The sequence below is a fragment of the Taurulus bubalis genome, assembly GCF_910589615.1.
Source record: "Taurulus bubalis genome assembly, chromosome: 14".
Lineage (NCBI taxonomy): Eukaryota > Metazoa > Chordata > Actinopteri > Perciformes > Cottidae > Taurulus > Taurulus bubalis.
This window is the reverse complement of record NC_136602.1, coordinates 8,727,012-8,785,342: the sequence shown is the minus strand read 5'-3', so window position 1 is coordinate 8,785,342 and position 58,331 is coordinate 8,727,012. Positions and strand designations below refer to the sequence as shown.

General features: G+C 41.4%; 1 protein-coding gene across 1 annotated transcript; it reads left to right on the top strand.

Annotated features, from left to right (window-relative positions):
- Positions 1 to 8,107: 8,107 nt before the first annotated feature.
- ccser2a (coiled-coil serine-rich protein 2a) lies at positions 8,108 to 41,930 on the top strand (the record flags this gene model as incomplete). Its single annotated transcript, XM_079230033.1, has 9 exons — positions 8,108 to 9,554; positions 9,649 to 9,860; positions 20,473 to 20,566; positions 23,592 to 23,700; positions 23,850 to 24,030; positions 25,796 to 25,861; positions 25,994 to 26,116; positions 30,443 to 30,589; positions 41,211 to 41,930. 9 exons carry the CDS (start codon positions 8,108 to 8,110, stop codon positions 41,928 to 41,930), a joined length of 3,099 nt encoding a protein of 1,032 aa, XP_079086159.1.
- Positions 41,931 to 58,331: the final 16,401 nt, after the last annotated feature.

Here is a 58,331-nt window from a genome sequence, read left to right as displayed (position 1 = left end):
CACCATAGAATGGACTTCACTGTGCACAATAGCCTTTCTGTGCTCACAGCAGGGTTTATCTGGCCACAACCACCACCAATGAGTATTCTGCCAGTTTATCCCAGATGGCTCCTGAGGTGAAAAGAAAGGTTACTCTATTGTATCAGACACTCTTTTGGATAGGTCCCCCTCGAGTTTCATCAGTTGACTTAATAGCTCCAATCCTATTGAAGAACGGGACACAAAGGTACGACATTTGATGGATGTTAACCACGAACTGGCGCCTTATTTGATACGAGGAGGCCTTGTTCTCCCCGGCCTCACGTGAGACTGTCTGCTAGTTACTGTAAAAGCATGTGCTGCCTCAGAAAATAATGTAGATGGGGTGAAGCGTTCGTTAGGAGAATCAGCTTCATGGGGTGAGTGGAAAGGAAGGAGGCACAGGAAAAGAGGGAAGTTGGGCAGAGAGGAATGAGAAGTGCATTGTCCATTCACAGAGGATACATCCACCAGGAACGTGGTCTGTTAAAAGCTTATAATTTAGGCTGTGTTTCACATGAAAGGACTTGCCATTAGGTTCATTCTCCTAAAGCCTCTCACCTCTAATGACAGTTCTGTGTTTTGCAGTATAACAGTAGGTTTATAAGCTAGAGATGTTTCACCCACACGTCGGTGTGAAGAAAAGCCGTTGATTCAGCAGAGAGGTTGATGTCGTTCTTCTATCAAAGAAAACTTTGGGGGGAAGGCAGGCGGTTGCTGAACTGGCCATAACACTACGTGTGTGTGTGTGTGTGTGTGTGTGTGTGTGTGTGTGTGTGTGTGTGTGTGTGGTCGCTGGGTCTGTTCATTAATCATGTGAGAAAACATGCTTATAAAGGATTTATCTTTCCCTTAAAGGGGATCTGGTGGCGGTGCATAATCCGATGCATGTGCCTGTACTCTTTATGATCTGAAAGCATGAAACATCATACAGAGAAATTAACTGTTTATCTTAACAGATCATAGAATATGCTTTCGCAACAGCATGACTTCCTGTTTGCTGCCAATATGCATTTCAATAGATGGTTTTCATAGATGATTTAATTTTTTTATTCAGTTCATCAAGGAATGTTTATCGGACGTTTTGCTATTAATTCTTTAATGCAGATAAGAATATATTAAAGTGGTCTCACACATCCATTTTCAAAGACTGACAGGGTGAAGTTCCTTCACTGTCATGACCATGCACGCACATGCATTATTTGTTGTGCTACTAGTCGCCATGGGATATTTTGAGTCAAAACCTAGACTTTTTGCGCAATTATAGAACAAAAATACAAAACTTTGAATTATGATCATAGTCATTATTGTTTGGACTACAACAGTCTATTGCTTTAATTATTGATTTTGACATTTTGCACTTCATATTGTCTATTAGAAAAACTCTCAGCCACTTTCAACATACTTGTATAGTTTGCTTGCCTCCAAACCAAAACCGATTTACATAAGAACTCATAAGCATGAGCTCAAAATAACCATCCGATGCTATCATGTCATGCTTGAAGCAGTTGAGAGCTGAAGAAAGGGATGGTTGGTAAAGAAAGTCAAACATGTAGAAAGAGACTCAAGAGATGGCAGATCATACCAGGAGTTGCATCCCAGTGAATATTGGACATTTGAAAGGTAGTCAGAAAGAGGATCAATGGGTCCATGGTGTCCTCTAAAAGGCTTTGCTAACCTGCTTGCTATAACACATTAATAAGCTACAGGCTTGTTGGGTTCGTCTCTCTGCCTTTGCACACCATGGCGTCAGTTCAGGTGAGAGAGTTTTATACGTAACTTAGAACATTGTTGGCAGCTGTTGCGTGATGTGTGGACTTCGTGAAGTTGAAATGCTCCAAAAGGAAATGTTAGCCTCGGGGCTGCAGTCCGCCGTGCCTTTGGCTACCATCTACATAAACGACTGTAATGAACTCGCTGACAGTGATTGACGCTGTAGCCCTTGTGGCCAATCAAAAGGTAAAAATTAAAAGGAGCTGTCAAATGCCCTGCAGTCGTCTCAGAGTGAGGTTCAAGTGAAGGTCATATGGACGAGAGAACGGGTACTCGCACGTCTGTCCATTCATGCCCTACACATCCATTTTTAACTGAATGATAAAGCTGAGAGAGGAATGGTCAAGGTGATTAGTGTGTGGACATCTTAGCTGCTCAACCGGGGAAGATAATTTGATTCTGACAATATTATATAGGTGGAGGCTTCAAATAAGCCCAGTGGGCTTTCTGCCTCTTCCTGCACTGTATTTTAATATAGTGCAAAAATAATTAACTAATAAGGCAGTAGCAGCGTTATTCTTATGGATGCGTCAGGGTGGACGATGAGGACCGTCACAAGTATGACTCATTCTGGTTTCTTTGTCACTATCTTGGTTCTGTGCATTCATCCTAAATTAATGCAGCACCACACAACATATTTCCTTCCACATTTCAAAGTAATTTGTTGGAAGATGTTTTCAGTACAGAATTGACTCTCAAAATTGTTCATTTTAACACCAATTAAATGCAGTTTATATTTAACAGCTGTCTTTGATTCATGCTTGTTGATAGACGCCTAACATGAAGCAATTTAAAAGCTGAAGACACCCTGTGTTTTAGCCTTTGACTTTATTGCTGCTGATGTGGGTTGGATCAGACTCCCTGCTGTGATTTATCACGCTGACAAACAGGAGATATTGAGGAACTGGCGATGCTTGTATTGTTTTACTGCTGGCACTCGGCTGAAAACGGTTGACTGAGTGGAACCAGTATGCTGTCGACCATGAAATGAGTAGGGGAAATTGAACTCTCATTGAATCTTTATGAGAACCACAACAAATCTGTCTTTGCTGGAGTGACTTTTCATGTGCAGCCAAGTGCCAGTCAGGGTCGGTTTTCCTATATTATCCCCTCTGGTGATCCTCATGACAATTGGCTGCAGCATGCACACTGAAAAATGCTACTTTAGCTCGTTGGTAAAACTTCTTGAGCTGCGAGAATTAAGTGGCTTTAGTCTTTAGACTTTGTACCATATTGTGATTAACTGATCAGATTGTTTCCTGCTACAGATAATCTTTTGTTGTACTGGAAATTAGTCTTTGTAATTTGTTTTTTTTTCTTATAATTTTGGTGTGTTTTCCTCAAAACATAATTTCTCCTCACTGCTCCTCTCCCACTTGCAGCACACTGGGTGGGGCTCCTAAAAGATCCCCTATCAAATATTAAACGCACCCATAAAGTCTCTGTTCTCTCCACCCACACACCAATCACCACACACCACACACCACACACGTCACATTATACTTACTTACTTACACACACACACACACACACACGCACACACACAGGCACACACATCGGCACACATGCAAGGAGAGAGCCAGGCGGCAGACAGACCGACCTCTGAGGAGTGTCTTCCTGTTCCTGCTCTCTTTCCTCTGAGTGCTACCTTCCTTTCAGTTCAGAAGATGGAGGAAACAGAGTGCAGAGTGACATGGCAGGGTGTAGCTCTGACTCTGGGATGAAGCTGATTGGACTAGTCCATACATTCACTGGGTTAAGGTAATGTTTTCTAATCTACTTTTCTGTGGTGCATTAAGAGCAAAAAGAAGTCACTCCACGTTGTGTCTGTGTGTCACTGTGCTCGTCCAGTATACTGCAACATTCAATGAGTACATACTGTAGTTCTTAATGTAGCGTGTTGCCATACCTTAACTGTCTTTCTCCACTTCTCTGGACTCACTCAACAACACTCTGTTGGTCTCATCCATTTGAACTACCACAGTCAGTTCCAGCATTACCAAACCGTCTCTGCTGTCTCATTGGATTAGCATCACGGAGCATCAGGGCAGCCCAGACCAGTATTGCTTTCACTCGATACACATTAGCCTAGCGTCAGTGTTACTTTCATCCCTGTCTCATACTATTAGCCTGCTCTAATGGCACTCTGTTAATCTCTTCAGGGACACAGCTATGGCCCACTACTTCTACTCTGTCCAGACGACGGGTCTGGTTATTACTCCACTGGGACACTGGACCCCGTCAATATATGGAAATGAGAAGTTGCACTTTGGTTTAGATTCAGTAGGAGGTGGGAAAGTCATTTTGTACATATGTTTGTTGTCCGGTTATGTTTTTTAAAGCCTTCATCCATTCTTAGATCAGATACTTTGAATTAGATCTCATCAGGCCTACATGTTTTCTTTAAAAACATTGATCTGTGCTTTGATTGGTCAAAACAAACCCTTGATTTGTTGGTAGTCTTCACGGACAAGAAGGAAACAGCTAGATAGTGGTCATGTGTGCATCTGGGTGGCCCTTCTATCTTGTATACGTGTGGAGCCAGCTGGGTGACAACCTGGGCTCATCAGACAGGGCTTATATACCTAGGATCCATATAAATGATTGAAAGACATATTTACAAAGATGGCCAGAAAGATAATAACAGAGAATAACAAACTCAAGTTTTACCCATCACATCAAGTTTTGATTTCAGTTTCAGATATTGTCTAATGTTTTCTTTCCAAAATTCAAAAAAAAGAGAGGTTTGCTTTAAACAAACAAAAAATGGCATCCCTGACTCTGGATCCTTCTCTGGGGTTACCACAGTCTGAATAAAGTCTAATCAAATTCTCCCCTTCTCAATCTTTCAAAATTGAATGAAGGAGAGTGAAGAGAGAAAAGATGGATGAAGCATGATGTTCTGCTCTTGAGAGACGGTGCTGAGACGTTGTAATGATTGAGAACTATGAGCGTTGGGAGTTGGGGTCAGATCGGCGGTGGGGATACACAGCAGAATAGGGGATTTACTGTGTGTAGTAGAGCACATCCATTCATGCGAAGCCCCAATGACCCAATAGATCATAGCTCTCGGCCTGTCGCATCCTATCTGCATCCATCCTGTTACTCTGGAAGAATGCATCTTTGTAGCGTGTGTGCAGTTCAAAAGTGAAAGCTTTGCCAGAGGAGTAATACACATCCTTATTCTTGCAGAATCAAATTTTTTAGCCTTCCTGCATCTCTGCCAGTTGCATTCTGTCTGGCTGTCCTCTGAGTCGGAAATGAAGTAAGGCCAAATAGCCTCACTGGCAGACAGACAGAAAGCTCCCATTCCCTGGCCGACAGAGGATAAGAAAAGATATCATCTCACCGTCCTGCTCGTGTCACAGAGGGATCACTGCAGATCTAGCAGGAGATCTCTCTGTGGGAGAAGCCTGCCTGAGCTCTTGTCTCACAGTCTCTTCATTTCTAATTCTATTTAACAGTATCTATCTGCATCTCACATTCCTCTTCTCTTTGTGATCCATTTTACTCCCTCTGCTGTGTATTCTTAGTCTCCCTTGATAGGGAGTAAAACAATGGCAAAACCATACAAGCACCGGGTGATATTGGATGTTCATCTCGGCTCTTCATCAGTTCTAGGAAGCAGACGCAATCTATAAAACATTCAGGTTTTGGGAAATCGAGATACAACTTTTTTGGGCTTTTCAGTGCAATGAAGAACAAGAAAACAAAGATAAAGTTAATTATTTACACTATCTCTGTAGGTCTCAATGTCGAATCGGCTTAAAAAATACCAACAGCTTAGGCTTGTTAGACTGCCTCTCAGTGTAGTGTACATCATTTGTTTTGACTGTAACATTATGTTTTCACCATATAGAGGTATGATTATAACGCTTACTTCAGTTGAACTGTGCCTCCCTGGACTGTTTTCTTTACATTATTTATCTCTTCACACTGTCAAGATTTCAATTGAAAGATTTGCTTAAAATGCAGTGTAGAATCATAAACAAACACATTGTTTGCCTCGGTTGATATGGGTTTAGTGCTAACCATTTACTACATCCCAGTGAAGCTCTGGGATATTTATTTACAGGACAGTACTCTGGGGGGAGGGGGCGCTGGCCTTCAGATATGACCGTTTGACAGATGGCCTGCACGGTTTAGTGCCCTACCTCTGAATGTGTGTCAGTCAGTTAGACTGTTGTTGTTTATTTGTGGTCCTCTTGAGCTGACCTGTGTCTTTATGTGAGTATAAGGAAATAGGGCCGGGTACTAACCATGTTGTGTCGCTTGCACCGAGTAATACAACCAGCCATTTACTGTAATGTGGCCAGATTCTTACTATTTTTCTGGTTCTTTGACAACATATATACAGATTTGTTTTAAATAATAATTTCCTAAAAGTGCACAGATTTATGTACGTGGCAATTTTTTTACTTTTACTTTTCATCAATTGCACCTCTAAATATGCAGCAGCGCAATACTATCAACAAAACTATTATATGACAAGAATTGAAGCTGTGGATTTCTTTATGGTGACATAGGTCAAGAAACATCAAAGAAAACACCAGCACTGCAGACGGACATCTAGTCCAGTGGCTGCATGATGAGTGAGATGACCCAGATGAATAATCATTTGCCACAGCAGTGTGTGGATCTGCCACGCTGGATGTGAATGAAACTTGAGAGGTTCTGAGGTCATTCACAGCAGCAAAAAACCCTAATTGAATCGCTAACCCCCCCAACGCCTCCTCCCCAGGGCAAAGAGGCTTTGGTTGCCCTGCCTGCACGCGCTGACCTGATTTTGTGTGTAACTGTGTGTTTTAGTGTGTGCGCCCATGTATGTTTATGAGACGGATTAGGATGGTGCCATAGCCAGACTTCTATGCCAGTGGCGAGTGTGTCTGTTTGATTGTAGACACGTGTGTCTGTGCATGGGAATGTGGGGCAGCGTGGCGTTTTTTCCCAGATTAGGAGACCCACATTGTAGCACCCCTCCCCCACCCCTTAAAAAAATGGAGTGGATTTCTGTTTCAGTATCTGCCTTCGTGTCTTTGTGCCAGTTTGTTCGAGGATTCACTCATATGTGAGAAACTGATTGATCTACTGTGGATGAGCAACATCCAATACTTAAAAGTTAATTAGTATTTGAATATTAACATTGTTTGATGCAACAATCATTTATTTTCCACCGGGGGGGGGGGGGGGGGAAGTTGACACTTTTTACGAACTGCTTTGCTCTCTCATGCAGATGGATCACTTTCTGCTAACCACAACAGCCATCTGGATCTCAGTAACTTTCCTATTCATAATCTTGCAGCACTCGCCAGATGGATGTTACACGCAGGTGCCCCACCAACACATGTACACTTGTCACATGGCTGATTGGAACTAAATGAATTTAACAAACACTAGCAGGAAACGGCCCTGTGTTCTCCCCTATTGGCTTCACATGCTGTACGTCCTCCATTCACTATTCATAGTGCTGGCCACCTTCCGAGCTCTGGTTTCTCCTTGTCCCCCAGGCCTTGTCTGTTAGCCCATTCTTTTGTTGGCCAGGTTTGTTGGCGCCATATCCTCCAAAACCAGTGCCAGCTACAGGTCATGTCATGTGTGAAAGTCTTCCTTTTATTTACCCTCTAAGTTTGAGGAGATTTTATGTAACAATTACATGATTTCAACCGAATCACAACAAGCTCACTATACAGTTTTCATACAGTTTTGCCGTCTACTCAAGTACTGGGTTAGGGTTAGGGTTAGGGTTACATTGCTCACATTGTTGAACAAAGAGACATAAAATGTATCCTGTGGGATTAAAATTTGTTGCATTAAGACAGACGCTTGAAATGGCCATTATGTCTCTCACATTACCACGTGAAAGCATCATGCCAGACTTTCTGTGACAAAGTCTCAAGTCACCCTGTAAGCTTGCCAGATTTATCCCTAATGCTCCTCACAGTCAGCGGTCTTTTAAGGAGAGCGACATGCAACCACTGCAGGACGTGAACAGGATGCACTTTTGTAGTATTACTGCTTCTCTTTACGGATATAAAAACATTACAGATAAGGGCATACCTTCACACATGTGTGTCTGACTGCATCTGCAGTCAATTACATTTTAGTTTCTTCTTTCACTCAACCTGTAATGGAACTTTTCATAGTAGTGTTTTTTTTATCATCAAAGGGACTATGTTAACTACTTGAAGTAAGATGTATAGCTGCTTGTCAGTGTGTCCCAAGTCAATTCATGGACACTTAAATCTAATCTTCTTTTTTGTATTTTTTCCCCAGTTGAGTGGGATTCCATGTTCCTCCATGCCTTTTTTGGCATCCAATGGAAGAAAAATCCCCCACCAAATCTGCCATGGTATCTAGACTGCCTAAATTCGGTGGACGCTCCTCAACTGGTGGTGCTAGCACTTTGACCAATGGTTCCACACAGCCAACCAACCCTACCCAGGATGGTAAGACCACTCCCCCGGGAACACGCCCAAATGGTGTGATCCGTGCCTCTCCTTTTTCACTGAAATGGAAGAGAGATGAGGGGACGACCCCCTCGAACCCCACCACCCCAGCCAGCCCTGGAGATGGAGTTGAAGACAAGGCTCAGACACAGCTTCCCTCATTGGCAAAGGAGGTAAAGAATGGCTCTCCGGCGACACCCAAGATGCGGAGGTCAGGTGCTTTGATGGTGGCCGTCTCCAGTCCCAAAGCCATCCCTAGGCAATCCTTAAAGATGAGTCCCAAAGTAGGGACCAAGGTAGGCCAAAGCACAGTGAACGGAGGTCCTAAAATGGGCCATAACGGCTTGAGCATTCCTGCTCGAGCAGGGTCAGAGTCCCGCCTTGTGCGGCCAAGGTTTGAATCCAGCTCTCCCAGAAGTAGCTCTCAAGACAGCCTGTCCCAGTCCAGTGACAGCCTCAAGACCTTGGCACAGGACAACATGGTGCGGTCGAACAGTTTTACTCACTTTAAGCAGATTCCCTCGCCCACCAGCCTGCCTATGATACGGTCCTTCTCTTTTAACCGGGCTGTGGAGCTAGCCAAGCCTCTTGCAAATACTCAGCTCCGGCCTCCTCGGAGTAGTTACCTCAAACCCCCTCAGCTGAGCAATGGTAGAGTGGGTTTAGGACTTGGAGGGCTGAATGGCAGCCTTGGATGTTCAGGAAGTCTTGGTGGAGGACTTCAGTACAGTAGACCGCCTTCAGCTGCCTCCTCTCTGCCCACCCTCTCGATCCCTCCAGCACCCAACACACCCAACGCTTTGAGGAAGCCACTGCTCCCCATTTCTGTCCTGACCAAATCATTGGGCAGTGGGGGGGCTTTGGGCTTCAGGCTGGCTCGATCTGGGCAGGCCAAGCAGCAGAATAATCTTTTTCCAGGAAGGGTCAAGGGGGATGTCAGACCTTCAGCTGCCCCTGAATGTGCAGGTCTATTAGGGATAGCAATAGACAGCGAGCGGACTGGTGAGGGTGACAAAGCAGACTCACAGAGTGACAGTGATGGAAGCTCTGGAGCAGGAAAAGGAGGAGAGAGTGGTGGGCTTAGGAAGATCTCTGGCCAGACAGCAATCGAGACTTTGGAGGACATGTCCTTATCTTCTGCATCATCTCTAGACAGAGGCGACACCAGTGAAGAGTTTCTTGATGACTTTGACAATGTGGGAGACGTGTTAAATGATGGAGACCTGCCTGACAACAGACAAGCTGCCAGCACTACTCAAACCCGCTTACACAGCTTTCTCATTGAGACCCTTGACTGGGACTCTATGGATCTGGCAGGTAAAAAAAAGATTTTAAAGGAGATTCTTGTAAAAATGTGTGTTACATTTGTTTCAGTTGTTCAGCACAGCATTTATATATATATATTCAGCAGGGCATACAGAAGACAGCCCTATGCAGGACTCCCAGGGACCACTGGGGTTGTCTCCAGAGCAGAGTGATGTCCTTCAGGCTTCGTCTGTGGAGATGTCCCCCTCCAACAGCTCTGGTGGAACCTACATGTGGGATGAGGATGGTCTTGAGCCTCTTGGGGGGCCTCGGACACATCTCTGTGACAGCTATGAGGATTCAGAGCTCAACAGCATAGTGAGTCCTAGATTCCAACTTTTATTCAACTGTGACATGTGTACAGAAGCATAACCTTTGTTAATTGGTGAGTCCTAAAATCCGGTCTTTCTTGCCATTGTCTTGACTAATTGACGTGAGGTGTTTAAATCAATTATAAGTTTAAGCTGTGATATATGTTTTGAAGTAAAATATCTAATTTGTTAATTTCTAAACTGATAAGAAAGTAAGCACTCTTGTTGTCAGTTATGCCAACAAGCCCCCCATACTCTCCACTCTTTCTTGCTTAATGCCTACTGATGGATTGCTCTGTTGCATATTTCCCCAAGGGAGAGGGATAGAGAGCAGCCAAAACCTTTTAGCGATAATAGGGTTACAAAGGCTTAAAACTTCTGAAATTGATTGCTAGTTGGCAAATACTAGGCTTGTGTGACTGAGAGCGTTGACAGACATGTGAAGGGTATGCCACCTTAATAAAAGATGATTAAATACTTAGTTAGGTTTAGAAAAGATGGTCAAATACTTAGTTAATTTACATAAAAGATGGTAAAATACTTAATTAGGAGTGGTCTGATACATATTATGATGACTTTTTGGAACAAACCAATGCCTCCAACTTGCATAATACAGCAGCGAGGCTCCTCACTGACATCACTTCACACTAATCCTGTCTTCTCTGCATTGGCTACCTCTTCATTTTAGGATTGATATCAAGATATTACTGATTACTTTTAAAGCAAGTCTGTGTCTGGCCTCTCAGCTACATTGCAGAAATGTTGACCCAATACGAGTCTTAGATCCTCAAGTGAGGCCTTCTAGCTGTTCCAAAGTCGAGCTTAAAACTAAAGGGCCGTGCTTTTGCCATCAGGGTCCATTTGCTTTGGAACGACCTGCCTGGGTCTTGCTCTTGGTCGGCCTCGCTGTTTGACTTTTTGTCATTGCGTTGCCTTTTATCCTGCTTTTACTTGGTGCTGTATACATAACGTTATTATTATTTCCATGGGCGCTGCGTACAATAATTCAAGCATAAAAACATTAGCTCAAAAGACTAAAAATGTTGGCCTGTAATATACATAATGTACTTATTGTTAGCTTCAGGAGCCAAAACTAGATTTCCCTCAATCACATATATAAATATATTTTACTCTAAATTAATGACATGGGTGTGATAAAGCTTATGTTTGCATGCCCTGTTGTACCACTATTATCCTATTACATGTGAATTTAATGTATTTTTATCCGTAAATAATACAACTATGCATTATTATGCAATCATAGCATCCTTCTCTTTGTTATGTGATTAGAAAAGTTTAACTTTTTTTAAAGTTGGTCAAAGTGTTTGTCATGCTGTGTCCAGTAATGCAGGTCTTATTTGTTATGTCATTAAGCTCAGCTTCATTTAGTAGGGGGTTGACTTTGTTCAGCTAATATACTTAAGGGCCACTATCAGCCGCATATGTATACTGTCCTTGTAGACCAGGTTACAACTACAGGCCTTTTTAGCACGACACACACACTCTGTGGTTTAGTCCATTAAGCAGTTTCACTTTTAAATAATTCCTCATTCCTTCTATAATTAGGGATTAAACGGGCAGAACAAAGACTGAAAAGGAAAGCAAAACTGTCTAGAGGTTTCTGCCGACTCTCACTGCCGGCTTCATGCCAGGGCCTCTCTCTCCCTGAGAGGAACGCTGACCTGGCCCCCAACTGCATGTTAATAGCATCGCTGGCCTTCACTTTGGTTCTCTGTATTCCTGTACCACGGCACCTGCTCTCAGGAATGCATAAAGAGCTTAAAATGAGCTGGATTAGAAATGATATAATAAGCTTTATGTGTGTACTACTTTTACCATGTGATGTAGAGACAAACTTTGAGTCACTGAAAATGTTCTCTAGCAACTACCAAAGCAATATGAAAAGGAGGAGAAAGCCGTGTGTGTGTGTGTGTGTGTGTGTGTGTGTGTGTGTGTGTGTGTGTGTGTGTGTGTGTGTGTGTGTGTGTGTGTGTGTGTGTGTGTGGGGGGGGGGGGGGCGGATTAGTTGAACTGTCATCATGGGGTAGACTTGTTTGATGTTTTGAAAAGGAAAAATGTAATAGTCCGTCATTCCGTCATAACAGACTGGAGACAATAGCTCATGACCATAGCTTGTGCATTTCACCATCACGTGGTCCACCTAAATCTTCATACTTTACTGTAAATTGACACAATATTATGGATAACATTCCTTAAATCTTTGCTGAATTACATAATTGGAGAATAATCAAATACGGATGAGAGAATCTGAATCAGTCCTGAAAGAAGCCTCTTCTACTGATTTTGATGCAGGTCGGCACTCGATTAGGCTGTTATTATTGTACATCATATTACCATGTAATTTTGTACTTGAAATAATTGTGCATAAAGGGGGTGATTAGAGAGATGTAAAGCCCACATCCAATGCTGTTTTATTCGACCAGAATGAAACGGCCACAGGGATTGACCGGAGGATGTGTGTCTCCTGCGAGTGTAACTGGAGACTGTTATTGCATCAGTAATCATTCGCGCTGCTCAACCAATGCGACGACATCCAACAGATATGTCAAGGAATGAAGGACTGTAATTTTGTGGCTTGTCTGGAACCTTTCTAAAAAACGTAACATTTCCTTTACCTTATGCTGCATGCTACCAACGCTCTCTCTCAGTATAGCTCTAATGAACATATGCAGCAAGGATCAGTCCTTATTTTCTGTAAGAGGAGGGCCAGGTCTGATGGTGCCTGTTGAGTGAGTGGGAGCTAAAAAGGAAAAGAGTAGAACCTGAAAGAGAAAGGGAGAAACGTACTGTAGCGACTGATTGCTGATGTGTGAAGATCAGCGCTAAAGGGAGTGGGCCTTTTGATATATTTAACTGAGGTATTTGATTAGAAGAAATGAGCCCACTTACTGTAATTGGCTGCACTAAGTGCTCTCTATCCCACCCTTTTTTTCATCCGTTTGTGTGTCTCACTCTTACTCATTCATCCATTTTTCACTGTGTAAATATGTCCTAGCAATGAGCAAACTATAAAGAAAACCATGAATAGAATCCTGTCAAAATGTGTCTGTGTCCAAACTGATTCTTAATTCTTTCAGATTTACCCTGCGTTATCCATGTGGTCTGTAATGACAACGTTAGGGCATCAAACAATGTATCAATGTGTTTTTTGTTGTTGTAGTGTTTTAACAAAATGTATAGTTTGCCAGGAAAGCTATTCCTGCTCTGAATTAGATGCTGCAGAAAAATACATGCAGGGTAATTAGGCCCAAGTTTAATCTTCTAAAAAAGGCCAGCCATGCAATCATGGCTCAAAGGAAACAGAACAATAAACCCTCTGAAGAAAGACTGGAACTGTGTAAGCAAAACCCTCCCTGCGTTGGTTTCTATAGAATTAATTGGATATTCAGCTCCTAGCAGGTTTAGTTCGCTGTGCCGCAGTGGCGTGCTCAGTCCACTTGGAGGCACTGTGCATCCTTAAGACGCCCAACGTGTGTGTGCCTGCTCGAGCTCCTGGTTCGTGTGTCCCAGTATTTTTCTGGCTATATATGGCTCCATCTGCATTCTTATGCCTCTGTGCAGAGTCAAGGAGTGGGCTACCTGAGCTCATAATAACATTCCCATGATGCACCGTGCAGCTCGGTACTGTACCCGGCTTTACAAAATTGGCATTATGAAACAGAGGGGCCACTTCTCAGTGACTGTTAATGTATCCCAGGCCTCAGCGCAATTTATCATGCAGTGCAACAGCATCAGTAGACCTGGGCACAATCTATATTTCAATGGTTGAAGTATTTTGGAGGATTCGCACAATCATAGATGCATAGGGTATGGGGAAAAGCTGAAGCTGGAGAAGTAGGATAGATGCTTTCTGGTATGTACATAGGGGTGGACACAATAATAGCAACACCTGTGCAGTTAACTACAATCCAGTTCAATACATATAACCTTTGTGAAGCTTTTGATATGTTTTTGTTGTGCTATCAGACTGCTTTATCCAGCTAATCCTTTGTCTCCCCTCTATATTTGCCTCTCAGTTAGCAGATATTAGGATATAAGTTTAATGCAACATAACTAGAATCAACACATCTCTACTAGATGTCCATCAACCACATTAACAATATATATAACAATGTTGTATGCATTGCAGGGTTATTATATTGTATTGCTTTACATCAGCATCACCATGTGTCATCAGGTCCAGGTTTCATCTTTACATGACCTCAAGCTGTAGTCACATTTAAACAGTTAGGTAACTTTGAGATTTCGTTTAACTAAGTTTTACTGTAAGTGTCTTGAAGTTTATGTAATTAGAAGTACTACATTTCCTTTTGAATTCTAGCCCAGTGTCCCTCCACGCGGCATGAAACCTTCCATGGAAAACGGCTGAATGTTTTCCCTTTTGCATTTGATAATTCTGTCAGTTTTTATCCCTTCTGCTCTTGGATAGCCTAATCCTCTAGTTCTCCCTGTCTTCCTCAAAGCCACAGAGTTACCGCTGTCTCTTATCCCTGATTTGTTTATTTTGCCTCTAATTTTAGTCTTTTTGTTGTTGTTTTTTTGCTAGGTTGAGACAGGTCAATTAATTAGTGTTTAAATGAGTGAGGTACTTAAGCCTTTTGCCTGCAGAGTGCTGAGCCATTTATGGGACATGCTGCCAGTAAACCGGCTATGCTGTTGCATTAATGAGGCTTAATAGCTCACCTGCTTTTGTTTGTCTTGGTTTTAAATTGACAGCAGCAGCCCTTTTAAGATAAACAGTGTTGTTTGTGAACCTGTTTTGAAGCGTTCGATGCTTTCAGCAGAAACCATCACACACAACTTGTGGCAATTGCTGTCTGAGTCATTCCAAAAATTACAGCCTGTTCCCATCATTATCCATTATGACTCCCTGTATTTTCCGACCACAGTCGTGACTATTATTTTCCTACATGCTGCTTTTTAAAACCACTTTGTCTCTCAACTGGCCCCCACATATTATACATCTTACATTGGCTGCTTATTGATCCCTTGTGAGAGATGAAGGCAATAATATATTAGCTGATTCGTAACATGGAAGCAGAACCACTTTTCACAGACAAGAGTTGGTTGATTAAATATATTGAGATTATTGACTATATTTTACTTGCAGTTACATAATTTGCCATGACACAGTGCATCTGTCTAATGTTTTACCATAACATTTGTTCTAGTTTGTTGCTGCTTAACTGTTATAAACGAGAAGACTTAATGAGTGTAATGTCAAAATAAAGTTTAATTTTATACTTGATTAGTCTTTAACTTGTAGTCCATAATACACAGGACTACACTTACCTTGATGCTTAGCCACACAAGTTTCACTAATTGACACAAGTGTTCTGCATTAAGGTGAATGAAATGGTTTTGTACTGCTCCATCCACTTGCTACCTGTTCTTGCCTTGAATAAGGTCTCTGACCAAAAGCTCACTTTCTAAAAAGATTTTTGCACATATTTGAAAGTACTGATGCATTTTTATAATATAGTTTGATATTCTACAGCTCTAGCACTTCAGCTTAGTAGGATACCGGGTGAGCAATGTTTTCTTCTCTATTTTAGGATTTGATCTACAAAAAAAATCAAAGATTTAAGTTTGAATTATTTCCGTGTTTGTTCGGGAGAACGACGCATTGAAAGATTTTGATCAGTTTTTACATCAGATGTCTAAAGCAATATACAAATACAAGATCAATCAAATGTACAAAGCATAAAGGTCCCAATATCTCCCAACACTCTCCAAAGGCAGTCATCATTATATTCAAATTAAGACATATACATCATATATTATATAAAGCAATAAAGAACAAAATGAAACTACTCATATTGTTAATAACAGTAACTACATCTTAAAAACAGACCCTATTCAAACTGCACTCATCTTATAAAACAGTGCAATGGGTAAATGTGTAAAGAATGGGTAAACAATGTGTAAAGAATGGGTAAACAATGTGTAAAGAATGGGTAAACAATGTGTAAAGAATGGGTAAACAATGGGAAACGGCACATAAACATGAGGGTTGTGCTTGTTTGGGATTGAGTGCAACAGGACTCGTGTGTTGACCTAGTCTGTTTTATTTCGAAAGTGTGTGTGTGTGTGTGTGTGTGTGTGTGTGTATATATATATATACACACACACACACACACACACACACACACACACACTATGGCACAGTCGGCACGTCTTTGTCATTTCCTCAACAATACACACATATTGAGCGCCAAACTAAATGTGAAAAACATGAAGACTGATTTGAGGATTACCTAACTCTATTTAGCTTCATTCTGCAGCTGCCATCACTCATCAAACAATTTGCCTCAAGTGTGCCTCCTCTGCACTGCTTCTGTTTCCTTCTCTAAAAGTTTGCCTGTGCATCGTATAACACGACAGAAACACCGTGTTAATATAAAAGTATATTGTCATTGGTAGCAGTATGTTTCTATTAGGGGTGTAACCGTAATGGTACACGGGTCACGGCATGATGCGACTTTTGGTACGGCGGAAAAAATAAATGCATACAAATCCATTTCTTTTCTTTTGATTTGAACGGGCAGTAGTGCAAGTGTCAAAGACAAACATCGTTCTCTTGTTGAGGGAGCATTTCGCCCACTGGCAACTTTGGTTTACAATTTCCATGATATAAATAAGGAACATTTCAAACACTTCAGTATTACTCTGCACGAACACTGAGGCAACACTCTCCCAAAAGGTCACAACAGGCTGTAAAACTGGAAAGCATGTCTTGTGCTATGAAATTGAAAACACAAAAAAGCAGTTTGTTTCTTGGAAGGTTTTTAGTGTAAAACTGTATCACTATCTATAAAGGAAAGAGAATGATACAAGAATCAATGCAAAAATAGATTATTTTTTTCATATTTAAATTTCTTTATGAACCCATCATTTGGATTCATTCATTGGATGTCCCACCACTCATTCGTTTCTCAAACGACCAATTGTCAATGTCAGACCAATACAACTTTGACAGTGGGGGAACAGGATTATTCTACATTTCACATATCTCACAAAGGTTTTATTCAGTCGTACCTCAGAACAATTGTTCACGACATTCAGTAAGACAGAAAATTAACATTTATTTAAATTTTTATACAAACTTAGTTCAAGAACTGAAAATGAGTCGGATAAATGGATTACAATGACATCTGGAAATGATTGGGATAGAGGACATATCCTCCATCAAAACCAGCAGCGAGTGCCAAGTCATGGAGTATAAGAAATTATTCTGTTAAGTAGGGGTGCTAATAACACACACACACACACGCACACGCACGCGCGCGCGCACAGCAAAACTGCATACGCAATCACGTAGTATTTCTGTATATATCAGAACATTATTTATTATTATTATTATTTATTATGTAGTTGACCTTCAGAAAACTAATGATCCTGGAGAAAAAAATGTTTGATGTTGATTTCTAGCCCTCGTCTCTGATAGAGGAGCTCAACTGTGATTCCATTACAAACTAATAGGAAGGTACTGGGTTGAAAAGAGCGGCTTGCTTCTTGTGAGACAAAAGAGAAGAGAAAGTCAGAGACATCTGTGAAGAGTCTGAACACTTCTCTTCAGCACTTATTGATTTGAAACACTTCATGTAACGCTGAAGTTTGTGTATTTTATTCAAGTTGTTTGAACAGAAAATCGGCTGCATTCTTTGGCTCATTGTGTGTCATCATGATGCTAATTTACATTCAGCCCACAAATACCAAACCTCTACCAGAGATCCCGAAAAAGATACTTTGAAAGAAAGCGACGAGTAGAATCAAGGTACCTGTAATGAGCTTTTAATTTGCCCCACACGTCTGCTGTGCAGACACTCGGGTCATTCGAGGGCAAACTGTCAAAGAGGGAGAAGTTCAGCCTCAGAACTTTCCCAGTGATTTTGACGGTTTGAATCTGTGTTTGATCCAGCTGTGTTTGTTGGAAGATTCATCTGATGCGGTGGGATCGGACATTCCCTCAGCTGTTCCGATTCTGAATGCTGCTCATGCTGCAGGGTTTTTTGGACAACCAGTCCAAGATAGATAGAAAATATGCATGTCATGTGTCAAATTCATGTTCTCCGACAAGTCAAATTATTATTCCTTTAGTGAGAGCAAGCTCACCAGCTACAACTTAATTGACTCAAAGCTGCTGTTGAGATGCATTTTGATAGCCGTGCATAACAGATATTGACTTTGCAGTCGAGGGTCCACAACTCATACGTTGACTTGAATTCATTAATAACATTAGTTTTACACACTCTATGGAAGCGGTCAGAGTGTAGCGTTCTTGTAACATGAAGTGATTTTGCGTAGCAACACATCATCAGAACAAAATATTGAAAATGCACAGGCCTCACTGGATATTGCTTCGGAGTGTTTTCTGTTCTGTGATTTCAGGTTCTTTTCCATAGGGAGGGTTTGCTCTCAAACCTCTGGAGCTGCGCTGACAACAAAGACAGTCAATGAAAGGCGTGTAAAAATAATATATTGAGTGGTTATCAACACATTATGGGGTAATGGGATGTTTGGATACAGGGTGGCTGTAGCTCAAGTGGTGGAGTGGGTTGGTTGTTCACTCACTGGCTCCTCATGTCCACTGTTGAAGTGTCCCCAAACAGGAAGGCACCACATTTTACTCATGGTGTGTGTCCAGTATGTGAGAAGAATGTAAGATACAAAAATATGAATGAAATCTTAAATGCATTACAAGACTATGAAATTACATTCCCCACCATAATGATGTAGTCATGATACAGGCAATTTAGCAATATGTTGTGAGCAATAGGGACTCCTGAAATGGCCAAATTTAATTTTTGAAATTAGTGATTTGATTTACTTACTTTTTTGTTTTAAGTTTTAGTAAGTGTGATTAAACACGGTGTCCACACTGTTTCGGGGTCATCTATCTGACGAAAATAGTACAATATAATTGTAACCACTGCAGCTCTCAACACCAGCCCATAGTGTCTTTTAGAGGCCATTTTCCATTTGAGTGCTTTTCCACTTGCACACCTAAGTGTCTGATTTTGCACTGAGCTGTGATTTCTGTCAAACACTGATGGCAGACTCGAGACGGCTGCTGTTGTGCGGCTGGTGTACTGTACAGAGAGTCTATTTAACAGGTGAACTTTTGGGCAGCTGAAAAGATCCAGAGTCAAAGTGTCTGGGGCAGAGGAAGAGTGTACTCATAGCTCCGTGCCGTATCACAGGATCGCAATATTGAGGTCAATATGTTGCGAACATTTACTGTGTGAGTGTCTGTTTCTGAAAAAGAGAGAATATATACGGGAATGGAGAGGAGAGCAGTAGGGCGGAGAAGAAAAGAGAGACATACATCTGAGGAGGGCAAAGCAGTGAGAATGAATAAAACAGACGAGACGGGTGATTTATCAACAAACAAAGATTCCGCCCATATCTTAGTCGACAGTATTTGGATGGCTCCAGAAATGTGTGTTGTTTATTCTTTTCTCTTCATTATTCCTTCTTCATTAAGTCTGAAACATTGAATACCAGCCAGTTATCGTGCAACACATTTCCTATAATGAGTCGTTTTATGCTTGTGTCTTTTTTCTCAAAGCCCTGTCAATTTAGTTTCATAAAGCACAAAATTGCCTTGAAAAAATAAAGCTTTGAACTATTGATTCAGTCCTTTCCTTTTGGGTATGCTTTTGAATTATTCGGTAGACGGCAGTTAGACTCACTGCATATTCCGAGGCTGGAATGAGAAGTGTTTTTGTTGGCTTTTCAAAGGTGTCTGCATTATCATTCACAAATGAGGGATATTTTCCAGAAATCTGTTGTGTTATCTGCTGATTTATGGAATAATCTGAGCTTTTGGAGGTAAGAGAATCATGTGAAACGGTATCAAAGAAAAATGTAATTTATAGCTCTTCATAAATTGTTATTGTTAATGACAAAACTACAGAGAATTGAAATAGATATTAACGAATAGATAACGAAACAAGGAATGTTCAAATGTCATAATGCAATTAAAAGCACCATGCATATTAGAGTTCATCATGGCATTCCTTTTATGAAATGATGGGTTATGTCTAAATGCGGTTAATTTTCATAGCCACCTAATTCTCACAGTTAAGAATTAAACGAGTATTACAGCATCAATTTAACCTCTGTGTGCTAAAATAGTAACGATGGAAAGCTGCTTTGGCACTGTTGGTGTATATATCTATCAGAGCAGATCAGACCAAGGACAGATGGTTCCTGATTTGTCAAATCCATATTTATGTGATTTTGGAATAAGCTTTATGTTTATGTACACACAATTTCAAAATAATGTATGACTCAAAAATGTGTTGCAAAGCTTTATTATTTGCAGGAAAAGGTTACATCTGCATATTTGCGCTTTTATGTATTATGTCTTTTGTTTTATTTTCTGAACCAGCACAGAGTTACATGTGTCAGGCCTCTGGGGTCCATACATTTCTATCCCAGCAGTTGGTCTTGCAGAACAAAAACACTTTTGCCGAGAGACGAAAATTATATAATGGCTCTAATGCACCCATAATTGGTCTATAATGCACCTATAATGTTATCTAATGCCTTCAAATGAAATGATTGTCACATGAACATTTTGTGGTTCTCAGGATATCCTGAACAACCTGGAGCCTCCGGGAAGTGGAGACTTGGACGATGATGACCTCATGCTTGATGTGGACCTCCAAGAGGATGGCTTGCATGGTCAGCGCACACACGCGCACACGCGCACACACACACACACACACACACACGCACACTAATTGCTCCTGCACAGGATTTAAATCTGTGAGGTTATTCCATGGCCAAGACAAATGCTTCAGTCTCATTGGCGGGATGTTTTCCATTATTTCCTTCGAAGTGGAAAACTCCAGCAGAACTGTTCCGATCATAGTTGTAAATTAATGCATTACCAAGGTCTTAACATTCTATTTCCAGCAATATTCTTTTATGGCGTATAATGGCTGGAATAAATTGAATCCTGCATTGCCTAGGGTGAATAGTTACCTCTGCTACATCAATTCAAATGTTTGAATGGACACCTTGCTGTCTATTATGTGCTGTTCCTCTTTTAAAATGTGGTTGCTAAAGAGTTATTTAATTACAACTCCACCACTGCCATACAACTGGCCTTTAATGAGAGATAGGCGGCTGACTTGGAGCATCATTCAGTCAGCTGTCTAGTTTATATGAACAGATGCAGACACACTTGGGTATGGTGCCAGCAGACGAACAGTGCATCTATAGGCTTAGTAGGAGCAGACTGCACATTTGATTGCCTTGACAACAGCAGTATGGTGTCTACATGATTAGTTTATTAGCTCACTATTCCACGTATCACCAACCCCTCCTATCTTGAAACCATATCTATTGTAACCTCTATTGTCACCCATTTCCATTTTGTAAATATATTTATATAAAATAGCGTATTTGTAGGTGTCAAAGGTAATCAGGTCAGATTAGTAACACACATACTAATAATAATAATACTAAAGTGTTGACAACGTTCTGTAGTCATTGGATAGTGTGTGTCACACATACATGAGAGGACAAAGGCAGAGAGAAAGAAAAGTAATCATCTGTCATGAACCATAATGAATTATAGGAAGTGGAGTTATCTTGGCAGTCCTGAAGCCAGCACTACATTGGATAATATGTTTAATGCACACATTTTAATGTTGAATTGTTGATATAATGCTTGTGTGCCTCATACAATTATATGGATGGGCAGAATTGCACACACACATGCACATATACCCACACAGTTGCCACTTTATTAGGTACACTTTGAAATGCAATCCACTGCGACAGCTCAGCAGTAAATTCCACATTTATCAAGTCCCATATGTTCACCTTGAACATGTTTTAGAGGTGTTGATTTAACTTTATGGTCCTATTGGAGGATGTTGAATGTTGTGCTGTTGAATTATATTCTGTTACACTGAGAGGCATTTCTAATATTTAGTCTACTCTATCCTCAGTACATCCTCCAAAATGACCATGAAGTTTGATTATTACTTCTCTAAAGCAGCTTCAACAGCAACTGAACATTGTAATCTTCACTTTGGTAGACTCTTTTGCAGGCCTGTTGTATTAGACTGCATTTGTTTTCGCTAGGTGTGCCTAATAAACTTTCAACTGGGTATACATTACTGAGGCAGCTTTACAACCCTGATGTCACAGTGCTCTGTTTCTTTTTTGAGAGAATGAAACAGAGAGACAGAGAGAGAGGGAGGGAGAGAGAGAAATGTTCACTCCAGAGGAATGTGAATTGGAGTGTCATCCCTTCCTACTCCTTTTCGGGAAGTGGCCATATTTATAGCGCTCTATGTCCTGGCCAGAGTTTGTGTCATGAGAGTCGGAGAGAGAGACTGGTTGAAGAGTCCGGTTAGACCCAGCCCACAGGGCTGGACCTGAGACACGGGATAGGCAAGGGTGATCCCTCCCTTCTAGAGACACCCTGACTCTGCCACAGAACAGGAAGAAGGGAAAGGGGAGAAGAGGAGTTAAACAAAAAAAAGAAAAGGGAAGGGGAAAAGAGGCCTCGTGTCATATTTTCAGACCCACCTTCTTTCCCTCACCAGCCTAAGCTGGTGACTTTCTAGCTTGGACACAAACCAGTCACCTTAGCTGCTCTCATACCACCACCACCACAGTCATTTCTCCCCAACTCCAGTTCCTAGGGAGTTCCCAGAAAAACAAGGCTGTCAACAAAGACAAAAGCAGGCAGGGTGGGAGCCGAGTTGATTTTCCCTCTCTGGCCCTTTAACTGCTCACCAACTGACTCGGCAAGGAGTTATTTCTCTCCACTCACTTTCTTAAGTTCTCTGCCTTTGTGGATTATTTATTTTTTACCAAGTTGGAATATATTTCTGTTGTATTACTTTTTTTAGTGGACTTTTTCTGAGCTGAAAAATAGTTATTGGGGACGCTGATGTTTCCTGGAATATAACATTTCAGAATAAAGCAGACCGTCTACTCCTGTGCTATGTGAGGGTAAAGTAAAGTATTTTAACCACCACTGCTGCAGTGCTTGAATTGAGTTTTTGAACCTTCCAACATTTCTTGATCTCTCCTTTTTTCTTTTTCTCTTTCTCCCTTTACTCTCAATCAAAAGGCTATGTGGAATATAGAAAGTCAAAGGTACTTTTGATTTCCTGGGGGTCATGCTCTGTTAGTTGTCAATTTTGTTGCGGTCACAGTTCATTTCACAGCTATGTGCTATTGAGTGTCACCAAATACTGTGTCCTCTTACCTTCTTGAAAATGAAATGGCCTGTCACCGGGTAGGAGAGTGCTTGTTTGTGAGACAGTTAGGAGAATGAGGTGGATCAGATCATGATATATATATGCCGATATTCTAGAATAGAGTACCTAAAATATACACAGGAGCAATCTTCACCATAAGATATGAAAAACTGACTTGCAATCTTGCATTTTTTGTTTGTGTGTGTGTAGTGGTATTAATAGACAGAAACTGGCAGAGAAAAACAAATTCTATCTTTTGCAGAATACTGTTTGTCTTTACCCACAAACATGTACTTTCTCTTCAACAAATAACAGCAGAAAAATATTTTCTTAAACTTTGCATCTACAGCATCCCCAAACACATTTTTTTAAATACATTTCAGGTCAGATAGCACAGTGTATACAATCTTTTATCTCTCACATGCCCAAAGTTATTAACTCTGTAACTCTGACTAACGGTGTGCTAAATTCTTCCCATACAGACGCTGACAGGATGTCCCACTTTGAGCGCTCGGAGAGGGCTGGTCGGCAGGGGCAGAGGCGTAGACACCATCGCTGGAGTGGACCCGACCACTTCTACAATGATAGCAGGTTGTTTAAGCCTGAAAGACTAATACATGTTGCTAGAGAAGAAGTAAAAAGCAGAAATGTAAAAAGTAAAAACTCAAAGCTAACGTCTATCTGTTCCTCTGTCTGCCTGACTCTCTGTGACTGTTTCTCTCTTTTTGTTTCTTTCTCAGGGCCCATGTTGTGCAGCACTACGATGGTCTCAAGGCTTCAAGATTCTCTTCACAGCCGGTCCCATCTGAAGAGAGGCAGGTTGGCTACAAGTCAATGCTGGATGAACTCACACTCAAGCACATGACTCAGGACTGCACCTCGCTTAAGAATCAGCTGCTCAGGCTCAAAACATTGCTACAGGTTTGTTCGACCCACAGTTGCAAAACGATGAATGAACACAAGCATTTCACATATGAATGCAGGCGTGTAGTTCTGCAGGCACATGCACAAACACATTCACACAAAACACATGTATTTGTGTTCTGTATGCACTGTCCAGTCACAGAAAACTTGCTGCTGTTGCATCACCTTCAAATCGCAAACAGATCATGTAACCTACCTCAAATAAACTGTCTGGATTTGGGGTTTGATTTCAGCTTTGTATTAGTTTGCTAGAGTGTTAGATGCAATACTTCTCTTAAGTGTGTCAGGAGTATTCTGCATCATTGTCCTCAGGTGTTCAGCAGCAGCAACATGAAAAGTATTTTCTGACAAAACTGAACAAAGCTAGTTTTATTTTTATTGTGGTTCTACATAACGTATTAAAACGTTTTTAAATGTTTATTTACATTGATTTAATCCGTCCTTTCATCACACAGTGCTGCTGCCCTGTATTTAATCAAAGAAAGATGTTAAGACTGATTTTTAAAGGTAAAGAGATGGTTTTAATGTGCTGCACAAGTGTCAAACCAATTTTTTCTTCTTCAAGATATTAGAAGCTTTGGGCCTCCTTCTCATGTAATGCACATTATGTGATTTCATGTTTGCATCTTAGAATGCGTGCATATAAATGTATATATCTGTGCTTTTGTAAATCTGATAACTTAATAGATATTTCTCTGTCAGTTGGTCAGTCTGATAATTCCATTTAATGGGAAGAATAGAGTGTGACAGGGGAGGAGAGAAATAAAAGATGTCAGCGACGGAATTGTGCGCTTGCATTTGAGATGAACACACAAAACCCACACTCCTACAAAACACACAACCCCGTCGCTGAAAATGCACAGAGGCACGTTGCACTGCACACTGGGTAAAATGAAATTATCTTGAACGCCTCGACTCAATTTTCCCTTGACAACATAAGTCATATTTGCACATTTAAATCAAATGTCTCTTGCAGATGCATTGTGCTCACTGCAATTATTCAAACGCTTTGGCTGTATAGCCTCAAGAGGGAAGATGTGTCTGTTGCCCCATTAACAACTCCGTTCTTAAAATGAGCCTCTGGCTTTGCTGAATTCTAATTGATCTTTGCTTTATTGTTCCAACAGTCATGTAACTGCTGGTTGTAACTAAATTAATCTTCCTGACCTGAATAAGGAGCAGGTGGAATGTAGTGTGGAAATACAATGTATATTTCCAGAAGTTGACTGAATAATTATCAGTTAGTAAAACTTTCACACAAAAAAAGTCATGTAATTGTAAATTATATACCTTTTTGTGACTCTTTGCTTGATAAAATATGCAATTTCTTAAAATTGTCTTTTTTTTGTGCTCAAATGACCTGGCATTTGCCATTATTCTTGATCACCAAATACTTAATCAAACAGTAATTGGTAAAATAACCAAAGAATGCAATTAGAGCGTTGCATTACATGTTCTGTCTATACGGGATGAAGTGTGGATCTGCTTCGGGGGTAAAAAAGTGCTGCATACCGACATTTTCTTTTGTATTCCATGAAATACATGTATTTAAAGTTTATAACTACACTCGGCACTGCCTCAGGTGTCTCACAGTTCAGGGTCAGGAGAGTATACATGCTTAAGAGTAAAGTTCTTCCACTGTAGCAAAACTATTGCTCTTGAGGCATGCCGAAGGCAATAGTCATTGATCCAGCTCACCGTGTACTCTGTCTGTCTGTGTGTGCGTGTGTGTGTGTGCTGCTGTGTGCGTGTTTGGTTCTAGCTCGAGGATACCGAATCTCCAGCAGATGTTCCTGAAGAAACTGAAGACAACACCACTGCATCACAGGTGAACAACTTTATCTTAGATTTATAGCAGTGATTGTTTTGATATGCTGTAGAAAAATATATAATATTTATATTTCTTACTGAGGTAGTGCCCTACCACTGCAGTTAACTGCATGTGTGTCTGTGTTTTCAGTCAGTGGAGCTGATTAAGGAAGTGCAGTTGCTCAGAGAGGAGCTGAGGAGTCGAGACAGAACCATTGCTCAGCTCACATCGCAGTGTCAACAGCTACAACAACAACATCAGCGGGAGCAAATGGTGAGCTGGTGTGAGAAGGACTGATACACGGAAAAAGTATGACATGGAGACCGTATAGTGTAACAAACTGAAGTCTGGCAAAAGATCTGCACACTGTGATAATAGCGTTTAGCAAATAGGTCTGACGATGCCCGATCAAAATGTCGCTCTTCAAATTACATTTGCTCGGAGCTATGAGTACGGTGTGCTAGTGATGGCGAGATGAAGCTTCCTGAAGCATTGAAGCTTTCCATCCAATTGGTTCGCTCATATATCGGAGCTTCATGGAGCTTCATTTGCTTTACTGCGCCACCAAGTGGACAATAGATGTAAAACAGGCAGAGTGATCATAACGACACCATGGCTTTGGTGTGTGAAGCTTTAAATGGAATAAATTATGTTTGTGACGCCAATACATCAATTATTAACTTATTAATATTGTGTCTATCTTTATGATATATTGGCGGGGTCAAAATCAAAACTCGAAACAAATTGGGAGAGGGTTGTGATGTGACTGTGGGTCAGTGGTTAGAATATCTGACTTTCAGTCAGAGGATCGGTGCTTCAAGCCTCAGCTCCGCTTGTTGATGTGTCCAATTTTTTTAAAATAAGAACTTTTCCACTGTGCTGGGTTTTTTGAGACTATTTCGCCTGCTTTAGAAAATACCCTTTCACAGCACACATGAAGCTGGGTACAGAGAGGAAGGGGGGAAATCCATTGAGTTTCTCTGCCTCTTATATTTCAAATCGCACGGCAAACCCACAAACTAGTTTCTGAATCAGTCACGTGGTACGGCCGGCTCGCGAGGCTTCGAACGTCACCGCATACGTCATCGACACAAGCCTTGATACGCGCTTCACCAAAATCTATCTGGATTACTCGACACGCGCATCGAAGCCTCGACACGAAAGGACACATCACTACGGTGTGCATATTTGGTTAGCTTTTACTGTGGCAGGATTGACACTAGATAGTTGATATTTGTATTTAGGTTCAGTATGTGAGTTATTTCTGTTGTTTGATTAGTGAGAATAGAAATGGACGCAAGATCAACGCAGGGAGGATTAGCGGCTTCTGAAAACCTGAAATTTATCAACAGATGACGGCTTTTATTCTTATACTGCGTTCACACCAAAAGAGTTGTGAATTTTTCGCGCTAGTAGATTACATGCAAAGTCAATTCACAGACGCGAAAAGTTCGCTTTTTCACAACGCTTTTTTCGGCCGACGCTGAGTTGCGAAAGCCAATCAGCGTTGAGATGCTCCACCGCCGCCGTCTTGCCGTTGGTGAATCAAACTGCTGCTGGTCCGCCTGAAGTAGTGCTGGAAGCGGCTTCATTCAGCACTTCAACACTCGTCCTGGAGGAGTCAGAGCTGTGTTGCGACTACGGATAATATTATGAACCCAGACACGGGGGGGGCGTTGATGTTCTGACGTTTGTGGGACTTCCACAACAAGTATAAAGCAGAACTAGTGGTTATTTCAATGGTGAAGGGCGTAAATGGTAACTGTTTTCTCGAAGTTAAGCCCCGGAAAAGCCACGCCCCCTTTCCGGCGCGAAAAAGCGAATGACGCAAATTAACCACATAGAGTCGAGCGAGTAAACTCAGGCGAAAAAGCATTGCCAAAAAGCATTGCCAAAAAGCTTTCGGTGTGAATGCAGTATTAGGAGGAAGGAAGAGCATGTAATTAGTGTTTTTAATGTACAGAGTGGGCGGACAGAACGATAAAACTTATTGACAACGTTAGCTAGATTAGTTGAAAACATGCAGTACATAAATAATGTGCTTCAGACAAAACCTGGACAATGTACACAAATGCATGGTTTAGACTTCATTTTTCTCCATGAAGTATCTATGAATGACAACTCCAGTATGGCCATACACTGCCAGGTGATCACGGCTCATACATAGAACATCAATGCAGGTTCATCTTCAGTTGTGTGTTCCAGGATCTAGTCGTGTGATCCTCGAGCACATACAAACATGCCTATATAAGCTCATGTGCTCATGTTTGCGGATTGCTTTCATGTGCCGCAGACATGTATCTTCTCTTCTGGGAGTTTGCTGCCGTGACACCAATTTTCTGACAGATCTGAGATGGTTAAGCATGCACAGCCTTCCATTCTCTTTTGTTTACCCCGATACCTGATTTATCCGATTTATTATTTATTCGAAGACAACGCCCCGATAAGAAGAGAATAGAGCAAACAAGGACAGGAGAAAATATTGTATAAACTTAATCTGTCAGCGAGGGACTGATAAAAACACACAGTGTGGAAGGCACATGGTACAGGGCCAACATTCAGATTTCTAGTTGTCAGCGAAGACATACTGTCGTGCCCTTTATCTCAGGTGGGAGTTCAGTTCCGCACTCACACGTGCACTCTCGTGCGCGTACTTGCACGGCTGCGAATGCCTACCAATAACCTCTTTTCTGTTGGCTTTTAGCTGCCTCTTTCTCCCCTCTCTAACATTCATTAGTGTCTTGAACCAGGCTCTCTTGTTAGCCAAACAACCGTGTGCTTTCGCTGACATATTCAAATCCCTGCCGTATCGAGAAATACCAAAATGTCAAAGCGAGGCCTGTCCTCCAGCCTCCCTGCCTCATACTGTCCCTCCAATTAGAAATAGCACCCGCCCACAGCAGTTTCTTCAGCCGAGCACAATACCGTCGCAACCTCTCCCACAATAAGCAAAGAGAGTAAGAAAAAGCGGGGACATATTTTCAGATCTCTGCCTGACATTAATGAGTGTAGAGGTGGAACAAGTGAAGTTGTTGGAGGGGGGAGGGGGTAGATAGAAAGAAGATGAGACGGAAACATATTTGCTCTGCCGACTCTGTCTTGGAAGCACTATGTGGGCTATCCGGGTGCTAGGTTAGAGGAATGCTGAAGATGGTTTGTGTTCTCATTTCCTCTGATGTCCCTGCAGGACAGGTTTGAACAACGAGGAAGCCGTTAAAACAAACACATCAGGCTTGGATCCGTTCAATGTGCTGCATTTTTTGTTGTGAGAAAATACCAATTAGAGCGACACTGGTTCAGAGTCTGTGAAGATTGAAGTCATTTGGTTCCTACGATATCTCGATGTAGAAAGTCGTAGGCAGCGAGACCGGCTACTTGTCCTTCAAATTGGCTGAGATGATATTACAGTTGGTTAGGAGTCAGGTGTACAGAGAGAGGTGAAGTGTTCCAGAGACTGAAGAGGGGGAACAGTTAACTGAATTGAACACAACGGAGTAATAAGAAAACAATAGAGTAGCTTTGTGTGGCAGGGAGAAAGTGTGTGCGTGTGCGTGTGCGTGTGCGTGGAGGGCTGAGAGGAGAGCAAATGAAATAATGGCAGACAGAAGAGTGGAGCGATCACAGACAGAAAACTGATTTCTCAGTCTGACTTGACAGAATGCAGTTTTGGATGCAGCTTCCACCGCTGTTGAGGCAGACTGCTCATGATTATGCGCTCTTTTGGTTTGAGCTGCATTGAAGTTTTCCCCAAAGCTGCGGCAAAAAGTAGCAATTTCTGTCAGATTCTGGCATATACTTTGCAGCCAAGCACAAGTTGCTCTGCTGTTTATTCACGCATGAGAAAGAATATGAGATTCTTGCAGAAATGGTTACAAAATGATTGAATGCAACTCATTAGTTGCTCTGTCGTTTATTTGTATATTGGATTGCGTTAATCGCTAATCGCAAAGGCTCATAAGTCACATTAGTTAGTTATTAATATTCACATCAGTTAGTCAATCTAAGTGGTTTTACCAGATGAAAAAGGAAGTCATTTTCTGTGAACACATAAATATCAGTCAATATCAGTGAGTTTAATTGACTGAAAGACTTTTAACTATTTCCATCCTCGGCTTGATTTTTACTGCCGATTTCGCATCATGCCCCCAATTCATCTGAAGAAGTGGAGATACTGTGTGACATTTCATTGCTGCTGCCTGATAATATGCGTTGCTTTTTGTTAAAATGCCACCAGCTTTATTTGTGAAAAGCAGCCATGTGAAGAACAAGATGCACTGAAAAATATATATTAGTTTTTGTCTGTGAATACATTTCATAGTATCTGATATTTTACAACCGTGTGGGTGGTTTTCCTGCTATGTTTACTTCTTTGGTTGTATATTTAGACGACTGGTGATGCCAAATGCGAGATATAAAACCCCCAAATTAATTTTTTTTTTTCATGCTCTTCAAAGTAAATAAATATCTTTTGAAGTATTTTCTCAAGTCTGCTTAATACCAGCATGACTGTGGAAGTAGGAAAATACGGCCCAGGTAAAAGAAAAGAATTACAATATTCTACGCTTTCTTTTATTGATTTATTCATTCTTGCCCCCTCAGCTTGCTCAGGGATGGCCGGTCAAGTGTCAGTGCCACCACCAGAGGGCGCCCCCTTCACTACGACAGAGCGACAGACAGGCGGACAAACGGATGCAGCATCACTATGACAAGGCCACCCAGACGTCCTGGAGACCACCGAGCCATGCTGTGAGTCCAAACATTCACAGCGCCCGTAACGGTGGTGTTCCACCTCATTTCAACAGTTCCCAAGATGCTATTAGATACCAGCGCTTGCCTGGTTCAGTGGTGCCTATCTCAGTCAACTCACATTGGTCACTCGGTCGGTTTCCCGTTTATTTGCTGCCTCTCTCACGCCAGCCATGTCTGAATTGTTCGATGACTACATCATGTCCCCTCTATGGAATACAAATTACTGGGTTGTCAGTGGGACTGTCTCACACTCTCATACCTAGATCTTACACTGAGCAGGGAGTTGTGAGGCTGGTGTTGATGTTCGAGTGCCTGAGAAAGAGAGATGAACAGTTGGAGGGTGGGAGGAACAGGGAGAGAGGGATTCATGGAGAGACGGAGAGACAAACTGAGACCAAGAGGTGGAAGATGGATAGATGTGTGTTCAATGTGTTCAGTATCATGCCGCACTAGCATGCTGCGTGGCAGCCAAGTATTGATTCAATAGCAGGAGTGCCACAGGGAGGAGGCCGAGTAAACACTCTCCTAATTGACCTGCTCTCAGCTGTCAGTGTGTCATGCACACACACACACACACACACACACACACACACACACACACACACACACACACACTTAAAGAGGCCGAACTGCTGTAAAGATAGACATAGCGACGATAATTTAATTAAAAAATGAGAAAGAAAAAAAATATTTCCACTGTTATCAGTATCATTGTAACTATAAATTATAGGGCCTGGTGAAAAGAATATTTGCCAAAAGTACGTTTTATTGGAGTACACATGAGCTGCAGAGGGGGGAAAATAGGATAAAACAACCAAGCTCACTTACTGCTTACCACAAGAGCATATGGTTTAACAGTTTCTATGGCAACCATCAAAGCAGGGCTAGTTGTGCTCGACAGGAAGCATCTCCGCGGTGGAAACATTTATCTGTGACCTGGAGCGCCAGGTGTATAATATCCCACAAAAACACAGTTGAGGCTTTTCATTCTATTCTGTCGACTGTTTTGAGATTTTCTTTAATTTCAGTGACTTTGTCATCACCAGAGTGGAGACTATTTCCTGCACAGTGTTTTGCAGCCCTGTGGGGACAAACACATTATGTCCGTGGCATTTTATTTTTCGGCGCATGCGATTGCTCTAAAAGGTTAGCGCTGAGTTTTTTGACAAGGTAACAAGAAAAGAGAGCACAGAGTAAACAAATAGCAGAGAGAAAAGGATGTTATCTCTCTTTGTTATTCATACTTTTATATACCGAATCAAAGCTTTCACTATCACAATGACAAGTTTAGCACCTACAGCAAGCCCAGGTTCACATTGTTCCTCAAACAAAGCTTTGTTTTCACCTTGTGTTTTTCACACAATCCTTCAATGCGTTTTTCTAAATCTGTCTCTAGCGGTTCACTTTCTAACCTTTTGTCATCTTTTATACAAATATTATTTTCTTTTTCCCCACTCGCACATTCCTTGAGTCTGCATTTCACTTTTCAGTACTTCTCCTCCAACACGCACACGCACACGCGCACACACACACACACACACACACACACACACACGCACACGCACGCACGCACACGCGTTAGTAATCTGCTGTCATCTTTATTGTTTTTACCTCTTGCTCTCTGAAAGGCCGTTTCCTGTTGATTTTCGGCTCCTCTGACATTTAAAGTGCCGCTTTATCATAGCGCTGGAGTAGCGCTTGCCCTGTGATAGTATGTTTTGAGTGCTAAGCAGAAAAGATCAACCTAGAGTAATTTTAATGTCAAAGGACCGCAGCTATAATCTTTTTATAGCCTTAATTCTGATATCTGGTTGCCTTATCAGTAGCCCACAGGCTAATGTGTGCTTCTGGGAGGCCTGGAGTTTATTCCTAGTTGTTCCAGCAACTTGAACTTGGATTAAGGAGAAATCTCACTGTGCTTTTAGCTCAGATTACCAGTACAACAATAGAGTAAGCTTGTGGTCTATGACCCTTGGACATGACTATTTAAGGGCTTTACTGTTTGTTACAGTTCGTTATTCAAGCAGTTGATATATTCTCTTCGAGAGAGCCATTCATTCCCATCATTTCTTTTCTGGAACCAAAACAATGTGGGCTGTTGCTCAGTAGACTGCTTGTTTGTGATGAACTCATCTCCTCACTTCTTCTCAATCTGTAGGAAGGCTTTGGCACCGTATCCTAACCAACCGCTTTGGGCACGAGCTCCCGCAGCTTCCCATTTAAATCTGCCTACAATCCAGTTTTGAGTCTAAAACCATGCTCAGGGAAAGAAAGGTCTCACAATATGGCATGAGTATATAATTATATATGAGTACATGTCTGTCAATTTACAAATCACAGAGAAATTGTCGACACGCTCATCGCAGAAAGAAGCACGTGTAGTGTGGAACTGGAAACTACGCAAATGTCATTGTTGTTATTATTATAATAACATTATATTATAATAACATTATTCAATGTTATTGAATAGCTCCCAGGAGCAATCACAGCATCAGCAAGGTTTTCTTTGCCTCCTCGGCTTTTTGCATAACAAATAAAACATGAGCAGTGTTTTAGTGATTTCAGATGTCGAACAATAGAAAACGGTGCAGGTGTGTGTGTGTGTGTGGGGGGGATCAAGTGCGGGGCACGCTCAGTGTGACTGAACAATGGGTTCAGCAGACTGAGGACCAGGGAGCCGACCTTGTTAATAACCCAGATAAACAAACACGCAGATGAGCAGCACCAGTGAAACAATGGCAACACAATTGGCAATGTTTCATCAGTGGCATACAGAGAAGATAATTACAGCTACCCTCCTACTCCCTCTCTTTCTTTTAAACATCCTCCAATTCACCTCTTTTTCGGGTCTTTTTTATCACCCTGGCTCTGTTTTCTTTCTTTCTGTCTTGCTTCCGTGATTTCAGTATTTTTCTCTGTCATCCTTCCTTTGACATTACCTCTTCACTTTTGTCACAGTAAGAGACAGAGAGAGACAGAGAGAGAGAGATAGGGGAGACAGGGATGGGAGAGGCAAGGGGATTGAACAAGCTTAGTGATCAGTGGTAAGCTGTAGGTTGAAAGAACAAGTTTTTCCCCGCTCAGATCCTAACATTACCTCTCCACCCACACTCCCTCCGTCTGCCCTCTTGCATCACAGACACAGCATCACACATGCACACTCATTAATACACAACGCACAGCAGAGTCATCTCGGACAGGTGAGGATTTAATTGCCAAAGTCTGTGAAGTGAGACGCTGTGGCCGTTTTAAACTTGAGGTATTAGCTGTAGCCAACCATGAGAAGCTTTGTGTATTGGATTGGAGGATTAGCATCATGGAGTCCTCTAAATACTATTGTTATTTGATGAAAAGGCTGTAAGATCACGAAGAACAAGTTTTGACTACTTCGCAAAGTTTTGCTTTGGGACTCACAGACAAAGTAGCTTAACAAACCACTAAGAGAGGGGCCTCTAATGAACAGACTACTACGACCGTCACTCATATGGTTTGTTGGTGAGTGACATCTAAAACAAGACTGCTATATTGTATTTGTTATTTTATATTTATTATCGCTTTTTTGCACCAGTTTTCTTCAAATTTTCAGCCAAATCCCCCGTGCACTGCAGCGCATGTAACTGCCAACGCTGCTGTTGTCCTCGATAGTGCTGCAGGCAGACACGTGCTCCTTCCACGACCTCGTGAGCTTTGCCAAGAGAGCGTCATATGTGGGTGGTTTAGTGGGGGGGGGCAACCAACCAGAAGGCGTTGTGACTGCAGCAACAAGGAGGAGAACCCTCGCTTGTTTTCCTCTTGTCAAGAGTTGTGTTCATTGGAAAGAGCTGGAATGAACACCAGGTATCGAACCTAGGTACTCTGTACTGGTGGGAGAGAAATGATATATAAGAAAAACGTTCCTATTTTCACAAGTGCTGTCTCCCTGTCCTTGTAAAGCTCTGTCAGCCCTTCATTGGAGAGTCTTCACAGCGATGGAAAACTGAAAAATTGACAGGCTTCGCTGCTACGGAGGTCTAATAATGCTGCCAGACACTGTCAGAAACATTCTAGAGCCCTCCAACAGACTCTTGTTCTCATCGTCTGAGGTTTTTCTCCCTGCAAATGAAGCCTCGACGGGAGGCATCGCCAAGACCTCCCGCTGAAGCAGTTGTTGGTGTTCAAGGAAGGACATGGATGAGAACAGATCAGTGCAACTCATTCCTCCCCCTCTAGTAGACGCACCAGGGGGGCTCTGAGATAACTTGGGCTGGACCTACTGGGGAAGTTGCTGCTTTCCCCTCCTCGTCTTTTATCTGTTCCCCGCTTTTCTTTTCTAATATAGAATAGTCCTGTTTGAGCGGCGACCCTCCCCACAGCTCAGGAAAGAAGGGATATGGTTTTAGTCTGTCTGTCTGCTTGACGTGATGGCTATGCTTCCCCTTCACTTTGCCTCTCCTGATGGGGGCTAGGGATCTTTGAATTGCTTAACCTGGAGATTTTCTATCAATAAAAGGGTGTGTCTTCTTTTAGGTACATGTTTGTGCACTAAGGCACACATGCTGGTTTTAACAAACTGTTCAGATAACTAAAGGAAAATGTTACAAATGTAGACAGTGAAACACATAGACAGCAAATGGGGTAAAACAAAAGTCTGACACATATTATGTATACAGAACATTCACAATAACACTTTCAATGTTTTCAGCTGTCACATTGTGCCTCCGTTGGATTAGATTGTTGGATTTCTGAATCTAATTCTACTTCAAGTGTTAATTTATCATCCTTGCAGATAGTCTTAACCCAAGACGGATGTATACTAAAGAGAATCTGAAAACTATATTTATCATATTCAATAGACTTACTCCTTTCCCAGCTTTTAAACTTGTTTTGTCAATTTTTATAAGTGATAGGTGGAAAGTGTGTCCTTTCCAGTGTCACCTTGTTTTTTGCACCGCCTGAGATGGAGTGCTCTTCTTCATTGGATTGTAGTCTTGGCACTGGGGATGGTATTTAATGGATTTGACTATATTTATGGATAAACAATGACACAGTAAGAGGAAGAAATGGTTTTCAGGGTGGCCCGGGGAGAAACAACATAAAGACTATTGAGTCTCAAGGTAGGAAATGTTGGACAATGAGTGTAATGGGTAAAACAATGTGAGGAAATAATCTCCCGGGTTTGAGCAATTACACACATTATCGTGACAAAAGGTATGAAGCGCAATGATTTGCTTCATTGTCATGTTTATGTTTGGACACAACAGTAGATTAATAATGTGATGTGATGGAGAATTAAAGTGCTTACAGCAATCTCTCTCTCTCTCTCTCTCTCTCTCTCTCTCTCTCTCTCTCTCTCTCTCTCTTTCTCTACTCTCTCTCTCTGCATATTTTGACAGAAGTGAAGACTGGGACCAAAAATGTTGTCCATTGAAATACATGTGTGATTTGAAGTGTGCAGCCAAACATTGTTCAAATCACTGAACTATATTTTGAATTCGAGTAGAGATCCCAAAGTGTCCATTGGCGCCAAATAGGAATCAATTGTGGGCAAATGGTTACCGAATTACCTTAATTTGGTGGAATAGTGCTGCCATAAAACAAATGGCTCCTGGGTTGAATATTTCACTAATATATTCTGCATGTATGTAGCTCCAGTGAACAGTTGGATCAAGCAGATGCATAATATTGGTAGTTTACTGTATGATAGTCAGCCAGTGTGGGATAAGAGTTACTAAAGGGTAAATGAAAGAGGGAGACTTGCTGTTAACACTAAAACTGAAATGTAGTTTTTATTTCAAGAACTTTGCAGCAAATTCATTGGATGGATTTACCACTGGCACTGACACAGTGTTTGAGTCTCTGTGCCGGTATAGCACGTGTGCAAATGTGCCTGCGTTTGTTTGTGTGCTGTGTAAATTGGGCTTTCCATACTAATTAACTGCGAGTGTGTGTTTTCTATGTTAGCGTGTGTGTGTGTGTGTGTGTGTGTGTGTGTGTGTGTGTGTGTGTGTGTTCTGGTACGTCATATGCCTTTTGTCCTTTGTGTTTCTCTGTGCAGGGTGCGCTGCCCACCCCCTTGCTGTCCACGTGGCAGGCACAGCACCAGGGCTTGACCCGTACCAGCATGCCCCAGCGCAGACAGAGTGAGTCACTAACATCCTTTGCAGCCTCCTTTCCATCTTTTCCTAACACAAGTCCATAGGTCTGTAAATAGCCTGACTTTATCTCCAATTAAAACCCTCAGTACTACTGACATATCTGCGTTTCAGTGAGTTGAACCATATTTTCATTACGCAATAACAGGATTATTTGTCCTGTATGTCTCTTTTTCAGATTAATTTCAACAAGATTTGTAACATGCAAACTTTTCCTTGTTAGTTTTACTGACTTATTGCCCCCTTACCAATTAATTTTCTTATATCCTTTTCCCTGTGCTTGCCCATTTATAGCTTCAGTTCTTCTCCAGATCCCCTTGAACTGTGTGTAATCAGAAATCATCTGACTGTCGACTTTCTAAAACCTACACCCCCTAAACTGTTTGTAAAACTAATATATCTACCATAATTTATAATAATATGCACCGCAGACTAACAATATAATTGTTCCTTAACAGAGGATACATGACCATAACATGGTATTGGCATTGAATGCTTTAAATTAACAATATTTCTGGAGACAGTTTGACTTCATTAAGAAAGAGAGGACTGCACAGACAATGAAAGCACACTCATAAAAACATTGAATCCCACAACAAAGCTATTGTATAATGCTGTGCTGATGAAGTAGCAAGTAGAGGAGGCAGAGGAGGACAATGGGTAAATAGACTGCAGAAAATACACATATGTGCGAGAGCAAAAGAATAAATAAAAAGAGACAAAAGAAGAGCCCACGCTGTGTTCTTTTTGATCTATCCCCGTGGGGGTCCGCTTTGTATCGAGGAGGAAGGTGATAAAAATGTGGCACAGGTGTATTTTCTTTGAGTACATCTCAGGTAATTTCGATCTCAAGTGTTCTCGTGTTTATAGACCGTTTTGACAAATATGTGAGAATAGCCAGTCAAAGGGCTTTTGTCCTCCCACCTGTAGATTGCGTGGTCTAATTAGAAAAAAAAGATGGCATTTCAAAAGATCATCTGTACAGTTGGAGGAAAGAGGAAATGTCACTGGAAAATAGTAGAATACAGTCGGTCTACAGTTAAATTCCGATATGAGATGATAAACATCAGATTTGATAAATAATGCTCTGGCTTCCCACTTAGAGCTTTAGCTGCGACCAGACCAGCAAAGAGTTATTGCCAGTAATGCGGCTCTTTAGAAAGAACAATTAGAGAAGGAACTGGGCTCTTCACCCAGGTTGTGCTGAATGGGATGCAGTAATTATATTTTGCATTAAATTTGTTTGTTTGTTGAACTAATGTGTGACCTTTTCTTGCGAGCATGTACTGGGTGTTAATTCCGTATTTTAAAATGTCTTTCTTATATATCTGGTCCCACTCCCCATTCTCTAGCCTCTCTCTCCTACAGCTCACTCCACCCTCTCTCTCTCTCTCTCTCTCTCTCTCTCTCTCTCTCTCTTTTAACCCTTTTTCCTCCGCTTCTCATCTCTAATCTCTGTCACTCAAACAATAAATTAAATCGTCCATGTTCTCTCTGTTCTACCTCTGCCTCCCCACACATAATGCTTATGACAAGGAGTGGAGCACCTTGTGCAGTACTTCACTGACACGGCGCGGTACAGTAACGTTTCTTTAACATGCGGTTAACTTGCCGCCCTCACCTCCTGCACGCTGGGCTGTGGTTTGTCGCCAAGAAGCTCGACTGAAGCATGCCCTTCTACGTCTGCGTCTGCATGCTTTGTGTTCAATTTTCCTTTGTTTTGGAGTTTGGATTTTGTGCTTTGAGCCTTGGTCTGCTCATCTAAAATAAGCCTTTTTCAGTTTTGATATTTGTGTTATTTTTTCCACATTTCATTTATCTGTTTTCTGTGTCTTTTGAATTGGTTCCATCCTATCAAATGAAGTATATATTACGCATGCATGGGTGAATCTCTCTGTGTGGTTTTGCTTTTCTATATTTTATTCATTAAACATTCTCGGTGCTTACCTTAAAGGATTTGAATGGTGTATTGAAAGGAATAACATGAAGGAAAACTCCTGTGTTATGGGAATCATATCACCGCAGTCCTTAGCAATCGCCTTCATTCTAACTCCACTATCAAAGCAGTTAAGCACAGCAAGCCACGGACAAATCAAAGTAACCACACATCCTCGGCTCTTACACTATTTCCACTGCTGCAATTCCAACACGATCCAAATCCCCATTCTCACAATCATCTCTAGTAAAAGATACTGCAAACTGTCGTCTAGCTTTGAAAGGAAGTGCCACCATATTGCCTCTCCGATCTGAAATCACATTGTCTTCCCACAGACATAACAGGGATCATTTACACCCTTATTCAAATCCTTGCATGTTGCCTTCCAATCACGCAGACATTTTTCACAGCGAGAAAAGTGATGAGATCGGTTATGTTGGGCCCTGACATCGTTCAGGTGCTTCAAATGGCCTTTCTTGGTTCGAAAGAACATTTCCATTCAAAGTGATAGCCATCATTAGTGAGCTGAGATAATATTAGCAGTGCAGTGAAGAGATCAAGTGATTACTGCTAATTATTAATACCTGTAGGAGGCAGCTGGAGATGGCAAGCATTATTAACCGTGACCTTATAGATACTGCATGTTGCCAGCACTGTCAGAGACTTCTTTCAATTAAATGTCATATGTTCTTATCGTAATGGACATTTCAGTTGGTATTTTTTACCATGAACCACAGTGTCCAAACTGAAAAATAGTAGACCTGTATCTGTAATGATGACGCCTGATTAATTGAATTGAATACGTTGGTGACACCTGTCTTTTGTAGATTGGAAGTATTTTATTTTGAACTATGAGACTCTGTAGGGAGTCCTCACTCTGACTGAATCACAAAATGAGCTGCACTGTATGTCAAAGCTTAAAAAAAACATTACATGTTCACGATGTGAGTGACCGACTAATCAGAGCTATTGTAAGCAGCAACACAATCATCCCGTAAGTTTTTAAATGGCAGGCTTTGAATTCTAAAAACAGTATTTTCTTGCTTGGAAAAACAACAAACTGACACTGAGAGGTGGACACGGGTTTCGTAATGGGCTCAAGGACGCATTGTGGCAGGGGACCAGGAGATGGAGCTGTGGCCTCGGACATCCAATCCCACTCACAATATAAATGACTGTGGGTAGAAGCGGGCACAGCGGCTTGACCTGCACAGCAATATATTCACATCCTCTGAGATCTACTTTTAACTCACAGAGGGGATGTTTCTGCTGAAACCGAGTTCATGCTTTTCAGCCGCTTCCAGGTGGATTTAGATTATTTAGGTTCTGCGCGAAGGACATTGATGGAAAAAGGCCAGTCCTCGGATTTCTGATGGCTCACAGAATCAGTCTCAAACTAAGGCGGCTAACATAAGACACAGTATTTTTTATAGATGATGAGGTTGTAAGCTATTCCGAAAATGTACTGATATACTATATAAAATATTTATATATATATATATATATATAGTTCAGTATTGACTATTTGTGATCTGAGCAACTCTGCTCTTGCTGGTAGTTTTATCGACTAATAAACACGGTTGGCCATGTATTCTGCTTATCTTGAAATGTGGTGCAGAATAGTTGTAAACAAGGTTACAGTATTTTATGGAACCATACATCATCCAGGCATATAGTGGTACCTCTTGTAATAGCAACATTCTATACGTTCCTTTTTTAAGTGGAGCTTTGATGCAGAACTATGTGAAGTCTTCAATCGAAAACAAATAAAACATGCTCAGCGAGTGGACAGATATATCATGAACACTTGAACAAATTGAAACCGATCCAAAACAAATGTGTGGAAACAAATGCTACCTCTGTTAAGTCATAATTAGTTTTTGTTTGTGTCAGAGAACCGTTAACTCAACACGTCATGCTGGATACTTAGCAGCTCTCTAACATGCAAAAGAAAAAAATGGAACAAAAGCGCCAGGCTTTTATAGAATTACATTGTACAGGTGTTCATGATTTTGTGTTCGCACCTTGTGTGTCCCCTTGTGGAGGACAACACCGTGGTTGGTCTAAATTCCATGTGGTTACCGACTCAGCACGTTCTTGCACAGGCAGCAGGTATCGTAGCTCCATTTGAACGTTCCTAAAGCCTCTCTGCAGCAGCGATAACAAAATGACTCAAAGACTTCATAGATCCCAGGCACGCACATGGCAAGGTTATTCCTCTGCTTGTTTTTAAGTGCTGAATCGGTGCTTCCTCTGTGACTTTGCCTCTTCCATTCTAGGAATAGTTCAGCGACTGGCTGTGGAAACAAGCTGTGATATTAAAAAGTAAACAAACTGTTTTGCTTTTTGATTCAAAATTTTCTTTGCAGCAGCAACATATTCAAAAGCCTGGATCCCACAGGGATCAGAGACCCCAAAAAATCCAGCCGATCCTGGAACATGATAAAAAAACAACTCTGAGCTGTACTTCTTTTTACTCTGACTGATCCATGACTATTTCATACCTATTTAACAAAAGATCGTATTGATATGTCTTTCCTCTTTTCTGCAGCCTCAAGTACTACAGCCTTTCAACCCCTGCCTCAGCGAGCACCTCCACCAGGGAAGACTACTAAAAACTCCCCCCACCGAGGGCCACAGTGATCTCACGAGGCGTAGATCGGTGGAAGGAACACGCATGGACACTGAACGCCCTCTTGAAGACCTTATGGCGGACGTGTCCGGGCCAGCAAACCCCGACGAGCTGAGTCATCTCAGCACCCACCTGCGCCGCCCCGGCTCTGGGGCTCCTCGGGGGGTAACTGCCAGAGACGGTCCGACATCAGCAGCTCAGTCTGCAGCACAGCATGAACCGAAAGCCCCCGCTGTGATCGCGCAGAGCTTTGTCACTCCTAAATCTAGCCCTTGCATGCTGCAGCCTCCGCGCCTCCACAAGCGCGTGTCTCTCGCTTCACTCAAGCCAGGGGGCACTGGTGGCTTTGCCTCTCTTAAGGCGGGGTGTTCCTTAAGGCCTCTGGCTAACCGGACCGAGCAGCTGCCCCCTCCGTCTAGAGGCCTTCCCTGCTTTAACACTGGACCCCGGGTTCAGGCTCCGAGTCCAGCTCGCACTTCACTACTTCAGCCTCGCAGAGCATCACTGCCTAGCAGGGATCTATGGGGCTCTAATTCAAACCTGGAGGAGCCTCATCAGGGGACACTCAAAGACCCCGGGTCAGCTAAGATCCTGATCCCTTTGAGTCGCTCATGCCTCCCCAAGCCAAAGATTCCCTGAAGAGCTGAAACCATCCATCAAAACTTAAAACTGCAATCACTCTGACATTGATTTTCATCCCCTTCTCTCCCCTGCCATAATAACATTGTAACGGTTTCACCTTTTTGAGAGTCAAAGTAACAAACACTGAGCTCATTAATCCGTATGGACCATCCAGGGACTGCCTGTGTGGTTGACATTGGTATTTTGCCTGTTTCTAAATTGGCATCTTCAACTCCAGCCTGAAATATATAATATGTAGCGAGGTCTAATCTTCAAAACCATTCATAGCTGTATTTGACAGTTTTCAGATTGAGGGGAATTTATGGGAGATGAAATGTCAGGTTTACAAGCATGAATGCTGCTGATGCACAGAAAGAGTGTTACCATTCAGAAAAGTCAGCTTTGGTCAGCCACTGGCTGTTATCAAATTTAAAAGTCTTGGTTCACTTGGCCTCACACCGCTGTGCCCTCTGCCACGCTGGTGCGTTTGGTTTTAAACATGGAGGTGATATGAATGTGACCTTTTGTAGTGTAATAGAAGACAGAGGGGAAATGGAGGCAAAAAAAAGAAAGGAAAAAAGATGAAAATAACAACAGCAGTGGTGTGTGTGTGTGTGTGTGTGTGGTGTGCGTGGGGTTGGGGGGGGGGGGGGGGGGCAGGCAGAGGGGGAAGTGAGAGGGGGAAGTGAGAGATACTGTAAGTGTTTCTAGTTCAGTTTGCTACATCCTGAGTGAACCTTTTAACCTGCACGTATTAGCAAAAGGGTCTCAGATCCTCTGTGTAAATGCAACTCAGATGGAAATATAGGGGTCATAAAACAAATAATACCATGCTGCTGGTGGTGAGGATATGAATAGGGAAACAGTGTGCAAGTAAAAAATTAGGTTTCATAATATAGCTGAAAAGAGCAGCGTAAAAAAGCACTCGCACGCTTAGGTCTGCACACGCACACACTCATATCCACACACACGTTGAAAAGTGTTATTTCATGGCTACTTTGTGTATTTAGAAAGAGAGAGACTAATTGAATATCTTACAGTCTCATTATCTATACAACACAAAACATCTGCCCATCATGCGAGGAAATGCCACTTGTTATTGTGTTAATAAATTAGTTGGGAACAAGTTGAAAACTTTTGAATGAAGAAACGCACAAACTCTAATGTCTCCTCATTAATTTGGTGTAAGAAAATTTGAGTCAAACTTGATTAAATAACTTGTTGTGCGATGCACACTGACTTCTTTGAACTGTCTCCCAAACTGACCCACGCAAAGAAGCTTCAGCTAACGGGGTCTCGTTAGATGTGTGAAGCTGCTGCCTAGTGTGTGTGTGTGTGTGTGTGTGTGTGTGTATTTAAGTGTTTGAGCAGTCTCGCTCTCTTGCACATCTCTTTGGGAACATCAAAGGTATTAGTGTGTTATTTTCAGGTAGGCAGCCTTTGGGGCTTTAGTGGTGTTTCTTGTGGGAGCTTCTGAGAATTGTGTTTATCTCTCCTTTTCTGGAGCCCTTTTGCAGTCAAACGCTCCCGAAATGTCCCCGACCGGAGAGCAGCAGTGTGTTAAAAAGGCCTTCTGACAGCAACTCTGCTCTCTTCTCTGTCACACCGCGTGACCGCTTGGTGTACGCCTCTGGCACTGTCCGGTCTACTGCGTCCAATAATGCACCCTACATAGACGGAGTGAGACGAAGAGAGAGAGTGACACACAGAGACATCACACGCATACACATCCCGACACACAAGTTCCATACTCTGACAAAACTCAAAGAGACACAAAACTCTGAGGGAACACACACACACACACACAGCAGTTCACACTTCCCAGTAGCCAAATAAGTACACACACACACACACACACACACACACACACACACACACACACACACACACTTACTTTAAATTATGTTGCATAGTGCATAGAAGTGTCTTTGTGTTGATTTGGTAGCTCTCACACAAAATGAGCTCTCCAAGTGCACATTGATCCATCTGTTCACTGTAGCCAAAAAAAAAGGTGGCCGGCCCAAGATTACCGTGGAAATGGGGAGAGGCTGGACATGTGGATGTATGCGGCTGATAAAACGTGTTTACCTGTTGGACGGTTCAACACTGCGCCAAACGGCCAAGCAGTGAACACCGCTGTGTGAAGCCAAGAAAAACCCATTCCTTTTAATGAAAACAGACGGAACGATACGTACAGAGGAATGAGAAAGATGCAGAGGGAGAAACAAGAAGACAGAGGAGGTGGAGAGAGCAAAGAATAATAGATGTGGAGATGAAATAGTGAAGGGGCTATGAGCTGGAGAGGCTTTTTTTTTTCTGGCGAACTTTTCTGCGTTTGTCTATACAATATCTCGAAGGTGTGTATACGATAGGGAGAGGGACACACAACGCATAGCATGTGTGTTTGTGCGCATTGTCCAGAGAATAACACGATCCCCTCAGCTGTGTCCCTCACGGTTTAGCAATGCCAAACAGGAAATCAATGTTGCCGTGTGTGTGTGTGTGTGTGTGTCCAGACACTTCTGACTGCCAGTGTTAGTGTGTTTAGAGAGGGAGGGAGGGAGAGCGAGCGAGGGAGATGTGTCTGCCCACAGGCCAAAGGCAAACCCGTGCCAGAGAAAGCAGGGCAGCGACATCCTTCTCTCCCTGTGCTGTATTCCCATATCTCCGAATCAATGTCCCTGCTCAGTTTAGCAGTCAAGCCAATCAGTCTTGCTAGCTATGCAATGACAAAACCACAACTGGGCTCTCTGTAGCAACTCGGATCAATTGTAATGCAGGCTCTCGATCCCTTTTATTTTGCGATAAGACTCGCAAATTATTAGGCTGCATTGCACAACAGAAAAAGGGGCCCTGTTGTTCTATAATTTCACTCTGAATGGCTTAGGGCTGCATTTCGTCATCGAGCGCACATTATCTCTGAAGATGTTTTCATGCAATACAAGGAAGATGCAGAGGGAGTAAAAAACCAGGCATATTTGCAGCTTTAGGTTTATTTTAAAGCTGCTATAATCTATATGGTAACAATAGATCAAATTACTAAATGCAGTGTCTTATAGTGACAAACGCACAGATAATCATCAGCTACTGTAACTTTGAGCTCTCAGCTCATACGGAGTGTTTTAGCACCTTTTCATTGATTTGGTTTTACTGCCTGTTTTGGTTCACTAACATCAATGTCATTTAAATTATTATTATTTATTTTTTAAGTCTGACAAATCTGCTGTACACTACTACTTGCCCAGCACCAAAGAGGCAAATACAATAGTGAAAGCTTACTTGATCAAAACATCTAACAAATATTGGACTTTTTGTTTCATTCAACATTTGTCAGGTGGACACAAACATAACTCCAAATGAATGCTATTGTATCTTCTGAATGAGTAGCTACTGTTTGCTAACACATTTGCCATATCAACTTCATAAGGGGGTAATATTTCTGGCTTTACAGCAGGTTTCTACCGCTTCCAAGTAGTAGTAGTAGTAGTAGTGTGAGGAGCATATGTTTACTAACCAAGTCTGCTCCTGGTGATTACTTTAATGAAAGTAAAATGCTAAAGTATTTTTTTGACTAACTTTATTCATGTATTTGACGTGTGGTTAAGCCTATTTGATGTCCAAGCAGCAACAGACAAGGTACAGTCCATTGATGTAGCAGTTTCAAATCCACTACTCGAGTGCTAACAGTTGTCCTTTTCCTCATAGCTAAAGTTTAACCTCGAAGTGGAAAGATAAAGCCAACCTGAGTAGCTAATCATATTTTCTTCCCCTACTATGCAAGGTCACAGTATTCGTCACTACATAATCTCTATCATGAGCTGCTTACAGCCAGTCTCCAGCACACTGTGCCATATTGTCTGAAGCAAAAAAACATGAGGGAACACTACATCATGTTTTCAGCTACCTTTCATGCAAATTACAAAAAGCAAATTAATCTTTTTCAAAATTCAGATTTGAAGCACTTTAAATGCCATTAGTTTTTAAAGCTGAATGAGTATTAAACTGGATTCATGTTTTCTTCTTTCCCATTGTGTCTCCGTTTGCAAAGGCACTGTTTCTAGGAAGCCATGTGAGACGGCCCTCAAGGCTGAACCAAAAATATGATGAAGGTTTCAGCTAATTGAGCGTTGTCATCTTTTACCATGTTTCTATAAAATGATGTAACTATCAACATAGCTTTCATGTCAGACCTCCAAATGTGTTGACCTTGAATGCTTAACTGTAGGCCAATAGCAAAATGTTTAACATCAGAGTAGAAGATGGTGCTGTGCCATCAATGAGAGGCTGCAGGTGAAATCTCTGGTAATATGGCGGAAGGCACTTCTTTGTTGTCGTTGCTACTCATTGATCTGTATCTGCACCCTCGCCAACTCCTACACACACAAACATAAAGCTGCTGACCTCGAGACGAAAAGTGAGAACTTCATTCTAAGTTTCTTTTACTGGTTTTCAGTGTCTGCTGGTTGTATTTCTGTGGATATAAACGATCGTTAAAAACATGCAGTTTGGTCTGATGCTTTTGTTATTTTCAGATGTGTATCACCCTTTTTAAAAGAAAAGAAATAAACTTCAAAGGCGTACGAAGCCCTGGCACAAGCACAGGTGTACTTTTTACGGAAATTTAAGCAACGTTCAGACCCCAAAGTGGCTGCTTTTAGGACTTAAAGCAAAAGGCATTACTCTGAAAGCATAACTCGTATATTTTTATTACAAACAATGCAGCCTCTAGACACCTTGCATATAGTCCACTTACTAATGAGGTTACACGCTTCAGAGGCGATGGGTGGGTAAGAGCCTGCCAAGCGCAAGGAGTAGCGTGACACCGTCATTAACTTGGAAAAGTGGGAGATGGAGTGCAAAAGGTTTTCTTTTGAAAGGAAGCCAGGCTCTTTTATCATAAACTGTCAAATATGCTGCAGATTTTTCTCTGTGTAATGTTAGAATGCTGAAGGTTGCTACTCACACAGGTTTGGCAGAGTCATTTTATGGGTAATATTGAGGTGAGTGCAATCAATAATAAAAAAATGTAGGCCTACAATTGGTGCTCTTCAATTATACCGATTTATACCCTTAATATAATTTTTTCTTTTTTTAATAAAAAAACTAAACATCTTTTCAACACGCACATCATTATTTAGTAAGTTTTGTTTTTTATGGTTGTACCATTCAGCGGAAAATTGGAAAAATCTCCCAAAAATTTCCCCCTGGTTCAGTCTGGTGTATTACGTAGCTCTGGAAAATTCAAGCCTCCACCAGAATTAAAAGAACTGAGATTAAGTGGATTAAAATACAAATAAATGATTAGTCACTAAATCCTAAAACACGCAGACAGGAAGCGGAATAAAGAGAGAAAGAGGAATCATTAAAGACACACCATTTGCTGGATGGTTCAATGATAAAGGTTCACAACAATATCATGTACTTGGTACAATCACTTAATTAAGCATCGAGTCAGGTGAGAGAAATGGTCACGTGTCTGAACGTGACCTCCTCCGCTCGCTCTCTTGTAAAATGGCGGCCTATTAAATTCAGTTCTCCTCCAAGCTTCTTGACCCTGTTGCTCTGCTCGTTTAGCTGGCTATGTAGGCAGCTGCTGCTACACTTCCTATACATGCAAACACACGGTCGCCTGCCCAACACACGCTTTTAGGAGACTTTAGTGGACAAATTATGATATGGTAAATGGACCCGTACTTGTATAGCACTTTTCTAATCTTCCGACCACTCAAAGCGCTTTAACACTACATGACATCATTCACCCATTCATACACTGATGATAGGAGCACCATGCAAGGTGCCACATCAGATTGTCAACCATTCATACACCGTAGGTGCAGCTACGGGAGCAATTTAGGGTTAAGTGTCTTGCTCAAGGACACATCAACATGGGCTGGCGGAGCCGGGGATCAAACCGCCGATCCTCTGATTGAAGGACGACCCTACTCACCACTGAGCCACAGTTGTCCTGATGTTGGTTAGACTTTAATCAATCCAGCTGCGGGCCTCAAACCGGAACTTCCTACCATAATGTCTGTTTTTTTATATCACTTGAGAATTAATGTCGTGTAATGGTTTAGTTTTTCCCTGGATGTTGTTTTGCATGTGTATTTTTTTTTACGCTGTCATGTTGTTTTTAGTCACTTAGAAATTAAATAATAGTACTATTGATTTGAGTATTTGTTATGGCGCTGAATTTCTTTAGTGGCATAATTACCTCTTGACTGGATTGTTGTTGTTGTTGTTGTACTTGTTTTCGTGGGATTTGATATCATAATTACATGTCTTCTGTTGAGCTCCTGTTTACTGCTTAACTCTTCAACCTTAAGATCACAGTCTACTGCACTATACGTTCATGTACTGCTCTAAATGCCATGGCACCATCTGCTACCCTTTAACAATAACCGTTAGACTAAACTTACTTTCATTTAAATATATATTCCTTCTTAAATAAAACATCCATTCACTTTAGTGGGAAAATAATCCCATATCTCAATCAGACAGGTTGACGTGTCATGCTGGTAATGTCTCTAACCTTTCATGGTACTTCTTTACATGTCACAAGGTGAAGCCTGCTCATGCTAGACGGCAATCTCTTGCATGTGCATTTAATTAATGCAGGGAAAGGTGACGTCCTGAAAAGCAATTCAATTAGCGAGCAATACTGTAAAATCACTAGTATTCTGTCTTTGATATTCAGTGAGCAGGGTCCTGCTATTTAAGAATCCCGAGACACAGCGTCTCATGATCGATTTAGTTCGATTATAGAATATGTAATAACCACACATGAATATATTGTATTGGCAGGGTGAAATAGGTCAATGTTCTCTTTAACCTTTTAGTATGTTAGTTGCAGTCTTTGTAGCAGATGCGGTGGCCCAGCTCTGCTATATAAAACTCAAGAAAAGCTGACTTTCATGTTGACTGGCTGGTAAGCAAGGATGCTGCTGCACTATACTTGGACGTGGGTGCTTTGAAAAGTTTGTGAACGTTCCTGTGTACCGGGCACCTATAATGGCGAGTGATGCATAAAAGGTAAACGGGACACTGCTATCATATTTGTACAGTATGTGATTTTTAATCCCTGGTGTGTTATAGCAGGGTTAATGAGGGACTAGGCATGGCTTAATGAGCAGCTTCATAGTGTACTTGATTGTGTAGCAGAACATCTTTGCTGAGGCCAAGGTTTTACCAGAGCTACGACAATAATACAACACATATTCTCTGTCGCAGGTTTCTGTGTGTCTCATTGACACAGAAACCCTGTTGGTTGCAAGCCACTCTTTCTGCGTTCAGTGGTGCATGGGAGATAGCTAAAGTATATTGAATTCAATCTATTTTCACGAGTTTTATACTAAGTCTCTATTGTTCCGATTTGAATGTCGGTTTGAACAGATTTTCTGAACACTTTGAGCTCATTCATGGTGAAAAACAATCCTTAATTAACATCCACTCCGGTGAGTTGTCACTGCCGCTTATTGTGCTCCGTCTGATTCCAGCTGATGCATTTTTTGGAGGATTTATTTTGTATTTTTTGGGGGCATACTCCTCATCCACCTTTCCGTCACTGCTACTTAAAATCTTGAACCCACTGACTTTCTTAAACAGTCAAGCAGTGACAAAGGCAAAGAGGGCCCTTTGACTTGAGTTATGTTTTCAAGCGGAGACTTTCTGCCACCAGGGGTACCCGGCCCCTCTTCATAAAGGAGAAATGCCAACCTCGTTCTCTTCCTCTGGCAATGCTTTCAAATATTCACAAACGCTGCAGGCGAGACGGCTTAACTTGAGTGTAGAGGGAAGGTTTCGGAGGGAATACACAACATTGCATTGAACGCTGTGTGATGGCAGAAGTACATGACCATAATTGGATCCCCTGACGGCTGTTTGACTTTTACCTCCTCGAGGACAGGACCCACTCACTCTGACTCTTTTAATTCACACACAAACGCTCATTGTTATGCGTGGCTGTCCTGATCAGTTTGCACTTTAGCGTGGTGATCACCTTTAAATGACCTACAGATCGCCCGTCTACCATTTATGAGTGCCTGCTGTCAGGGGTATTTGTCAGCTTTGCAAGATGTCAAATAAAAACAATGATGTCCTTGTGTATGTTGATGGTGCAATATTTAGTTCAGTGCGACGGTGAGGTCCTGTACCTGACAAATGACTTGGCTTAGGTGTGTACCTCTTTTTGGAGAAAAGTTTTAAGAACTGGATAGAAACTCTGACACTGTTTTTCTTCAAGTTTGGGTCAGTTTTGCATTTCTTAGCTAAAAGACATCAAAGAGCTGACAAGAAATAAGGAGAAAAGGAGTTTGGAGGATGATGTGCATTTTATATATATATGCATTCAACATAGTATAGTTTAGTCTAATGCTGGAAACACCAAAATAATACTTTGGCAGACTTTGAAGTAACTGCTCTCTCCGCTAAACATTAGTTGACAATTTAATGAGCTTGTCCAGGTTCTGGATTGTCTGTGTTCCGGAATGTCTGTGTTTCACAATGTCTGAGTTGTTTGGCTTGTTATATTATTTAATTAAAACATTTATATTTTGGACTGATGCATGTAATTTAGCACAGATTATTGGGCCTTTTTTAATCTCTGTTATTTTGTCGTGTTAATTTGAAAACTTGCATAAGAGTGCCAATCAGCAGCACAAGCTACTAATTGGCATTCAAACTAGCACACATAAACATCTGTAGCAATGCCCGTGTCTGTGATTAGGTTAGTTAAACATGCAATAATACAAACATGCTCTAACCCTCCACGTTATAGCTTTATTAATATACTTTCTCTGTCTGCCACAGTCTGCCCTCTTTTGGAAGTATGGACCTTTTTATGAGTGATTATTTCAGTTTTTTTTTATGTCAGACTGTGTGAACTATAAATCAGGATGTCTATGTAACATGGCTGAATGGCAAGGAGAGAAGAGAACATTTGAGTGTCTGGTACTTGGTATTCTGATGATGAATAAATAGCCAAAATAAATCTGCATTGTAGCCTATTCTATGGTATATCAGACATTTCCTCCCAGGAAGGATGTGGATTAGAGAAACGGATGGCTGAAGGACTGTCTGCACAAAATTAACTCAGTCAAAGCACACAGGGATGTTTTAGCAGGGTCTCTGTCTGCAACACTGGTGCTTGACAGAAACAAGTCTTAAAGGGCATGGAGGTACCTCTATTCTACAAGGTGCAAGATGAATTATTATGCAGCTGAAACCAATATTTGATACAAAAAAGACAAAAACTTAACTTTGTTCAACATAACTAACCTCTAAGATCTGTCAACATCCTCAAAGCATTTGATTGCATTTCTTAAAACTTTATTGTCACTAGCAACATTTCTTTCATTTTTATTTAGCTAAAAAAAAACTTTATCTTGGACTTTTTTTTTTTGTTATTTAAGGATAACATTCCAGCTCTTGTGTAAAGATCACCTCCATCAAACTGAAAAAAAAAAAAGGCAGGTACGAAGAAAAGCTACAGAAAAAGAGCAAACTCTGGAGTGCTGGCTCGTAACCCAGACACTGTGCTGATGGCAGTTGCAAAGAGAGTGTCAGAAAGCTAAAAGGGAATAAACAAACACATTGTAGGTTTGAGTGCATCTGAGATGAATGTTAACATCCAGGGTTACACTGACACTATGCCATCCAAAGAGGCCACATTTCAGAGCTTGAAGGTTCGTCTACTTCACAATAAAGATCTCCTCCTCTGCAGGTAGTACTGGTTTAAATGGTCGGCCTGATCGTCTTGACGGATATGTTATTGCAAATTTATCAACACCAGATTATACAGCTGCCCCACAGGACTGGCTTATTGTCTTGGCTCTGAAATCCGCTACATTTTACCTTTTTCTGCTATTGTGCATTTTCTTTATTAACATATCTGCCATATATTTAAGTCTTCAGTGTGTTTGAAATCTGCTAAAACCCTCTGAAACAAGGATCACAGTGAAAGGTGACCTCTAAGGCCAGTAATTGTAGGGGTGTTAATCTTTCAGTATCTTTTATTCCATTCAATTTTGATTGTGAATCAAAATCGATTCCTGATCCAGTACACAAGGGAGCTTATTTCAGGATCTACACCAACTGATGGCTTTTGCACGTTTATATTATTGCAAACATTATATATTCATGCTAAATAATAAGAATAACAAGATCAAGTTCAACAAAAAATGAAAATGCTGCTAATTCCATTAATATAACTGGTAGGCTAGCTGCCTTTTTTATTTCTGTAGCCAAAATAACATGGTAAAACTGGTATTAAGAGTTGTTTTTCAACAAATCACATGCGTGTTTTGTCCATCAGACCGTTTCATAACTGTCTCCCAGTAAAAGCGATGAAAGCGCCGCTATAGACGAGGAATGGCTGACGAAGTTAAGGTATTTTATACAATCCCTCCCCGTTTTCACTATTAAAAATAAATAAGGTGGTAGCTAGCTGGAGGGAGATCACCAAGGAGGGGAAAGTTGTAGTACAACTCACCCACCTTGCAGTGGCTACGTCTCCAGTCTGATCTGGAGCGCAAAGCTGTTTGTTTACCAAATGCAACGTAACGCTTGCTGTGAGGACGCGGCCTCTTTCCAAGTTCGCTGCCATCAATACGTTTGTTAAATCAATGCATATTCATCCTGGCTAAATTTTAGATTTTCAATCAATGAAAGTGATGTTGTATGACTCGTCATACTGGAAATACAGTGCATGTGAGGCTCTCGATACACTTTATACTAGAGTGCAATGTCTTTTTATTATGTTGTCCCATTGTTGCAGACATTTTTGGCCGTGTGAGCCAGCATCCCGCCAGTACACCCGACGTGCACAAATGTGTGAGGCCCCGGACATCGCTGCTTGCAGCTTTAATTTTAAATATAATTTAGAGAGAATATTTGCCGATAAGAATCCTGATTCTTACATGAGTATCCCCACCGCTATGTAATTAAGTAAAGCACAGAGCTGTAAATTGTTTGCCTGTAACGTCTTGCACATCTCAGTCTCAAGCGTCAAACCTGCATTTATGAACCTAAACCAGTCTCTATTTTGAGGATAATGCAGCTAAACTCACCCACACAGCCACCCACAGGCGGTGAAGATCACACGGGCTCAGATTACAGACAACCAGACATGAACAACATGCAGAGGAAGAACACCAAAAGACAGACAGTATAATCACATCTATGAGGACTAGCTTACATGAAGCATGATTCACATAATCATGCCAAAGAACGAGCCGAAAATAATATACCAATGGAGTGAAACAACGTAATTAAATGAGTCATCAATCCATTGCATACTTTAATACAGAATAACACTGTTTGCCAGAATGACTTTCGGGGAGATGCAGAATTCCCCTCATATCACAGATTTTCAGTCAATTTTGAATTCAGAGCAAAGCCAGCTGGCTTTTGTTAAGTGCCTTATTCCTTGATTAGTTTAATAGGAGACGAGTGCCTTACACTTTTACGAATGTTTTTTCTTAGCAGTGATTTTTTTTAGGGGGGGGGATATCTTGACATTAAGTGACATGAAATGAGTCTCAGTTATATGAAGCGGAGTCCTCCAGGACTACTTCTGTTTGGTTTATTATCAATTTTAAGATGAGAAATGATGACGTTCACGTTAGTCTTTGATAATACATGTCTTTCCTTGGGCCATTTTATTCAGACCTTGTTTCTAAATGTGGACACTGTGGGTACAACCAATTATTTTTCTCTCGTTTCAATTATTTTTTAAGCATATGGATGGACCTAGTAACCAAAGAAAGCATGTCAGTAACAGCTGCAACTATGATTTTTCATTATCGACTACTTTTTTTCAATTTTTTTATTAATCCTTTATGAAATGTCAGGAAGTTGTGAAAGGGGATTTTTCACAAGTTCCCGGGGGCCTTGAGGTGACTTTTTCAAATGAATGGCTGAAAACAAAAAAGGTTTAAGTTTACTGTGTTCGAAAAACATTGCGTATCATCACGTCCAAGCAGCTGGTACCCATGAATGTTTGGCTTCTTCCTCGATAAATAACTCGCATGACTGTCAACAAACTAATTGATTAAATTACTAATTGTTCTAAAACACATGCGAGAGGAATAACTATTTAAGGGATTTCATGGGCCAAATATGTTTTCTTTTTTTATTAGAATTGGAGACTTCATTTGACTAATTTATCGCTACTTTTATTTATTAAAATGAGCCTCAAGCTTATTTCCTGGCCAGCTTATAAAAACATGAAAATATACATTTCAAACAATTTTCTGATATTTAATTCTGATACATTTCATTAAAGTAAACTGTTAAAAAAATTACATAATTGCTTTTTTTTATTAACACTTTGAAGGAAAACGGTGAACATGACCAGCGGTAAAGTGAACAAAAAAAACATTTGTAAGTCTCCATTGATCGATTTTTGTCAATAAACTAATATGTCAGCCTTGACAGGGGGATGTCAGCAGACTGCATCGCTGACAAAGATGAGTTGTTACTGTCAAAGATATAGAGTGAGTGCTTGTCTCATCCGGCACCTGAAAGAAAAACATCCTCCTTATTGAGAAGTTGCTTTAAAACTGTGCACACTGTGTCCATCAGCTTTAGTAAAAAGAAACATTCCTTTTTTCACAAGAGGCTCAGCGAGCCCTACTCCATCGACATGACCTCTATCCCAATATAAACAAAAACCACCTTTCTTTGACTTCACTTTGACATCAACTCATTTGGATGCAACATGATGGCAAATGACAAAAAACTAAACTACATTCCCACTTGGATAGGGGAACGGTATTGATGGAAAACCATCTATCAGAAAAGCAACATTATAAACAAAGACACAATTTTCAAGATTGTATTGCTGCTGCATATGCGTACATGTGCTTGGATCGGGGCGCCAGACTAATTGCTACTTTCTCAAATGGTAGCACCAGCACATGAATTGGTAGCACCTTATTTTGGTACAGCATGTTGTTTACTTAAGTACAAGTTAAGTACAATTTTGATTCTTCTTTCTACTCGCCTACATTTCAGTGGGAAATATTGTACTTTTTAGTTCACTGCATCTATTTATGAGTATATGAAATACAATTCATTATATATGTATATGTATATATATATTACATACAGAAAATCAAACCAACAGTATAAAATTAATAAAATTACCTCTGTTGCAGCCAGTGACCACATTAAAATACATATTACATGTTACTGCATCAATAATAATGATATAATATTTGTAATATATGATAATGTTGCACTATAGTGTCCTTTTGGCTGCATAGTGAATACTTTCATCCAAGTAAATTGTATTGATTATAAACGTACAGACATTTACAAATGTACGATTTTTAATGCAGGACTTTTTCTTGTAACTGAGTATTATAAAGCAATGTATTAGTACATACACACGTTAAATATGTTAGCACAAACATTATTGCACATTCGACCATTGTGGTTCCAGTCTGGAGCTCTGCCTTGGATCCACCTTGTAATTATAAAGAGGAGAATGACAGGGAGAAAACGTATGGAGCCATGTGCTGTATTGTATATCTGTAAGGAAACAAGGTCATGGCTCCTCATTCATGTTTAGTTTCATGAGTTCTGTCCACCTTACACCCCTTTAATTATTCTCTTAAAGCCAAAAAGCTCTCTGGATTCTTTCATCCGCATAACACTGAAGAGCTAAATCCGACCTTGAAACTTTGGATAAAGCAGGACATGCCTTCAAACCCTTTTACTTTTTCTGCATGTTCTATTCTTTTTTGGACAATCCTCCTCTGTCTTTCTCTCGTCGTGTGGCCCGGCTCAGTTGGAGGGATCGGGAAGAGATTCATGTCCCAGGGGATGTATTTGTCAGTAACGGATCAGCCGGTGCTGCTGCGGTGGCAGGTATCTCCATCACCTCTGTGGGATCTTACCTCCCCTGCATGGATCAACTCCCTATGTCTGTCTAAGTGGGGTCTGGAAACGCATCTGTTACCTGAAAGACCCTCAAACAACTGGGGACTCGTTCGCGATCTATAGTTAAAGCTCTGCAGAGACTTGGCCCATAGCTCAGAATGAGTGTAGGTTGGCCTCGACGCTCACGGAGCAGCATGTGCCCCCAAAAAAGGGAGGGCACTCACAAGAAAGCTCAGAAATCAGAGTCCTTTGTGTTGAAAAAGGAAAAGAAATTGTGGGATATACTGATGCATTCAACTCAAATACCTTCACTTGTATACAGCAGACGAGAAATGAGAACAATCTTTTACAGTAATGCTCAGATCATGGTACACAGGACAAGGGTTAAGTTGAAATGTGCACCCCGATTTGAAGTTGTTCATTCTTTATACCTTGGCTTGGTCATCATCCTTTGGTTGCTTGCATGTCTTTGTGTGAAGGACAAAGGGTTAATTAGCCATCTGATGGGAAGCAACTCCTTAGTTTTGGCAATCAGACCAGTATTAATTCAGTCTGAGGTTACATGTTCAGATTCAGCAGGATCAAACATAGGGGAATTTAACATGATTGCATTGTGCATAATCCGAGGAATTTCCCTTACCCGTTTACATTGGCGTTGATTGAAAGCCCTGTATGTCTCATATCGGGTGTCTCGGTCAGCCGCTGACCAAGCTTTGGTATTTGAGAGAGAATGGGTTGGCTATACATCCTCCCTCCCTCACTCCCTCCCTGTCTGCTGAGCGCTAGATGCCATTGCACACTACTCTTCAATCTCATAACACATAATAGACTTGTCCAATATTTAGGACACCATCGTGTCAGCCCAGCCCACATTAACACACTCTGACACAGCCTCTATAGCTCTCCCATATTCTCCTGAGTGAGACCAGAGAACAAGCTGTCGCGTGATGGACAGACACAATCACAGTGTTTTCTTGCCAGTGCACATCTGTCGAGCGCCTTTCCAATTTTCAGACGCGTCAGGAAACAGGATACAGATTCTCAGTGTATTGGTTGAAGAAAAGCTTTGCTGGGAAACTATATTATCTTGTGCTCTTATTGACAGTGTAGATGCTTTGAATGCACTTCTTCTGAAGGTATTTCAAAAACCTGAAAAAAACTCACAGATCTAATTTGTTGCAGAAATGGGGGATCACAAAAACAGAGCTACAAACGCAGACGGTTGAAAATCAAAAAGGTTTCGAGATCAAAGGGTTTTCACACAGAAGGCTCCAGAAAAGCTACCCTTATTAGCTCAGCAGGTGTAAAAACTTAGCTGCCACCTGGAACCCTTTAATGCGAAGGATCGGACCGTGATCTTTCAGGGCCCAACAGATGTGAGCCTGTCTAAACATGCTAAACTGGGCTTTGGCTGTAATGAAGCTCTGCCTCCCTGGAGGCCAACATATAACACGTGATGGAGCGAGAGAAAATGATTCAAATAAAATAACTTGCACTTCAATGGTCTGAATAAGTGGAACACTGAGATTCTAAGAGTTCATACATCCTTTGAATATATTTATTCAGGCATGCAGACAGTGTATTAAACTGTCTTGTAAAAGGGGAGAGACCTTGCCTGGCCCTTGTTCACCGAGCCTCCTACTGCTCATTTATATTCCTTTACAATGGGATATATTGTGGCAGAGAACCTAGCATTAGGGCTATTGATGCTTTGATAAGGCGTATGACAAAGAGATTCATTTAATGAAATACCCCATAACAAAATAAATAAATATGTTGAGCTGTTTTTGAAGATTGTGGATTACATGTTTTGGAGCTGTTCAGGCCAGACGGACAGTAACTCTTTTTTATTTAAGCTTTTCTGAGGTCAAGTTTCAACTGATGGCAGCAACAACAACTAAAAGAAAACTGGAGTCATAAGATACAACATTATAAACGCATCCAGGCCACCACGGTGGTCCAAAGCAAGAGAGGGCGGCGCATTTTTCCTGTTTAGTACTCCAGTGAGCTCTTGTGGATTTGTTTTAGAAAAGTCGTACATCACATTCAGTTTTCAATTATTCTCAACTTCAAGCTCACAGCTTGAAGGCCAAGCTTTAGAGATCAGCTGGATGTCCTCCCCTGTGTGAGACAGGTGTCACAAACAGCGCAGTAAATGTATTCACTTGTCAGGTGAATGCATATCTTCTATAGCATTCCATGAATATCAGAGTATTGGCTCATCCCCTTGCTTTTCAATGAATGCGGACATTTTGAATTCAACTCTGGGTACAAAAGGCTGAAATTGGTTCCAGGGGAAATTACTCTAATTTGTGATATTCAGTTGCTCTCGCTTGCCGTTTCACCTCGGATAGCCTATTTAGGATTTTAGGCAGACGTTCTCAGTTGTCGCATTGGCCTTGGCCTACCACATTTTTGTCAATTACCCAGCAATGGTCTTGGACAGATTGGAAAGGTTGGGGTGATGTAAACTGACACATGGCTTAAAGTGCCCTCACAGAAATGGCACAGAGGTAGAAAAGTGTCAACTCCATC